Raw genomic sequence first — 72089 nt, 5'->3', positions numbered from 1 at the left:
CCCCTCTCCCATTTCCGAATCCCAAGCTAAGGTTTTCTCCCTAAGAAAACTAATTCACAAGAAGGAGTCCTCAAGATCTACTCCTTACAAGCAAGAGAAGCCAAAAGGGAGAACTAGAAGGAGAAGCTTTCTTCTTCCTCTTCACAAGGGTACCTTCTTTTAAGAAAAAAAAACCAAGCAAGATGAGGTAAGTATCCCCTCACTTGTGGTACAAGTAGTTCATGTGTTTTTCCATGAGTTTAGATTGCTAAAAAATCTAGGGTTGCTTCTTGAAACTTTCAGCCACCAAAGTATAAAAACTTAAGGAAGCTTAAGACCTAAACTAAACATGCTCACTACATTTCTTATGATATGTACCCTATGATAGGAGAGTAGTTTAGTGTTCTTATGCTTGTACGTTTCTTAGAACTTAGATTCATATTCTTTAAACTTTCGGCCAAGGCATGAATAAAAGACCTAGGAAAGCTTAAGACCTAACTAAACATGCTCACGATGTCCCTTATGATATGTAACTTAGGATATGAGTTCTGTTTAGAATTCTAATGTTTTTTTTAAGTTGCTTGAAATCTAGATCTATGCCTAGTAGGTTTCGGCCATGATAGAAATGAAGGCCTAGGAGAGTTTAAAATTTAATATATCATGCTCATGACTTTCTTTATGATATGGTATGAAGATTTCTTAGTGTTTTCATACTTGTATGTTGCTTGGAACCAAAATGCATGCCACTTTAGGGTTTTAGGGTTTCGGCCATGATAGAAATAAAGGTCTAGGAGAGTTTGAAAATTTAATCTATAATGCTCATGACTTTTCTTATGATATGGTATGAAGATTACTTAGTGTTTTCATGCTCGCATGTTGCTTGGAACCTAGATGCATCCAACTTTAGGGTTTCGGCCATGATGAGATTAAGGGTCTAAGAAGCTTAAAATCAAATCTAACATGCTCATGGTTTTCCTTATGATATGATATGAAGTTAGCTTGATATTCTTATGCTTGTATGTTGCTTAGACTTAGTTTCATGCTCCTTAAACATTCAGCCATAACAAGATTAAAATACCTAGGAAGCTTAGAACCTAAACTAAACAAGCTCATGATGTTCCTTATGGTATATGATATGAAGTTGGTTTAGGGTTCACATGCTTTTATGTTACTTGTAACCTAGATTCATGCTTGGCAAGTTTCGGCCATAACAAGATTAAAAGACTTAGGAAGCTCAGAACCTAAACTAAACATGCTCATGATGTTCTTTATGTTAAGTGCTATGAAATTGGCTTAGGGTTCATATGCTTTTATGTTGCTTGTAGCCTAGGACAATACCTTGCATGTTTCGGCCACTCCATGGAATTAGGGTTAGAGACCCAATTTTGATTTACTATGTGTCTCACATGCTATGATATGAATTAGGAGATGATAGTTAATGTTTTCCATGCATGATTATGTTTCCCTATGATATGTTATATGCTCATTTATGTATGCTTATGAATCATGCATGATAATGACTCTTATGATGGGCTATATGCTCAAGTATGCATGCTTTATGATAAGACATGAAAAGGCCTAAGAGATGCTTCCCTATTAGTTGGGATTAAGAGCACTCTTTATGATATGACAAGTAAAGGCCTAAGAGTTGCTTCCCTATTCGTTGGGACTAAGAGCACTCTTCATGATATGATAAGTAAATATAACATGCTACTTTACTTTTTATATGGCTCGTACCGGACCTTAGTGTCCAAGGGATGGGCTCCTTAGTTCGCCCCTAGGTCGACGATCGTAGTACGGACCTAGTTCCCTAGTAGGTTCGGGACTAGCTACCCCGTCCTAGGGATTGAGCGCATTTATGTTATGTGGTACATAGCCGGGCCCTCATGTTGAGATTATATTTAAGTATTATATGATATGTTTTTTTTAAAAGACATCTTGCACATGACATGACACATGTTTTTGAAAGACATCTTGCTTGCACTTTTATGATATGATATGTTATGATATGATATGACATGACATGATGCTCTTTTATGATATGATATGTTATGATATTATATGACATGATGCTCTTTTATGATATGATATGTTATGATATGATATGACATGATGCTTTTTTATGATATGACATGTTATGATATGATATGACATGATGCTCTTTTATAATATGATATGTTATGATAGGATATGACATGATGCTCTTTTATGATATGATATGTTATGATATGATATGACATGATGCTCTTATATAAGATGATATGATATGTTATGATGCTCTTTTACATGATATGATGTTTAGATGATTATGTCTCCATGCTATATGCTTATGTGATTATGCTATAATGTATGTTTTTTTTTGTGAGTAGGAAAGGATCTTACTAAGCCTGTGTGCTTATAGTTTACTTTCCTTGTACCGCAGATAAAGGTAAAGGATGGATAAACTAGGGGAGCAGCAGGAGGGGCAAGAGATGTGTGTGGTGGTGGCTCGGCTAAGGAAAAAGACCTGCTTATGTTAATTTATGCTTGATATGAACTATGCCTACCCTATGTTAATATTTTGCATGATTACTTAACACTCATTCATGCTTCTGTTAGAAATTGATATCATGACTTCTTAAATTTAAAATTATGCTAAACATGCTCACATGATTATAGATGTTTAGATAATTAGTTATTTGTGTTTAAAAGAAAAGAAAAATATATAAATAAATACTTCCGCTGCTTTAGAAATAGATTAATATGCATGTATGTTCCCGTAGCCCCGTCATATGAGAAGGGAGGGCATTACACAACCAGTTTCTGCTATTATTAACTGGTAGTGGATAGTATCTGCATACTCATGTTGACTCAGTCAGTAGAGTACCGATTTATCTTAGTTGGTTTGGTCAATAGAGGACTGATTTACCCTTGTTGACTTGGACAGTAGAGGATTTATTTACTCTTGTGGGTTTAGTTAGTAGTGGATCGATTTACTTTTGTTGGTTCGATCAGTAGAGGACCAACATACCCTATTTTAGGGAGATTTTTTCCCTTGGGTTACTTGTGATTGGTACATGACTTGTATAGACATAGAAATAAATGAATTAGATGTATACCATTATTGGCTTGATTAGCATATAGAGGATCGATGTATCCTATTCCATGGGGATTTTGACCATGGACTGTCTGTATTTGGTTGGACTAGATAACCTAGAAGGTACATTTGGATAGATGACCCCCACTGATATGGAGAAGTGTAGAGCTAGTTGATTAACACTTATAGGATACAACTATTACTTTGTTGTATAACTTGGAGAGTACACTCGAATATATGATTTGTACTGATGCGGGATAGATAAAGTTAGTTGCTTATCCTTTACGTGACCAGACACCACATGAAGGAAGATGCAGAAGATGATTTTTGAGATCAAGGCATCACTTGGTGATTACTTTAAGGTGTTTGGAAAGAGAGTATTTTTCTACCTCCTTTGGTGGTGTGATGGTTTATAAGGCGATTGTCAGCGACTCGCCTAATGTTATTCTATGGGAGATCTTGACTCATGGACCGATCGGATATGGTTAGATGACCTTGATGATACCTAGAGTTATACGACCCGCAATAATACGGAAGAGGTGGTGTTAGTTAATTAACACCTATGAAATTCCATTGTTACTGAGTGGAAATATCTGATGATGATCTTTGAGGGCACAGCATTGATTTACAGATATTTCGACTAGCTAGAGGTTATTGAACCTTAGGTGGAGCAATTATAGTGTGATGGGTTACAAGACAATGATTAGTCAACTCAACTAGCATTGTCTTCATCAAGTAGCTCAAGATCTTGACTACATGATCTTTTACTCAAGGCCTTGAAGTTTATATTTCAGATCAGAAGGTTTGACCTTTAGTTCACATTTATTGGAGGATATTTATGGACATGATTATGAGAGTTGTGGAGATACCCTCTTGATGGGTAGACTCTCAATTAGGAGGATGATTCACCCTTTGGACTTTGAATTGTCATTCCTTTACGTATTTGAGTATTGGGAAGGATGAGCTTTTACATACCCTTTGGACATTTTTGGATAAGATTAGTAGAGTTTTTATACTCATATCTCATGGATTGATCGTATCTCTACCATTTCGAGAGTTGTTGATTATCTGTCATTAAGTCCAAGGGATATCCCTTGACTTCTTGAGTCATACACCTTTGGTAGGATGGTGATATATTTCTATATCTTGATAGTACCCTATGATGAGAGTGGGTCATTGGGAAGTTAGATTTGTGAGTATATGACTTATTTGTCTCACTAAAAGTATAGGCAATAAATTTCCCCACTGGATATAATCCCTATAGTGGTACAACATAGACATACAATGTTGAACCATGGTGAATATCTTGAAATTTGTTGGAAGTGGATGTTAAAGGTCAGTTGCCTTCCTTTTTCTCTATAATTGTGTGGGTAGCTATTAGATTTGATTGATGTTGAAGATGGCTTGAGATTGGTAGATATTATAAGATCAGATATGGTGATATGTTATCTTTTGATGATCTATTAGTAGTTATTTGACTTGGTGGTCTATTACTTGGTATTTGTTGTTGATAGTGACATGGGGAGTAGCATTTCTGTGATATTTATAGATTTGGTGATTTGTAATTGGTAATCAGATTATAGACTAGTTGTCGGTGATCTTATAAATGAGTGTACCTGTTGTATGGACATTATGAGTCCTTGCCATTTAGGCTTACCAGTGCCCCAGATATTTTCATGGACTTGATGAATCTAATATTCCTATGGAATTTGGATTAGTTGTAATTGTCTTCATTGACAATATGGTGGCATATTCCTGATCCAAGGTGGATCACGTACACCATCTTCACATAGTTTTGGAGATACTTCGACGAGAACATATCTATGCAAAGTTTAGTAGTACACATTTTGATTGTCTTCTGTGGATTTCTAGGACACATTATCTCCAGTAGAGGCACAGAAGATAGAAGTTGTTACTAGTTGGGAGTAGCCAAAGTTTGTACAGGAGACTCGCAACTTCCTTGGTCTGGCTAGATATTACCAGAGATTGGTTGAGGTTTTCTCCAGTATTGTTATGTCGTTGATGGGATTATCTAGGAAAGGTATGGAAATTGCCTAGATAGATGCTTACGAGACCAGTTTCAAGGGTTGGAATGAAGACTAATAACTACACTCGTTTTAGTTTTATCTTCTAGTGTAGACAGATTTGTACTCTACATAAAGGTATCGTACTAGGGGTTAGGTACAGTTCTGATGTAGCATGAGTGGAGCAATCTCATGCCAGTAGATAGAATTCTCATGTGATGAGAATGAGATTCTTTATTTCCATGGAAGATGTGTTCCTGAGTAACTTCCTGCCCGGGAGGAATTACTGCAGAAAGCACATTGTTCGGGATTTGCGATACATCCGGGTGGTATCCAATATATAGAGAGACTTGAGGTATTTTTATTGGTGGAACGACATGAAGAATGACATCGCGAACTTTGTAGCTCGATGTATAGTATGCTGGCAAGTAGAGACTAAACATTAGAGATTAACCGGAAGGTTTCTGTAGATACAAATACCAGAATAGGAATGTGAACTTGTTACGGTGAACTTTGACGTGAGATTACCTAAGACATGGGGAGGATATTGTGTGATCTGAGTAATCGTTGATTGGTTGATTAGTTTGCTCCCATTCTATCAATTCGTAGGACAAATTCTTTGGATCGATTAGTAGGATTATATTATAAAGAGATTGTCAGAGCTCATGATATATCTCTGAGTATTGAATCAGATGGAGATAGTCTAAGTGCACTATACAAATGATAGGGGATCCGTTAATTGTGTGCGATATAGACTTTAGAGGTAGTTGTGAAGACCATTTATTTTTAGAAGATTTTACCCACAATTGATTAGGTAGCTGAGTGGGAGTAGCAGAAGAAGGGTGAGCTCAAAACTCATAGGGTGCGTTTGGTTCAAGTTATCATGTATAACCTTGGTTATGTGATTACCAGGTAATCACATAACCAAGGTTATGGAAAATAAAACATAACCAAATGTTGTTTGGTTCAACCTAGGTAATGCAACAAAAACTTGTTTGTTTGAAGGTTATAATGAATACTCTACTTTAATATTTTACCGTATTACCCTCAGTTACAAAACCAACTATACATAAAAATAATAATAATAATAATATTATTATTATTATTATTTATTTTTTTATGTTTTTTACTTTTCTTTTTCCTATATATTTTTCTTTATTTTTTTATGTGTTTTTTTTTATTTTTTTTAATGTTTTTATATTTTTATATTATTTATATTTATATTTTTTTTTATTTTTTTACATTTTTTAATTTTAATTTTAATTTATTTATTTTATTTTAAATTTTTTTATTTTACAAATTTTTAAATTTTTTGTTTTTTATTTTTTTTATTTTTTAAATTTTTAAAAAAAATTTAAATTTTTTAAAATTTTAAAAATTTTAAATTTTTTTTTTTTTTAAATTATATTTTTAATTTTTTAAAAAAAAAATTTATTTATTTTAAAAAAAATAAATTTTAAAAAATTTTAAACATTTTTTTTAATATTTTTTTTTACTTTTTTCTCTTTTTTTCATGTTTTTTCTTATCGGAGGGTATTTTTGGTAAAAAGAAATCGTTAACCCCGGAATCAAGAAAACCTTAGCTTTCTGAGGTTTTCCGATTCCGGGATACATAACATTTTTGCTGACGTGTCGGGCATGGAACATTACTCGGGAATCATCGAATACCTAAACCAAACAAGGTTTTTGTTGATAACCTTGGATGGATAACCAAGGTTATCAAGAATAACCCCGAACCAAACGCACCCATAGAGTCATCACCATTTACTTAGAAGTGGATCATCCTGTAGTTTGATAAGGGACCTTAATCCCTTACAGATTGAAGATTGGTTCATGATACTTGGATGGAGTGGTATATGAGTATGTTGCTTGATTGTTACCCTTGGATGAGGATCCCTATGATGAGCAGTAAATTTAGGGACCAATTTTTTATTAGTGGAGAAGAATGTAAAATATTACAAATTAAATAATATGTATTATTACAGTAATAACCTTGCTGAATTTTTTTGAAAATTTTTCGAGATTTAAACGGAGGTCGTATGACATGTTTTAAGGGGTAGAGTTATTAGTCTTGGAGGAAGTCTGTTTGGATTATCCAATAAGTGGGAGTTGATAGAGAAATTAACTTAGAGTTAAGTTAATCAAACCCTAAGTATATAAACATTAGTTACATAACCACTTAATGCCATCTCCTCTTCCTTTCTCACCCGGTCTCTCTCTACTCGACACCTTCTTCCCCGATACTGCAAGGGAATCTATCGTACCGGTGCCTTTCGATGCACCCTCGGCCGAGTCTCCCTCCTCCCTCTCCCTCTCGCGGTGTGGAGCCTTTCTCCTCTCTTACCCTTCTCACGATCAAGCTATGATCGGCCACCGAACCTGAGCCCCTTCTGCCCCTTCCTCGCAATCAATCCACCGCTGGCAACCAAATCAGAGCGCCTTCTCCACCCCCGGCCTCTCACTCAGCACGTCGACGGGTGTGTCGCCACCAAATCTTGATGACATCGGCTTCATCCAGCCATCGTAGGCTAAGCAGCCACCATTTCTAGTGATCAACTGAGTTGATCATAGCAGATATACTCCTTTAGGCACCTTTACCTCTCTCACTATGCTGTGTCAGCAAATCAAGCAAGCGTCGAATGAGGTCCCGATCAGGTGGCACCACCGGAGGGCCACCATCCAAGGTACTCCCCATCCAGACTTTAAGGATTCATGGATTTTGCATTTTGAGTTCCCTTTTGTTGATTCTTCTTGCATCGAAATAGATACAGGATATTGTTTGGATTCTTGCTGAATCGATCGCTGAACACTTCGGCGCATCCTACTGTAGGGGGGCCAAATTGGAAAAGGGTTGGCCGAATAGGATAAGTGTTATTTTCCCGATTGCTAGGATTTCATGAACCTAATTGCTGGAATAGGATCTAAAGTAATTCTTGGAAATAGTTGATTGATTGTAGGTTTGGTATCAATAGAGACATAAGTTGTTGCTGCGGTTGTGGCATTTGATCACTGTCCATACGTCACGAGTGAGTTTTCTCAGTGACTTCACCTTTGATTTCCATTTGCAGATGATCTATTCTTTCCAGATTTCTCATGGGTTATTCGATTGTATGTAAGTGTTGATTAAATGGAATTAATTACGACATGATTATATCTATAGGAGGTTGGATTGAATAAGGGATTTGTTATCCAATTGAGTATAGATTGATATGGAGATTTGGTTGTATTTTTGTGATGGATTGGTGGATATGGATTTATGATGGGATTTGATTAGTGATTAGTTGTAAGTGATCATTTGGATGATATGATAAAATCTGATCTAATTAGGTTATGGTATGATTAAAGTTAATTGGGATTACTCAAAGATCATGTTCGTTTAGAGTTATCCTAATTAGATTAGGGATTTTATTTATGTATTTGCTATATATATAATTAGCTAACTAGATTATGTGATGGCAGGATTTTGATTCGTGACGAGAGTCTCGACGCGGGATTGGTTTATCATGATTGACAGATTAAGGAAGGTATTTCTTCCTTTGGCCTCTTTAGTTCTTTGAATTTAGTGCATGGTTATTTTTGATTGATGGATTAAGTTTTTTTATCTTAAATCTATTTGTATTGTTATCCTACTTGATACTTGTGCTTGACCTTTAAGATGATCTATTTATTTCAGATATAGTCTTAGCTTTTGGATATCTATACTCTGTTCTGTAAAATGTTGGTGCGGTTAGCACTAACGGTCTAACTCAGGTTTAGATGAATGACAAATCAGGTTAAGTTAGGTTCGTCGTTATCTAACACTCTGATCAAGTGTGCAGGATAAGTCTAGACAGGTCGACAGGCTGACCAGATGTCTAGCACGAAGTCCAAGTGGGTCGACGAGCTGACCGGACGCTTGGCGAGAAGTCCAGCTAGATCGACGGGCTGACCGGATAGCTGGCGAGAAGTCCAAGCGGGTCGACGGGCTGACTGGATGCTTGGCGAGAAGTCCGGCTAGGTCGACGGGCTGACCGGATAGCTGGCGAGAAGTCCAGATGGGTCGAAGGGCTGACCGGACGTCTAGCAGGTGAGTAAAGGTAAGTCACTGGAAGGGAGTGACTGTGAGGACGCGTTCCCGGGAAGGGAACATTAGGCGTCGATCCGGCTTAGATCCATTTCGGATATCTAAGTCAAGATCGTGACTAGATTCCGGTCTCGGAAAGACGGAATCTAAGTCATAATCTTCTTTGATTAAAGTATAAACTGTGCTAACATCTTATTCTGCAGGATATACATATTGTTTGCCTCGGACTAACTCTTTCTTGCAGAAAAAGGAGTTTCTGGAGAAAAAGTGGTCCGGGCGCCTGGAAGGGATCCAGGCGCCCGGGAGGCAATTTCCATCCCTAGCGTGCGTCGACACATGAAGCTCGTTGGTTGGGCGGGCTACATCACACCAGGGTGCCCGGAAGGGATCCAGGCGCCCCGAGCATCCTACAAAAGGAGGGTCAGAGGGGATCTTCAAAGACAACTGAAAAAAGAGATCTTCTATTGCTTGCTCTGTTGCTCTGCGCTCCTGCGACGCTAGCGAAGCTCCGACAACACACGTTTTCTTTTTGATTCATTACTTTGTCGGTATTGTTGTCATTTTCATTAGCTTTTTCTGTACTTAGTTTGTAATAAATTTTGAATTGCTAGTGATTGCCCACCGAAAGCGGTCAACGACCGCAGGCCTTGGAGTAGGAGTCGACACAGGCTCCGAACTAAGTAAAATTGGTTTGTGTTAGCATTGTTTCTCTATTTCCGCTGCGTTTATACTCGAACGAATTTTTTATTCGATATTCACCCCCCTCTATCGAACGTCTACGATCCAACAAGTGGTATCAGAGCAGATACCGCTCTGATTTGGTGCAACCACCAATCAGACAAGGGGGTGAAATTTTCTTTTATTTTTTTTCCTTTCGCTTTCAGTCTTACGTTTAATTCCAAACTGATACTATTATCTTTTTGGAACGTTTTCTCATTGCAGTTAAATCTAAATTGGTGCAACACCAATTCAGTTCCTCTATTATCTTTTAATTCTTCCCGCACTGCTAATCCAAGACCAAGTCTTGGGAATTTGTCTGTCTATTTGTTTGATTGTGTGCAGGGATTAAAATGTATCATCTTGAAGGCTTCAGCACAATACGACCTCCCCTTTTCAATGGGGACGATTTCCCGTACTGGAAGAAGTGGATGGAAGTATATCTCAAGACAGATTTCGACCAGTGGATGAGCGTCACCAAAGCCTATAAATACCAGTAAACACCTCAGGAAATCTACTGGATCCTGAAGATTAGACAACAGACCTAAAGAAGAAGGCATCAATGGAGAACAAAGTCATCAACACTTTACAGTGCGGATTAACGAGAGAAGAACTAAACCGGGTTGGACCGTATAAAAACGCTAAAGAACTATGGGATAAACTGATCGACCTGCACGAAGGAATCAGCGACGCTAAGGTAACAAAAAGGGATTTACTCTTAAATAAAATATTTAATATAAAAATGCAGGTAGGGGAAACTGCAAGTCAGCTGCACGCGAGGATCAAGGACATCCTCAACGGGCTCCACGCGATAGGCCACCAAATGGAGAACCAGGACTTAATAAGGTATGCACTGTATGCGTTTCCACGTAATAGTTTGTGGGCATCTATTGTGGATGCCTACAAAATTTCTAAAAACTTATCTAAACTTAAATTAGACGAGTTGTTTTGTGAATTAGAACTACATGAACAAACTAACGTTGGGGCCGAGAAGGGTGTAGCTTTGTTTGCAGGTTCCTCCAAGGAGAAAATAAAGAACAAGTCTGAACCTGAAGACGACTCTGATCAGAACTCTGAAGATGAAGAGCACCTGGTAAACTTGGAAAGGAAAATGTTCACCAGGAGGAAAAGGAGCTTCAGCAAAAAGGACCTTCAGAGGATCAACTCTCCAACCGACCCAAGGAGTGTGACATGATTTGGATGCAACAAAAAGGGCCACTACAAGAACGAGTGTCCAAAATTGAAAACCAAGAAACCAAGGACGACCAAAAAGAAGGCCCTTAAAGCAACGTGGGACGACACTTCCTCGGATGAATCGGAAGCCGAAGAACAGAAGAACAAGAGTTACCTCGTGTTGATGGCCGCAAAGAAGAAGCGGAGGAAGAATCGGAAGACGGGTCCGAACCCGAATCGAGTCACGAGTCCGTACTCGTTTTCGAAGGTCCTGAAGAGGTATACCAAAATTTAAATAAGAAATTTTTAAAAATTATTTCTTGCTTAAACAATAAATTAGTTAAAATAGAAAAAGAAAATGAGTTGCTCTTTGAAGAAAATCAAAATCTCAAGGAACAAATAAAAAATTCAAATCCAACTCAAGATCTAACACTTGAGGAGGAGAATTTATCACTAAAAAATGAAATTAATAATTTAAAATAAATGTTAGAAAAATTCACAACAAGATCCAAAAATATAGATTTAATATTAAATAATCAAAAAGCAATTTATAATAAAACCGGACTTGGCTATAAGTCAAGCGCAAATAAAACATTCAAGTCATTAATAACCCAACACAAACCAACAAAATAAGCTTGGGTTCCGAAAGCGTGTTTAATCACGCAAGTAGGACTTAATCAATACTACATACCTAAAGAAAAAATATTTTATATAAACTCGAATAAATCAAGTCAAAGACCAAAATACAAGTCTAAACCAAAAAATTTAAAATCTAAACAATTTAAAACTCAACAAAATGTAAACTATCACCAAGTAAAATATAATTATAAAAGAAATAGACATAAACCAAGAACAAAATTAAATTAAATGATCATTAATTCAGAGGGAGGCTCCAGAATAGCTGGCACCTCCAAAACTAACCTACCCGGCAAGATAACCTTAACCAACCTACCCGACAGGGTAATTAGGATTAGTTAAAAAGGGTTCAAGTTTAACTTGAAAAATGGTACTGGTGAAATTTTGGATGACAGTACGTTAGGGAAGCTTAGTCTATGCATGTCTAGGAAGATATGGCTTCGACCTGGTGCATTTGGCTAAGTAGAACTGGCCGAAGCTACCCTTTATGGATCCTAACTAATTAGACCAAGGTTTTGTACTAAGTCCAGTGGATAGGACTATTTGGAAAACCTCGAAGGCATTGTTACTTTAATGATGCCCGAGTGACTCACCATAGCCCAGAAGTTTATCCAGAGAACGCCTATTTGTTGAACCCAAAGCTAAACCTGAATCTAACACAAGTTAAAAACAAACTCTAAAATTGAATCTAATTCATCTCACAAAATTATAGGATTCCCTGATTGAAAACATAGATCAGGTGAGATGACTAAGGACATTAAAATTAAATTAAAACTAAATTAAATTAAATTAAAATAAAATTTTATTTTAAAAATTAAAACTTAATTTTTTTATTAACTTAAAAATTTATTTTAAAAATTACAAATTAAATTTTTTTAAAAATAAAAACTTAAATTTTTTTTAACTTAAAAATTTATTTTAAAAATTAAAACTTAAATTTTTTTAACTTAAAATTTATTTTAAAAATTAAAACTTAAATATTTTTAACTTAAAAATTTACTTTAAAAATTAAAACTTAAAATTTTTTTTATATTCAAAATTTATTTTAAAAAATTAAAACTTAAATTTTTTTAACATAAAAATTTATTTTAAAAATAAAAACTTAAATTGTTTTTAACTTAAAAATTTATTTTAAAAATTAAAACTTAATTTTTTTTAACATAAAAATTAACTTTAAAAATTAAAACTTAAATTTTTTTAATTAAAAATTTATTTTAAAAATTTAAAACTTAAATTTTTTTTAACTTAAAAATTTATTTTAAAAAATTAAAACTTAATTTTTTTCTAATTTAAAATTTTATTTTAAAAATTAAAACTTAAATTTTTTTTACTTAAAAATTTATTTTAGAAATTAAAACTTAAATTTTTTTTACTTAAAAATATATTTTAAAAAATTAAAACTTTAATTTCTTTTACTTAAAAATTTCTTTTAAAAATTAAAACTTAATTTTTTTAACTTAAAAATTTATTTTAAAAATTAAAACTTAAATTTTTTTAACTTAAAAATTTATTTTTAAAATTAAAACTTAAATTTTTTTTAATTTAAAATTTTATTTTAAAAATTTAAATTTAAATTTTTTTCTTAAAAATTATTTTATAAATTAAAACTTTTTTTTTACTTAAAATTTTATTTTAAAAAAATTAAAACTTAAATTTTTTTTAACTTAAAAATTTATTTTAAAAATTAAAATTAAAATTTTTTTAACTTAAACATTTATTTTAAAAATTAAAACTTAAATTTTTTTTAAACCTAAAAATTTATTAAAACTTATACCTTAAATTTATTTTAACTTAAAAAAAAAAATACCGGAGTCAAAAACTAGGGGCGGGCGCCCCTGGTATACGGACCTGGGGCGCCCGGAAGGGGATCCGGGCGCCCCGCCCCGCTTGACCCCGAGCGCCCGGAATAGGTCTGGACGCCCGGACTCCCCTATATATAGGGGGGAAGGGGCGCCCCCTACCCTTGCACCTCCTCTTCCAAGCTTTCGTTCAAGCTTCTTTTAAGCTTTACTACGAAAGCATTCAAAGTTAAAATTTTCTCTCGTTCTACGGTTAATGCGCGGGCGCGATTCAACTGAGGTCGTCAGTTCTAAAAATATTTTAGCAATGGCTCTTCGGTAAAATTCTTGTCTTCTATTTAAAGTTTAAGAATATTATTGCATATTTGTTTTCTTTAATTAGTATAATTTTGTTATATAATTTAGGAAACATTCAAAATCTGGTGTTGGGCCCTCTACTCCCAGTGTTGATCCTAGGTTTCCCACTGATGAGCTTAGGATTAAGTTTGAGTCAACCATCTACATGGCCATTAGGACCAAATGTATAGATAAAGCGTTCTTTTTACGCTCTTGCATTCCAGCCATTGAGGCCATAAACCACTATAACCTTCAGAACCTTGTTGAATGTACTAGCCCAGTAAACATAAGTTTGTGTGCAGAATTTTACAACAACCTAGTGAAAGTTGTCACGCCCCAGGTAGTCCCTGTCCGAAGAAATTTCGGCAGCATCTCCCCTGTACGGCGGACAATATGAATCTCAGTATACATATATCTATACCTCGGCCACACTCGGCCGGAACAATACAATACAAATAAGAAACAACCACGTAGTTTATATCAATATTCCACACAGCTCAACATATAATCAATCCACGCAGTTTAATAAGGAAGAACGATATAAAACCAACGAAGATATACGTACACATCCTACTCCACTACAACAAAGAAAACAAATCCACGAAGTAGTGTGAAAATCTGAAGCGGAAAACAAAAGCAGCAAACCCAAAGGTTCGACTTAAAGTCCACAATACAAGCCCACAATACAAGTATACGTATAAAAGCGAATACAGAAAACGATATCTAGAAATCCTCGCGACCAAGGGGCTAGCGACTGGAATCTCTCCTGACGGCCTCAACCTGAAAAATAGTAACAACGGGGTGAGTTCAAGAACTCAGCAGGTAAACCAATAGATATGTACAGCAACATATAACCACTAATAACATCCTATGGTACAGTACACTAAACCATAGAGCCTACAATACAGTTTCCTAACAGTACAACCTACGGTACAGTCTCCTAACAATATAACAGATATGCATAGCTGAAATAAACTGTAATAACCAGCAATAGGCATAAAGTACACTCTATAGCAAGAATAATAAGAAAATATATAACTGAAATAAACTGTACTCACCTGTGAGGCTTGTGCAACTGACTGTGAACATACACAGATAAAAATAGTCAGAGCAAAAGCATGTATCCTGTATGCATGTCAATCATATGCAATCACCAAAATGTATCAATAATAAAGAATGCAATCCGTGCATATGATGCAATATGATATGGTCACCCCTGACTCCAGTCAGCCGTCTCACACGCGATGGCGAGACCGAGTGGGTAGGGCTGTGACACCGTGCACTCTGCCGTCACTACCTCTGATGAGTGACCGAGTGGACGGGATGCTGTCAGATTACGCCTATCCTCCTACCTCAAACATAGTGAGGGAGCGCAATGCTCTCATCTCCCGGTACACAATGACGGGGAGGGATCCCTGTCTACCACGCTGCAGTCACACTACCCATGAGCGGACCAGCGGAGCACTACAGAGCTACTGCCATACACACCCTACTGTGCTGTGCCACTACCCATGCAGTGAACACGTTGTGTGCAGGCCTATGTAGCCGGCCGACGAGCTCAACAATAATGGAGTCGTCAATCGCCCAGCATGCAATCATGCGATATGGTGCATGCGGCTACAATATGACATACCTGAACAAAGCCTCCTCCATATATGCGCGTGTCAAAAAGGTAAACACATATAACTATAAACATGATATAAACAGCATAAATCCAAAGACATCACATATACAATGATGTAAGTATCATTAATCCAAGAGCATGTATCACACATGTAAAGCAACTAATCCAGTAGAGTAGAGCACTATAGATATGCACCTCTATGAACATATATACACATGGCAAGAGATAAAATATCCAATCCTGAAGTAAAGCAACTAGCAGATGAAGCATGTGATAGGTATCAACTAGCTAAGACCAAGAGGGAGAATAATCTACTATCTACCACTAGTAAGTATATATAAGCTACACATATCATAAGACATTATCAAAAGATAAGTCAGAGGGTACCCGCCTCAAATAGAAGGTACAATCCAAATCCGAAGTCGAGACGCCTATCTCGAATCAGAGTCCTGTGTCAAACAATATATATATTTTATTTAGCTAAATCCAAATGAATAGCTAAATAAAATCTCCAAAACTAAATTAGGGCAAAACCCTAATCACCATTTAGATTAGAAATCTAAACTTAGATTAAATCCAATAGTTGACTAGGGTTAATTGTCTTAACCCTAATCATTCCATTAGTTTAATCTAAGCAACCAAATCTAATCACAATCAACCACTACTTACAACCTGTAGTAATCATGTAATCCAAATCATACATAAATCTACACATAACCAACTAAATATAACCATAATTCGTATCATTAAAACAAGGTAACAATTGACCTCCAAAAACTTACCCAAATCCAAGGTGATCACCAGTAGATCACCACCCAAGATGTTGCTGTCAGTTAGGGTAGTTGCTGTTGGAACCCAAGAAAGTTCACAGCACTCAACCTTGCTGAAATCTTGAGCACACCTCACTGATCAGAACCTATTGACTGCTGGGATTCTTCTCCACTTCAACCGAGACCTCAATCACAGTGAAGAAGAGAAAGTCCAAGTACTGATCAAGGGATTTACAGCAAACAATTGAATCTGACATCAAGATCACAACAAAGAAAAGAGAGTAAGAATCAACAATGCATTACCTCGATCGGTTGCCTCCAGGAAATGTCACCTAATCCAATCCATAATGCAATGTATTGAATCTACTGACCCTCAACTAGCCAGCGTCTGCCAAGACCTAGCTCCGGCAGAGGAATCCAAGATCCACTCAAACGATCCATGACCTGACCTAGGATCGCCGACGATCAAAGAGGAAAAGCAAGAATCGAGAAAGAAGACTCAATCTATGGCACAAACCAGAGAACAGGCAGATTCTGTTAGGGCTAGCTTACCCACGCCGGCGAATCGAGTGGCACAAATCCGAACTAGGGCACCTCTCCAAGCTTCGGTGGACGATTGGATGGGGGTCGACGCGAGATCTGGTCCTTCACCGTGCCCTAGCCGCAGCCCCTTCGGTGATCGGCCGCAAGATCCACCGAACAGCAACTCCTCGGCCGATTACAGTCTGGAGAGGAGAAACACCGACCGGATCTGAGCTTGTGTTGTCGATGCCGGCAGAGAAGGATCGCCGGAGGTCGAAGCTCCATTCCCGTTGGCGCCGATTCATCCGCGGGCGAGAGGCAGCGAGAGGAGTCGGGGAGATCGGGGGAGGAAGGTGTTCGGGTTGGGTGAAGAGTCGGCGTTTGGGGAAAAGAAATAAGAAAAAGAATTTATAATTAAAACTTTTCCTCACTTAAATGGGAATCCCAAACAGGCTTTATCCGAACCCATAATTTTGTCCCCGCAAAACCCGTCGTACGAGCTCCGAAAAATTCCCAGAAAATTTCTAAAAATTCTGGAAAAATTCTATAAGGCTATTTCTCAAATAACCCTAATAATTAAATTTTTCTGAGATCTTACATCCTCCCCTACTAATAAAAATTTGGTCCCCAAATTTCGCTATAACCAACAGCAAACACTAGAATATAACCCAACAGTATAAATGCTGAAAGAAACTCTGGCCCACCTATCTCAAGTAAAAAGATGGAGGTATCGAGCTCGGATCGTATCCTCCAGCTCCCACGTAGCCTCCTCGTCAGAATGATGCTGCCATCCGACTTTAACCAGCCGGACAGTCTTGTTCCGCAGCTGACGCTCTCTACGGTCCAGAATCCGTACCGGAACCTCCTCGTAAGTAACGTCCGCCTGAATAAGAACTGATATATCCGACAGAACATGTGCCGGATCTGATACGTATCTCCTCAGCATAGATACATGACATACATCATGAATGCCGACTAGAGATGGTGGTAGCGTCAGACGGTAAGCTACTGCTCCAATCCTCTCCAAGATCTGGAATGACCCAATATATCGTGGAGCTAGCTTACCTCGAAGACCAAATCGCTTCACCCCCTTCGTGGGTGAAACTCTCAGAAATACATGATCACCAATGGAGAACTCCAGGGGTCTCCGTCTCTGATCAGCATAACTCTTCTGACGGTCCTGAGCCTCTGACATCCTCCGTCTGATAGTGCGAACTAACTCTACATCCTGCTGAGCTCTCTGAGGTCCTACCAACTGGGCCTCCCCAACCTCTTCCCAGAGGATGGATGTCCGACAAGGCCTACCATACAACGCCTCAAACGGTGTCATCTAGATAGCAGAATGATAGCTGTTGTTGTAGGCGAACTCTACTAATGGCAGGTGGTCCTCCCAACTGCCTCCGAAATCCATAACGCAAGACCTCAGCAAGTCCTCCAAAGTCTGAATGGTCCGCTCTGACTGTCCATCTGTCTGCGGATGGAATGTCGTACTGAAACGAAGCTGTGTGCCCAAGGCCTGCTGCAGACTCTGCCAGAATCGGGACGTGAACCGTGGGTCTCTATCCGATATGATGCTCAAAGGAACACCATGAAACTTGATAATCTCTCGACAGTATAACTCTGCTAATCGATCCAGAGAATCAGTCTTCCGGATCGCTATAAAATGTGCGGATTTGGTTAATCGGTCATTGATTACCCAAATCGCATCATGGCCTCGACGAGTCCTAGGCAAACTAACCATGAAACCCATAGTAATGTGCTCCCATTTCCACTAGGGAATAGGGATCCTCTGAAGTAATCCAGCAGGTCTCTGGTGCTCAGCCTTCACCTGCTGACAGACAAGACATCTAGCTACAAAGTCTGCGATGTCTTTCTTCATGCCGTTCCACCAATAGGAACGTCTCAAATCATGATACATACGGGTCCCACCTGGGTGGATAGCAAATCTAGAACGATGAGCCTCCTGAAGTAACTCCTCCATGACCGGGTGAGACTGAGGTACACATAATCTACCTCGAAAATAAACAATACCCTCGTCATCTCGTGTAAACTCGGTCTGCTGTCCGGAAGCTATCTGGTTGCTAATGAACTGTAAATGCTGATCTCCGGCCTGGGCCTCTCGAATCCTCATCCTGATCGACGACTGAGCAACCATGGTAACAAGAATACCCTGCTCTGTCCGTCCCTGCTCCTCAAGGCTCAACTCGGAGAATCCCTGAACCAAGTCCGTGACTAAAACTCGGTGACAAGCTAAAGTCCAGCTGGACTTCCTGCTAAGTGCATCAGCAACCACATTAGCTTTACCCGGGTGGTAGCTAATAGTACAATCATAATCCTTCAGGAACTCCATCCATCTCCTCTGTCGGAGATTGAGTTCCTTCTGTGTGAAAATATATTTGAGACTCTTATGATCAGTAAGAATCTCAAAAGTAATACCCTAAAGATGATGTCGCCAAATCTTCAAAGCAACGATAATAGCGGCTAGCTCTAAATCATGTACTGGGTAGTTTTTCTCATGCTCCTTCAACTGACGAGAAACATAGGAGACTACCCTACCGTGCTACATCAAAACAGCGCCCAAGCCCTGAAGAGATGCGTCTGTGTAAAATACGAATCCGTCATCACCAGAAGGTAAAACCAAAACTTGTGCTGATACTAATCTTCGCTTCAGCTCCTGGAAGCTGGTCTCGCAAGCCTCTGACCACATGAACTTCATGCCTTTCCTAGTCAAACGTGTCAACGACATAGCAATACTGGAGAAACTCTCAACGAATCGTCTGTAATATCCAGCCAGTCCTAAGAAACTGCGGATCTCCTGGACTGACTTCGGCTGATCCCAGCTAGTGGTAGCCTCGATCTTCTGTGGACTAGACGAGCATCTTACATGTCCCAGAAAACCAACTGAGGGAAGCCAAAATGCACACTTGCTGAACTTCGCATACAGATGATGTCGTCGAAGAGTCTCCAAGACTATGCAAAGGTGATGCGCATGTTCCTCCTCGGAACGTGAATAGATCAATATGTCATCGATAAATACAATCACAAACTGATCCAGATACTCCAAAAAGATACGGTTCATCAGATCCATAAATACTGCAGGAGCATTGGTAAGCCCAAATGACATTACCAAAAACTCATAATGTCCGTATCTGGTGCGAAATGCTGTCTTCTGAATATCAGAATCTCTAACTCTCAGCTGATGATATCCAGACCGCAGATCAATCTTAGAATACACTGATGTATCTCTGAGCTGATCAAATAAATCATCAATCCGTGGCAAGGGGTACTTATTTCTGATAGTCACTACATTCAGCTGCCTATAATCGATGCACAACCTCAGAGTACCATCCTTCTTCTTGACGAATAGTACAGGAGAACACTAAGGCGGAATACCGTGGGGTTCTCTACAAGGACACTGGAATGCTCCTGCCCGTGTATGCCGTATGCAGCTGCTGCAGGGGGAGCTGTCCTCTGCTGACGATGCGAAGATTGAGCTTTCGGCCCTCCTCGCTGAGTCTCGGACTGACCAAATTGTCCTCCCGGAACAGAAATCCCAGAAGCTACATGCTGAGCCTTCAACGAACAGTCTCGGCTCTAGTGCCCAGATAGTTTACAATAATAGCCAACTGACTGTCCCAGGGTGCATGCAGAGATGATGTGATCTCAGGACCCACATCGGGTGCAGTGAGAATCATCGGTGGACAGTTTCCGGTTCTGCTGAGAAGACCGGGAACGTCCTGATGAAGATCGTCCGGACTTCTGGGGTCGGCCAAATGATCCAGAAGTACCTTGACCCGTCTGAGTGTGACTGCTCTGCTGCTGCCCAGTAATCTGTGGCTGCTGGATCGGTCCGGAAGTCCGATCAGTCTGCTTCCACTTCTTGTCTGCATTCACTCTCCGATGAGTAGACTCAATCATGAGAGCTCTATCCAGTGTCTCGGTGTATGATGCTATACCAAGACCGACAACCTTCACCTGAAGATGCCCGTCGAGTCCCTGGACAAACTAGAGCATACGAGATTTATCCTCGACCACCAACTCAGGACAGAATCTGGCCAACCGATTAAATTCGGCATTATACTCCATCACTGAGCAGTTATTCTGTCGAAGCCTCAGAAAATCCTGCAGATGTGTCATCTGATATGCTCGGCGGAAATACTGACTCTCGAATGCCTCCCTAAATCTCGTGTATATAACATGCTGCTCGCCTATAATCGAGCGCTGTGTGTCCCACCAGATCTCTGCCCCGTCTCGTAAGTGGTAAGCAGTCAGCTCAGCCTTCTCCCACTCGGAGCAGGCCATGTAAAAGAATGTCCGCTCCATAGACTATCCAAGATTGAGCCACGCTCGGATCAGTCTCCCCGCGAAATAGCGTGAATTGGCTTTTCACCAACTCCGCCAAGGCTGGGATCCATTCTCGTGCCACAACCATATCCGTAGATATCGCTGCGGTACTAGGCAGAATCACTGGAGTTGATCTTATGGGTGGTACTGATGGATAGGTTGGAAGAGGTACCACTGGTGCTGCCACATAAACAGGGTAGGAACCACTAGTGGAACTACAGAGTAGGCATAAGAACTAAAAGTACGATGGTCAGTACCGGGTAAGAAGTAACCGGTACTACCGGTGTGGGTGCCTAGTATATAGTAACTGACACAGGTATCTGTAGTAATACCGAGTACGCAGTAACAGGCATGGCTAGAGAGGGTGCCGAGTATACCCCGAGTACTACTGATGGGGGAGGTGCCTGATATGCCGACGGTGGTACCACTAGTGGTACAGTCGAGGTATGTACCTCTGAAGTCGGAACCATCAGGGTTTTATAATCCGGCGTGCCTATAATATCCTGACGAGTCTGTCCCTGACGGACAAGCTCGACCCTAGCAGATCTCTCTGGAGACTCTATCTCCAGAGAATCTATCGGCCTCTTACGTGTGCGACCACGTCTAAGTACCGGAACACGTGTATGTGTCATATCAGTAAATAAAATGTTACCCAGATATCACTACAGGTTTAAGAACTGAAAAATTACCTAAATTACCTATTTGCCGTCTGGAGATATCCTGTCGCTGCTTAGCCCCCAAATAGATCCAATAAAACCTCGTCAAAATGCCTCGGAATTCCGAAACGAGAAGATTGACGGAAACCCGTACAATCCGAAAATATCCAGATACGCACGCAAAACTCGTAAGAACCAGTATCAGAACTGCTCTGATACCAAATAAATTGGTATCAGATAAACCTCGAAAATCCAAAACGAAGAGCAAGTATCGTGTACCTTGCTCTGATACCAAATAAATTGTCACGCCCCAGGTAGTCCCTGTCCGAAGAAATTTCGGCAGCATCTCCCCTGTACGGCGGACAATATGAATCTCAGTATACATATATCTATACCTCGGCCACACTCGGCCGGAACAATACAATACAAATAAGAAACAACCACGCAGTTTATATCAATATTCCACACAGCTCAACATATAATCAATCCACGCAGTTTAATAAGGAAGAACGATATAAAACCAACGAAGATATACGTACACATCCTACACCACTACAACAAAGAAAACAAATTCACGAAGTAGTGTGAAAATCTGCAGCGGAAAACAAAAGCAGCAAACCCAAAGGTTCGACATAAAGTCCACAATACAAACCCACAATACAAGTATACGTATAAAAGCGAATACAGAAAATGATATCTAGAAATCCTCGCGACCAAGGGGCTAGCGACTGGAATCTCTCCTGACGGCCTCAACCTGAAAAATAGTAACAACGGGGTGAGTTCAAGAACTCAGCAGGTAACCAATAGACATGTACAGCAATATATATCCACCAGTAATAACCTATGGTATAGTACACTAAACCATAGAGCCTACAGTACAGTCTTCTAACAGTACAACCTACGGTACGGTCTCCTAACAGTATAACAGATATGCATAGCTGAAATAAACTGTAATAACCAGCAATAGGCATAACGTACAGTCTATAGCAAGAATAATAAGAAAGGCATAACTGAAATAAACTATACTCACCTGCGAGGCTTGGGCCACTGACTGTCAACATACAAAGATAAAAATAGTCAGAGCAAAAGCATGTATCCTGTTTGCATGTCAATCATATGCAATCACCAAAATGCATCAATCATAACGAAGGCAATCCGTGCATATGATGCAATATGACATGGTCACCCCTGTCAACCAGTCAGCCATCTCACACACAATGGTGAGACCGAGTGGGTAGGGCTGTGACACCGTGCACTCTGCCATCACTGCCCCTGAAGAGTGACCGAGTGGACGGGATGCTGTCGGAGTACACCTATCCTCCTACCTCAAACATAGTGAGGGAGCGCAATGCTCTCAACTCCCGGTACGCGATGACGGGGAGGGATCCCTGTCTGCTACCACGCTGCAGTCACACTACCCATGAGCGGACCAGCGGAGCACTACAGAGCTACTGCCATACACACCCTACTGTGCTGTGCCACTACCCATGCAGTGAACACGTTGTGTGCAGGCCTATGTAGCCGGCCGACGAGCTCAACAATAATGGAGTCGTCAATCGCCCAGCATGCAATCATGCGATATGGTGCATGCGGCTACAATATGACATACCTGAACAAAGCCTCCTCCATATATGCGCGTGTCAAAAAGGTAAACACATATAACTATAAACATGATATAAACAGCATAAATCCAAAGACATCACATATACAATGATGTAAGTATCATGAATCCAAGAGCATGTATCACACATGTAAAGCAACTAATCCAGTAGAGTAGAGCACTATAGATATGCACCTCTATGAACATATATACACATGGCAAGAGATAAAATATCCAATCCTGAAGTAAAGCAACTAGCAGATGAAGCATGTGATAGGTATCAACTAGCTAAGACCAAGAGGGAGAATAATCTACTATCTACCACTAGTAAGTATATATAAGCTACACATATCATAAGACATTATCAAAAGATAAGTCAGAGGGTACCCGCCTCAAATAGAAGGTACAATCCAAATCCGAAGTCGAGACGCCTATCTCGAATCAGAGTCCTGTGTCAAACAATATATATATTTTATTTAGCTAAATCCAAATGAATAGCTAAATAAAATCTCCAAAACTAAATTAGGGCAAAACCCTAATCACCATTTAGATTAGAAATCTAAACTTAGATTAAATCCAATAGTTGACTAGGGTTAATTGTCTTAACCCTAATCATTCCATTAGTTTAATCTAAGCAACCAAATCTAATCACAATCAACCACTACTTACAACCTCTAGTAATCATGTAATCCAAATCATACCTAAATCTACACATAACCAACTAAATATAACCCTAATTCGTATCATTAAAACAAGGTAACAATTGACCTCCAAAAACTTACCCAAATCCAAGGTGATCACCAGTAGATCACCACCCAAGATGTTGCTGTCAGTTAGGGTAGTTGCTGTTGGAACCCAAGAAAGTTCACAACACTCAACCTTGCTGAAATCTTGAGCACACCTCACTGATCAGAACCTATTGACTGCTGGGATTCTTCTCCACTTCAACCGAGACCTCAATCACAGTGAAGAAGAGAAAGTCCAAGTACTGATCAAGGGATTTACAGCAAACAATTGAATCTGACATCAAGATCACAACAAAGAAAAGAGAGTAAGAATCAACAATGCATTACCTCGATCGGTTGCCTCCAGAAAGTGTCACCTAATCCAATCCATAATGCAATGTATTGAATCTACTGACCCTCAACTAGCCAGCGTCTGCCAAGACCTAGCTCCGGCAGAGGAATCCAAGATCCACTCAAACGATCCATGACCTGACCTAGGATCGCCGACGATCAAAGAGGAAAAGCAAGAATCGAGAAAGAAGACTCAATCTATGGCACAAACCAGAGAACAGGCAGATTCTGTTAGGGCTAGCTTACCCACGCCGGCGAATCGAGTGGCACAAATCCGAACTAGGGCACCTCTCCAAGCTTCGGTGGACGATTGGATGGGGGTCGACGCGAGATCTGGTCCTTCACCGTGCCCTAGCCGCAGCCCCTTCGGTGATCGGCCGCAAGATCCACCGAACAGCAACTCCTCGGCCGATTACAGTCTGGAGAGGAGAAACACCGACCGGATCTGAGCTTGTGGTGTCGATGCCGGCAGAGAAGGATCGCCGGAGGTCGAAGCTCCGTTCCTGTTGGTGCCGATTCATCCGCGGGCGAGAGGCAGCGAGAGGAGTCGGGGAGATCGGGGGAGGAAGGTGTTCGGGTTGGGTGAAGAGTCGGCGTTTGGGGAAAAGAAATAAGAAAAAGAATTTATAATTAAAACTTTTCCTCACTTAAATGGGAATCCCAAATAGGTTTTATCCGAACCCATAATTTTATCCCCGCAAAACCCATCGTACGAGCTCTAAAAAATTCCCAGAAAATTTCTAAAATTACTGGAAAAATTCTATAAGGCTATTTCTCAAATAACCCTAATAATTAAATTTTTCTGAGATCTTACAAAAGTAGACGACTTTACCTATACTACTAGAGCAGCAGGGACTGATATCACGTTGTCCCCTACTGCCATCCGAGAGTTTTTGGGGTTACGGGAGTCTACCTGTCCCTTTCAGTGCTATCTGCCCAGGGAGATACCCTTTGGAGATCCCTACTCGCATATCACTCTTGATACGATTTATTTGTATTTTTTTTTGGGCGAGCGAGTGCCCACTGTGACCTAGTTTAGGTCAGTTACCCTTCGAGTCCAGGACTACGCCCTCTATAGGGTCTTAGTCTTCTGCATTCTACCACTGAGCACTCGCGACATCGCGGTGATGCGTCCATTCCACTCTTTTCTCCTCTATGCCCTGTGTCATAGGTTAGATATTGACATTAGCCTACATATCTTTTCCACCATTATCTACTCGGCTGGATACGTGACTAGTGGGCGAGTTCATATGCCCTACTGTCACATTCTGACAGCATATATGTCCTCTTTGGACATTGATGTCACCAAAGGTGACGTCCGCCACATGACCGAGTTTGACGTTATAGGATCTAGGTGTTGGTGCAATTTCCAGTAGGTCAAGGTTGACCTAGTTGACCAAGCGTAAACCTTGGTCATGGTTTCGATGTTTGACAATACAGAAAGACATGTAGACATGGACAATGCAGGTGCAGTTGTCCATGCGAAGAGATACTGATCAGGGTCTGATCAGGTTGAATGAAGAAGAGTCAAGTAGGTCAAGGTTGACCGGATACTTGACTGGAAAGTCCTGGTGAGTGAAGCCAGGCAGACGGAAAAGTCCTGGTGAGTGAAGCCAGGCAGATTGGAAATCCTGGTGAGTGAAGCCAGGTGAAAACCCTAGTGAGTGAAGCTAGGTGAAAGTGAAAGTCCCGGTGAGTGAAGACAGGCAGTTGTAAAAGTCCTGGTGAGTGAAGTCAGGCAGTTGGAAAGTCCTGGTGAGTGAAACCAGGCAAGGGAAATCCAGATGGGTCAAGATTGACCAGACATCTGGTGAAAAGTCCAAGCAGAGAGCTTGGCACGGGAAAAGTCCAAGTATGGAGACTTGGCACGGAGAAGTCCAAGTATGGAAACTTGGCATGGGAAGTCGGAGAGAGCTCGGTAGCTCGTTCTCTGGACTGGACGAAGTCGGAGAGGGCTCGGTAGCTCGTTCTCTGGACCGGACGTGGAAGTCGGAGAGGGCTCGGTAGCTCGTTCTCCGGACTAGGTCAGAGAGGGCTCGGTAGCTCGTTCTCTAGACCAGGCGTTAGGGTTTAGAGCTGGGAAGCTCTAACCTAGCCATTGGATCGGTCGGCAGACCGATCCAGTGATACTGTGGTTTCCTGATCGGTCTGGAGACCGATTAGAAAGCGATCAGTGTGCCTCTGTGAGCTTACTGATCGGTCTGGGGACCGATCAGCATGAAGCCTGATCGGTCCCCGGGACCGATCAGGGTACGCACAGAGAGTTGGGCAACTCTCTGTGAAGCATTCTGATCGGTCTAGGGACCGATCAGCATAGAGCCTGATCGGTCCCCATGACCGATCAGCAGCACCCTGGACCGATCAGGGTGGAGCCTGATCGGTCCAGGCCTAGCCGTTGTGACTCAACGGCTAGGCTATTTCGGGCTTCTGTGTTCTGGCCTTTTTGCCTTGCAGGTTCGCAGGTTGGCTCAGGATATCAGAGGTTATAAAAGGATCGAGAGGCACTACAGAACAACTAGTACTTCTTCCTCTTCTTCCTACTGGCTGCTGAAGTATTTTCTGCTTGAGCTTTGTTGAGCTCTTCTTCGCTGAAGCTTCGCGTGAGCTTCCCTCGACTGGGACTTCAACTGGACAGTTGGTGCTGTGGTTGGATTCCCGTGAAGTTGCTGCTTCATCCAGTCGACAAGAAGGCAAGCTAGGGTTATTACATTTATGTATTGTATTTAGTTTCCTGCTGTATTCTTGTACTCCTGTTTATCTTGCTGTTGCAAGACATTGTGGCGAGGTTTCTCCACCCAGAAGGAGTGATTATTAGCCGGGTTTCCGGGGTCTCATCCACCGACGGATTGATAGGCTTTGTCCACCTTACGGACACGCCGAGGAGTAGGAGTATATCTCCGAACCTCGTTACATCGACGCGTGTTGAGGTTTGATTCCTCCGCTTTCGTTTCTATTATTTTTATTTCCGCTACGCTAACCTTGATTTGTAGAAAGAAACGCGAATTTAGGGGCGGCTATTCACACACCCCCCCCCTCTCTAGCCGCAAACCATCGATCCTAACAAGTGGTATCAGAGCAAGGTTGCTCTTCGACGAATTAACACCCAGGGGAGCACAAGCTAGAGAATGGATGGACTTGGAGAAGACGTCACGATTCCACCCTTCTACGATCGCGACGACTTCGCGTTTTGGAAGGTAAGAATGAAGTACTTTCTTATGACTAACTTAGTTAATTGGAATTGTGTACAAGTAGGTTTTGTTCCTCCAAGGGATGAAGAAGGAGAAATTTTTGAGAAGAATAGGTGGACGAATGAACAAATCCACCAATCCGTAATCAAAGACGAGGTAATGAAAATTTTTGAATTCTCATTACCTAACGATATCTTGTGTAAGATAGGTGGTTACAACAATGCCAAGGAATTGTGGAACAACTTGGCCAAGTTCCATGAGGGAAGCTCCAATTCAAGTCATGAAGAGGAGTCAAGTGAGTCAAGTAGCTCACTTCATGGAGGTAAGGAATTAGAAGTTGAGGGCTACTTAACATCTAATGAAGAAGAGGAGGAGAGTTCTTCTTCGAGATTGGAGCAAGAAGAAGAAGCTTCTACCTCCGGAAGGGATGAAGGAGAAAGCTCATATCCACCCTCAACCCTAGGTAACTCAAGCAATCTACTTTCAAGTAAATTACATATAATATGCTTTGAGTGTAGGGAAGTTGGGCATTACAAGAGTAAATGTCCAAAGAGGATTAGGAAGACTCCACCGGCGCCAAAGGTCAAGGAAGCCGGAGTCCCGATACGCAAGGGCAAGGAGCACGTGGTGTGTTTCCAATGCAAGCAAAGGGGACACTATAGGAGTCAATGTCCGAGGGGGAGACAACCTCACAAGGACAAGAGACCGAGCACGTCAATAGGGGGAGCGAAGGCAAACCCTAAGGTAACATTTAAGTCTCACTCTTACAATAAGACACATGCTAGTAGTTTTGTTGCAATTGTTAATAATGATAAGCATGTTAACTTTAGGAACCAATATATGTGCTTAGGTGCTAAACATGTTAGCCTAGGTAAGGACAACACTAGAAATGTCAATCCTAGGATTAACTCATCTAAGGTTAGGGAGAACCTAGGTAGAAATCCCAAATCAACTAGACACATGCCTAGGAATACCTCAAAAAAAAATGATAAATTAAAGCTTGAGGTATTAGAGAAAGAAAATCTAGTCTTTAGGTCAAGACTTGACTCTCTAGAAAAGGCTCTTAAGGATTTGACTCTAGGGTCTAGGGGTCAAAAACCCAAGTCCAAGGACAAGAAAGGTTTGGGTCACAAACCTAAGTCCCAAGTAGTCAAGCCCAATTATCATAATGTTCCATTCGATTATGGAACAAAACCTAGGGCTAGGAAGAACAACACAAAAGTCACAAGGGGAGTCACCCCTAGAGTTGATCTTGATGAGTCCCAAATGACCAAGGCTTCAAAGCCTAGGAGGGTCATTAGGAGGGTTGCTAGGGAAGTCATCCCTAGTGAATATTTAGTGAACCCAATGAGCTCCAATAGGTATTGGGTTCCTAGGAGCGTGATTTCATCACGCTAGATTAGTTAGGGTGTGCCAACCTTACTTGAATAGGTAGTTAACCTAATCATGGTAAAAGGTGGCACTTTAGGATTTTTCAAGGTATAATCAAGCCTTGAAAATGAAATTAAGAATTATTCCTAAGGTGATTAGAATGTGCCAATCAAATTTGAGGAGTTGTCTAGTGTCAATCTAATTGGCACATAGTGATCTAAAAATCTTTGGTATAAGATGCTAGGTCTATTACACTTAGGAATATAGAATTTATGACAAAATGATCAAAATTATCAAAAATTGCAACTAAGGCTTGAATTATGTATTTTCTATACCTTTACATGTTATTTGCCATATATTGTTTGCCATATGTCATGTCATGACATCATATTTATTTTATGATCATTTAAAATGTCATGATAATGCTTAGGTTAATTTAAATGTCATGCTTTATTTAAGTTTCACACTTTATGCCATGACATCATGACATTGGCACATGTTTCATTTATGATATCATTATATGCCATGTCATCATCTCTTCTCTTGCATTTTGGATCAATTAAATTGACTTAAGGATAAACCACATAATTTGATATGGAGATCAAGTTGTTGTTTTAGAAAATGCATGAGAACTTAGGCTAAGATGACCTAAACCCATATCTCACATTAAAATTGACTTGAATGTGTTTGATACACCTTAGATGTGTGTGAGATATTAGGATGATGAGTTAGGATCAAGGTGCATGGTTCTTGTACCTAGATGAACCTAATTCTAAATGGGGGATCATAGGGAAAGCTTGTGTACAAGTCATGTACATTTAGTTCTAAGATTGTGATACCAAATTAAAGGGTTTAAAATCATTTCAAAATTGATTTGAAAAACCTTGATGAAGCTTTTCTAGTAATAGCCTTCATCATTGAACAAGTTGATACAAAGATGCCTTAACTTTGAGCTATTTCAAAGTCTTTTGAACTTTGTATCAAGATTGAAAAATGGAAGATATTTTCATAGAAAACTATTTTTCCATGATAGTATGTGGTATGAGGAATGTATCCTCAAAATTTCATAATTTTTCAATTTTTCTGTGATTTTCTAGAGGTTTCTGAATTTCGGGAAGGAAAAATTCAGAAATCTGTCCATCAGTGTAAGGATCGGTCACTGGACCGATCCAGGGCTTTCCTGATCGGTCACTGGTCCAGAGGAAGCCTGATCGGTCCGGTGACCGATCAGGGCGTGCCAACTTGCTGAAATTCGACTGGTTGTCTGAAATTTCAGCTCGGGAAGTGGTGTTTTAGGTTTCTAAAGGTTTGGAACTCTCCAAGACATTGTTGGTGCAATGGTCAAGGGGGAGTTGACCTTTAGGGGGAGTTTTACTCGTCGAAAATTTTGAGGATGAGTGATATGGGATTATCACTAAGTTGATTGTTGAATTTAGTTTCAAGGGGGAAATTAAGGGTTTCAATGAAAGGTATGGGACTTTCATTAGGAACAAACTCTTGACCTTGATTTACTCCTTTTGATGTGTATCAAAAAAAGGGAGAGAATGTCTAGAGAATGTTCAAGGAAGAACATTAGAGTTAGTGGGAGAGTTTGTTGATCACAACAAATGAAGTTGTGAACAACGATAACTTACTCTTCAAGGGGAGAGTTTGTTGATGTGTGCCAATAGGGGGAGAATGAAGGGTTTAAGTTAGGCCTTCATTATCTAAGAAGGGGGTTGCCTTCTTAGAAGGAGAATGTAAGGTTGTAACTTATGTTTCATTACCTAGTGCCATGAAGAAAGTTGAGGCTATTGGATTAGCCTAACTTAAAGGTATTGTCAAACATCAAAAAGGGGGAGATTGTTGGTGCAATTTCCAGTAGGTCAAGGTTGACCTAGTTGACCAAGCGTAAACCTTGGTCATGGTTTCGATGTTTGACAATACAGAAAGACATGTAGACATCGACAATGCAGGTGCAGTTGTCCATGCGGAGAGATACTGATCAGGGTCTGATCAGGTTGAATGAAGAAGAGTCAAGTAGGTCAAGGTTGACCGGATACTTGACTGGAAAGTCCTGGTGAGTGAAGCCAGGCAGACGGAAAAGTCCTGGTGAGTGAAGCCAGGCAGATTGGAAATCCTGGTGAGTGAAGCCAGGTGAAAACCCTAGTGAGTGAAGCTAGGTGAAAGTGAAAGTCCCGGTGAGTGAAGACAGGCCGTTGTAAAAGTCCTGGTGAGTGAAGCCAGGCAGTTGGAAAGTCCTGGAGAGTGAAACCAGGCAAGGGAAATCCAGATGGGTCAAGATTAACCAGACATCTGGTGAAAAGTCCAAGCAGAGAGCTTGGCACGGGAAAAGTCCAAGTATGGAGACTTGGCACGGAGAAGTCCAAGTATGGAAACATGGCATGGGAAGTCGGAGAGAGCTCGGTAGCTCGTTCTCTGGACTGGACGAAGTCGGAGAGGGCTCGGTAGCTCGTTCTCTGGACCGGACGTGGAAGTCGGAGAGGGCTCGGTAGCTCGTTCTCCGGACTAGGTCAGAGAGGGCTCGGTAGCTCGTTCTCTAGACCAGGCGTTAGGGTTTAGAGCTGGGAAGCTCTAACCTAGCCATTGGATCGGTCGGCAGACCGATCCAGTGATACTGTGGTTTCCTGATCGGTCTGGAGACCGATTAGAAAGCGATCAGTGTGCCTCTGTGAGCTTACTGATCGGTCTGGGGACCGATCAGCATGAAGCCTGATCGGTCCCCGGGACCGATCAGGGTACGCACAGAGAGTTGGGCAACTCTCTGTGAAGCATTCTGATCGGTCTAGGGACCGATCAGCATAGAGCCTGATCGGTCCCCATGACCGATCAGCAGCACCCTGGACCGATCAGGGTGGAGCCTGATCGGTCCAGGCCTAGCCGTTGTGACTCAACGGCTAGGCTATTTCGGGCTTCTGTGTTCTGGCCTTTTTGCCTTGCAGGTTCGCAGGTTGGCTCAGGATATCAGAGGTTATAAAAGGATCGAGAGGCACTACAGAACAACTAGTACTTCTTCCTCTTCTTCCTACTGACTGCTGAAGTATTTTCTGCTTGAGCTTTGTTGAGCTCTTCTTCGCTGAAGCTTCGCGTGAGCTTCCCTCGGCTGGGACTTCAACTGGACAGTTGGTGTTGTGGTTGGATTCCCGTGAAGTTGCTGCTTCATCCAGTCGACAAGAAGGCAAGCTAGGGTTATTACATTTTTGTATTGTACTTAGTTTCCTGCTGTATTCTTGTACTCCTGTTTATCTTGCTGTTGCAAGACATTGTGGCGAGGTTTCTCCACCCAGAAGGAGTGATTATTAGCCGGGTTTCCGGGGTCCCATCCACCGACAGATTGATAGGCTTCGTCCACCTTACGGACACGCCGAGGAGTAGGAGTATATCTCCGAACCTCGTTACATCGACGCGTGTTGAGGTTTGATTTCTCCGCTTTCGTTTCTATTATTTTTATTTCCGCTACGCTAACCTTGATTTGTAGAAAGAAACGCGAATTTGGGGGCGGCTATTCACACCCCCCCCTCTCTAGCCGCAATCCATCGATCCTAACAAGTGGTATCAGAGCAAGGTTGCTCTTCGACGGATTAACACCCGGGGGAGCACAAGCTAGAGAATGGATGGTCTTGGAGAAGACGTCACGATTCCACCCTTCTACGATCGCGACGACTTCACGTTTTGGAAGGTAAGAATGAAGTACTTTCTTATGACTAACTTATTTAATTGGAATTGTGTACAAGTAGGTTTTGTTCCTCCAAGGGATGAAGAAGGAGAAATTCTTGAGAAGAAGAGGTGGACTAAGGAACAAATCCACCACTCCGTAATCAACGACGAGGTAATGAAAATTTTTGAATTCTCATTACCTAACGATATCTTGTGTAAGAATGGTGGTTATAACAATGCCAAGGAATTGTGGAACAACTTGGCCAAGTTCCATGAGGGAAGCTCCAATTCAAGTCATGAAGAGGAGTCAAGTGAGTCAAGTAGCTCACTTCATGGAGGTAAGGAATTAGAAGTTGAGGGCTACTCAACATCTAATGAAGAAGAGGAGGAGAGTTCTTCTTCAAGATTGGAGCAAGAAGAAGAAGCTTCTACCTCCGGAAGGGATGAAGGAGAAAGCTCATATCCACCCTCAACCCTAGGTAACTCAAGCAATCTACTTTCAAGTAAATTACATATAATATGCTTTGAGTGTAGGGAAGTTGGGCATTACAAGAGTAAATGTCCAAAGAGGATTAGGAAGACTCCACCGGCGCCAAAGGTCAAGGAAGCCGGAGTCCCGATACGCAAGGGCAAGGAGCACGTGGTGTGTTTCCAATACAAGCAAAGGGGACACTATAGGAGTCAATGTCCGAGGGGGAGGCAACCTCACAAGGACAAGAGACCGAGCACGTCAATAGGGGGAGCGAAGGCAAACCCTAAGGTAACATTTAAGTCTCACTCTTGCAATAAGACACATGCTAGTAGTTTTGTTGCAATTGTTAATAATGATAAGAATGTTAACTTTAGGAACCAATATAGGTGCTTAGGTGCTAAACATGTTAGCCTAGGTAAGGACAACACTAGAAATGTCAATCCTAGGATTAACTCATCTAAGGTTAGGGAGAACCTAGGTAGAAATCCCAAATCAACTAAACACATGCCTAGGAATACCTCAAAGAAAAATGATAAATTAAAGCTTGAGGTATTAGAGAAAGAAAATCTAGTCTTTAGGTCAAGACTTGACTCTCTAGAAAAGGCTCTTAAGGATTTGACTCTAGGGTCTAGGGGTCAAAAACCCAAGTCCAAGGACAAGAAAGGTTTGGGTCACAAACCTAAGTCCCAAGTAGTCAAGCCCAATTATCATAATGTTCCATTCGATTATGGAACAAAACCTAGGGCTAGGAAGAACAACACCAAAGTCACAAGGGGAGTCACCCCTAGAGTTGATCTTGATGAGTCCCAAATGACCAAGGCTTCAAAGCCTAGGAGGGTCATTAGGAGGGTTGCTAGGGAAGTCATCCCTAGTGAATATTTAGTGAACCCAATGAGTTCCAATAGGTATTGGGTTCCTAGGAGCGTGATTTCATCACGCTAGATTAGTTAGGGTGTGCCAACCTTACTTGGATAGGTAGTTAACCTAATCATGGCAAAAGGTGGCACTTTAGGATTTTTCAAGGTATAATCAAGCCTTGAAAATGAAATTAAGAATTATTTCTAAGGTGATTAGAATGTGCCAATCAAATTTGAGGAGTTGTCTAGAGTCAATCTAATTGGCACATAGTGATCTAAAAATCTTTAGTATAAGATGCTAGGTCTATTACACTTAGGAATATAGAATTTATGGAAAAATGATCGAAATTATCAAAAATGGCAACTAAGGCTAGAATTAGGTATTTTCTATTCCTTTACATGTTATTTGCCATATATTGTTTGCCATATGCCATGTCATGACATCATATTTATTTTATGATCATTTAAAATGTCATGATAATGCTTAGGTTAGTTTAAATGTCATGCTTTATTTAAGTTTCACACTTTATGCCATGACATCATGACATTGGCACATGTTTCATTTATGATATTATTATATGCCATGTCATCATCTCTTCTCTTGCATTTAGGATCAATTAAATTGACTTAAGGATAAACCACACAATTTGATATGGAGATCAAGTTGTTGTTTTAGAAAATGCATGAGAACTTAGCCTAAGATGACCTAAACCCATATCTCACATCAAAATTGACTTGAATGTGTTTGATACACCTTAGATGTGTGTGAGATATTAGGATGATGAGTTAGGATCAAGGTGCATGGTTCTTGTACCTAGATGAACCTAATTCTAAATGGGGGATCATAGGGAAAGCTTGTGTACAAGTCATGTACATTTAGTTCTAAGATTGTGATCCCAAATTAAAGGGTTTAAAATCATTTCAAAATTGATTTGAAAAACCTTGATGAAGCTTTTCTAGTAATAGCCTTCATCATTGAACAAGTTGATACAAAGATAACTTAACTTTGAGCTATTTCAAAGTCTTTTAACTTTGTATCAAGATTGAAAAATGGAAGATATTTTCATAGAAATCTATTTTTCCATGATAGTATGTGGTATGAGGAATGTATCCTCAAAATTTCATAATTTTTCTAATTTTCTGTGATTTTCTAGAGGTTTCTGAATTTCGGGAAGGAAAAATTCAGAAATCTGTCCATCAGTGTCTGGATCGGTCACTGGACCGATCCAGGGCTTTCCTGATCGGTCACTAGTCCAGAGGAAGGCTGATCGGTCCGGTGACCGATCAGGGCGTGCCAACTTGCTGAAATTCGACTGGTTGTCTGAAATTTCAGCTCGGGAAGTGGTGTTTTAGGTTTCTAAAGGTTTAGAACTCTCCAAGACATTGTTGGTGCAATGGTCAAGGGGGAGTTGACCTTTAGGGGGAGTTTTTACTCGTCGAAATTTTTGAGGATGAGTGATATGGGATTATCACTAAGTTGATTGTTGAATTTAGTTTCTAGGGGGAAATTAAGGGTTTCAATGAAAGGTATGGGACTTTCATTAGGAAGAAACTCTTGACCTTGATTTACTCCTTTTGATGTGTATCAAAAAGGGGGAGAGAATGTCTAGAGAATGTTCAAGGAAGAACATTGGAGTTAGTGGGAGAGTTTGTTGATCACAACAAATGAAGTTGTGAACAACGATAACTTACTCTTCAAGGGGAGAGTTTGTTGATGTGTGCCAATAGGGGGAGAATGAAGGGTTTAAGTTAGGTCTTCATTATCTAAGAAGGAGGTTGCCTTCTTAGAAGGAGAATGTAAGGTTGTAACTTATGTTTCATTAACTAGTGGCATGAAGAAAGTTGAGGCTATTGGATTAGCCTAACTTAAAGGTATTGTCAAACATCAAAAAGGGGGAGATTGTTGGTGCAATTTCCAGTAGGTCAAGGTTGACCTAGTTGACCAAGCGTAAACCTTGGTCATGGTTTCGATGTTTGACAATACAGAAAGACATGTAGACATGGACAATGCAGGTGCAGTTGTCCATGCGGAGAGATACTGATCAGGGTCTGATCAGGTTGAATGAAGAAGAGTCAAGTAGGTCAAGGTTGACCGGATACTTGACTGGAAAGTCCTGGTGAGTGAAGCCAAGCAGACGGAAAAGTCCTGGTGAGTGAAGCCAGGCAGATTGGAAATCCTGGTGAGTGAAGCCAGGTGAAAACCCTAGTGAGTGAAGCTAGGTGAAAGTGAAAGTCCCGGTGAGTCAAGACAGGCAGTTGTAAAAGTCCTGGTGAGTGAAGCCAGGCAGTTGGAAAGTCCTGGTGAGTGAAACCAGGCAAGGGAAATCCAGATGGGTCAAGATTGACCAGACATCTGGTGAAAATTCCAAGCAGAGAGCTTGGCACGGGAAAAGTCCAAGTATGGAGACTTGGCACGGAGAAGTCCAAGTATGGAAACTTGGCATGGGAAGTCGGAGAGAGCTCGGTAGCTCGTTCTCTGGACCGGACGAAGTCGGAGAGGGCTCGGTAGCTCGTTCTTTGGACCGGACGTGGAAGTCGGAGAGGGCGCGGTAGCTCGTTCTCCGGACTAGGTCAGAGAGGGCTCGGTAGCTCGTTCTCCAGAGTTAGGTTAGAGAGGGACTAAGTCCCATGCTACATTGGATTGGTCGGCAGACCGATCCAGTGATACTGTGGTTTCCTGATCGGTCCGGAGACCGATTAGAAAGCGATCGGTGTGCCTCAGTGAGCTTATTGATCGGTCCGGGGACCGATCAAGATGAAGCCTGATCGGTCCCCGGGACCGATCAGGGACGCTACCACCGGAAAGAACATCTGATCGGTCTAGGGACCGATCAGCATAGAGCCTGATCGGTCCCCATGACCGATCAGCAGCACCCTGGACCGATCAGGGTGGAGCCTGATCGGTCCAGGCCTAGCCGTTGTGACTCAACGGCTAGGCTATTTCGGGCTTCTGTGTTCTGGCCTTTTTGCCTTGCAGGTTCGCAGGTTGGCTCAGGATATCAGAGGTTATAAAAGGATCGAGAGGCACTACAGAACATCTTCTACTTCTTCCTCTTCTTCCTACTGACTGCTGAAGTATTTTCTGCTTGAGCTTTGTTGAGCTCTTCTTCGCTGAAGCTTCGCGTGAGCTTCCCTCGGCTGGGACTTCAACTGGACAGTTGGTGCTGTGGTTGGATTCCCGTGAAGTTGCTGCTTCATCCAGTCGACAAGAAGGCAAGCTAGGGTTATTACATTTTTGTATTGTACTTAGTTTCCTGCTGTATTCTTGTACTCCTGTTTATCTTGCTGTTGCAAGACATTGTGGCGAGGTTTCTCCACCCAGAAGGAGTGATTATTAGCCGGGTTTCCGGGGTCTCATCCACCGACGGATTGATAGGCTTCGTCCACCTTACGGGCACGCCGAGGAGTAGGAGTATATCTCCGAACCTCGTTACATTGACGCGTGTTGAGGTTTGATTTCTCCGCTTTCGTTTCTATTATTTTTATTTCCACTGCGCTAACCTTGATTTGTAGAAAGAAACGCGAATTTGGGGGCGGCTATTCACACCCCCCCTCTCTAGCCGCAATCCATCGATCCTAACACTAGGAACTTTTCCCTAGCTAGTATTCATATAGATGGTGCGGGTATCATGTCTTGGCAAAGGGGGGCACAGCACCAGCCCGATCCAGATGCTCAGCAGGAGGAGGCAGAACATGATGAGTTTTTTCTCGCACTATTTCCTGATGAGGCCGCTCCTGCTCCAGCACCAGCTCGAGCCCCACGTCCTCAAACACTAGCCGATCGAGTATCCGGACTAGAGAGAGCTATGTCGAGCCTCCAGCAGGAGTCCTCCGAGTTTCACCGAGACATACGGCGAGAGGTCTCCGATTTTCGACGAGAGGTGCGACAGGAGGTCTCTGATTTATGGCGAGATGTGCGGCAGGAGATCTCCGACCTGCGACTAGACCTACGAGAGGACGACCGGACTCATCACACTGAGATATTAGCATTGCTTCGGTCGATGGGTTCCGGACCACCTCCGTCATCGTCTCAGTAGTCGTGATTATTACATAGCATTGTTATGACACTATTATAGCTTTTTGTAGTACATATTATTCTATTGATCGTCATTTTCAGATCTGATTGGTTTCACTCTAATTTAATAGACTAGGACTTTTCAAAAGTCAAAACTATTTTCAAAAACAATTATTTTAAAATTCTAGGTTAAATTTGTTTTCATTTGTTTTAAAACCTTCCAAATTTTAGAATTTTAAAACAACTTTAGCCTTAGACTAGAAAAATCTCTTTAGAAATCATGTTCCCCCAGGACTAGTGTTTGAGCATCTCACAAACATAGAAAGGGGTGAGATGTATAGGCAAATTGCCTGGACTTAAGATGCTTATGTCAGTGCATCGATATAAGTCTGGGTGTTAAATACAAAACATACATCAATCAAGTTAAGTTATTCAGTTTAGTCAACCGCTAACTGATTACAATGAACTTAACTTGACTAACCAAGTGATAACTTCTATCTTCTGATAGTTAGTAAGTACCTAATTGGTTAGACAGCTATTTTAGATGTCAGGTTTAGGGGGAGGATTAAACCATCACTTAACACCAAAATTATTTTCTCCATCTTATACATAATCTTTTTTTAAGTTTTTTTCAGTTTTGAGATTAAATTTTAGTTTTTTACAAACTTAATCAGTTTTGAAAAGTAAATATTTTTTAAAACTTAGCCATGAAATCCTCAATCTTAAAAACTTTTGTGTTAAATTTTCTAAACTAACTTTTATAAAACTATATTCTTCAATTAGATTTTATAAACTAAGATTTTTTTTAATATATTGCAAACTTAGTTTAGTAAATATCTTTTAAAACTCATCTTTGAAATCTCAGGTTTGAAACGTATTTCAAAATTAAACTTATGTTTGTAAATTTTCTTGATAAATCTAGTTTTGAAAACTTAGTCTTAAAATTTTAATTTTGGAAACTTATTTTTGAAAATACTTTGAAAATTTAAAACTTGATACACGTATAAGTTTTTTCTGATTAGAAAATTCTCTTTGAGTTTGCAAAGCCATTTTTTAAAAAAATTAATTTTGCAAAAATGATCTTTAAAAATTAACTACTCTCTCAAAACTTATCTATTTTCCAAAAGCTAAAGTTAATGTTTTAAACAAGTCTTCCAAAATTTAAACTCCCCCAAGTAAACTTGTCATCATTTCTTAAATTTCTGTTACTTTCTTTATACTCTGTATTGATGCTTATGTCCTTATTTGATGAATGCCAAAGGGGGAGGGATAGGTGGTTAAGTTAGAGCAACTAAATGCAAACTTGAAACACTAACTTAAAACCTTAAAAACCTCGAAAATCATGCTTGATTTTTTTCACTAACTTTACCTTAAAAACATCGAAAATCATGCTTGATTTTTTTTTCACTAACTTAACCAGGTTGTCATTCCATCAAAAAGGGGGAGATTGTTGGTGCGGTGAGCACTAACAGTCTAACTCAGGTTTTGGTGAATAGAAAATCAAGTTAAGTTAGGTTCGTCGTTATCTAACACTCTGATCGAGTGTGCAGGATAAGTCTAGACAGGTCGACGGGCTGACCGGATGTCTGGCACGAAGTCCAAGCGGGTCGACGGGTTGACCGGACGCTTGCCGAGAAGTCCAGCTAGGTCGACGGGCTGACCCGATAGCTAGCGAGAAGTCCAAGCGGGTCGACGGGCTGACCGGATACTTGGCGAGAAGTCCAGCTAGGTCGACGGGCTGACCGGATAGCTGGCGAGAAGTCCAGACGGGTCGAAGGGCTGATCGGACGTCTGGCAGGTGAGTAAAGGTAAGTCACTGGAAGGGAGTGACTGTGAGGACGCGTTCCCGGGAAGGGAACATTAGGCGTCGATCCAGCTTAGATCCATTTCGGATATCTAAGTCGAGATCGTGACTAGATTCCGGTCTCGGAAAGACGGAATATAAGTCATAATCTTCTTTGATTAAAGTATAAACTATGCTAACATCTTATTCTGCAGGATATACATATTGTTTGCCTCGGACTAACTCTTTCTTGCAGATAAAGGAGTTTCTGGAGAAAAAGTGGTCCGGGCGCCCGGAAGGGATCCGGACGCCCGGGAGGCAATTTCTATCCCTGGCGTGCGTCGACACGTGGAGCTCGTTGGTTGGGCGGGCTACGTCACACCAGGGCGCCCGGAAGGGATCCAGGCGCCCCGAGCATCCTATAAAAGGAGGGTCAAAGGGGAGCTTCAAAGACAACTGAAAAAAGAGATCTTCTACTGTGTAACGCCCCGCCCTCCTGCTAAGGCGACGGGGGTTACTTGGACACATACATACTTACTTAACAGAGCGGAAGTTTTACTTAGAGAAATTAAAAACTTTTACTTTAAAATCACTATAGACATATAAAACCACATAGCATACTTATCATGATTTTTGAGTCATAATACCCAAACACATAATTAAGGTCATGGAGTCAAAATGAAATAACATAAACATGGCATATTTCTTTATTAACAAAAGCAAGTCTTTCCTTTAGCCAAGCCACTACCACACACATCCTTCTAGCCCCTCCTGCTGCTCCCCTAGTACATCCATTCCTTGCCTTTATCTGTGGTACAAGAAAGTAAGCTGTGAGCACTCATGGCTCAGTAAGTTCCTTTCCTACTCACAAAAATCGTATAGCATATCAAAATCACAAGTCAAAATGCATGGAAACAATTTATCATATCAAGCAGCATATCATGGCATATCATAACATAATCATCATAAAGTATCATAGCATATTCTAACATGAACATCAAATGAATCCTGACATAGCATAACATCATCATAAATATCATGGCATAATCATAAAGTATATGCAAGGTGAATTCCTAAACATGTATCATGAAACATATGCAACATGTCTTTTAAAAACTTATAATATACATACTTAAACATAATCTCAACATGATTAGGGCCCCGGCTTGTACCACATACATAAATGCGCGCGTCCTATGTAGGTCCAAGGTAGCAAGTCTTGAACCCCACAAGGCATACATACTAGGCCCGTTTCTTAGTCCATCGACCTAGGGGCACTTAGGAGCCCATCCCTAACGATACCCGTTTCTTAGTCCATCGACCCCGGGGCGCTTATGGAGCCCACCCTTGGTATAAGCCATACATAAAGTAAAGTAGCATGTCATACATATCATAGTTCTTATCATTTCATGCATAACATATTTCTTAACATATCATAAAACATGCATATTTGGGCACACAGCACATGCATGGATCATAAGCATACATAATGAACATGTCATTTATCACATCATAAGGCATGCATATTTGGGCACACAGCACATGCATGGATCATAAACGTACATAATGGACATGTCATTTATCATAGAAAGACATAATCATACATGGAATCATTTAAATAACATCTCTTAATTCATAGCATAGCATGTGAGGCACATCTAGGTCACTAAACCTTTTATGGCTGAAAGTCAAGAGTAGGGACATGAACTCTAGACAACATACAAACATAAGAATCTCATGCTAACTTCACATCCTATCATAAGAAAGATCATAAGCATGTTAACCTAAATCTTTAAGCCCTCCTAGGTTTCTAATTCTTTCATGGCCGAAACCTTCATGAAGAGCAATCGAGTTCTAAACAACATGTAAACATGAAAACCCTAAACTCATATCATATCATATTTCATAAGGAACAACTTGAGCATGTTTAATTTGGGTTCTAAGTTCCATAAGCTTCTATCCTTATCATGGCCGAACCCTAGCAAGCCTTATTCTAGGTTACATGTAGCATGAAGGTGTTGAACCTTAAGCCAATATCCTACACATTTCATGAGGAACATCATAAGCACATTTGGTTCAAGTTCCAAACTTCCTAAACCCATTAACTCAAGGTGGCCGAAACATATTAAGCATGGAAAACTAGATTTCTAGTGGCATAAGAGCATGGAAAAACACAACTACATTTCATAGCATTTATCACAAGAAACATCATGAGTATATCTAAGTTGGGTTCTAAATTTCCCTAGGCCTTTAGACCAATAGTGGTCGAAACATGTGAGCATGATAACTAGGTTTCTAGGGCATATGAGCATGGAAACCACGACTACATTTCATAGCATTTATCACAAGAAACATCATGAGCATATCTAAGTTGGGTTCTACATTTTCCTAGGCCTTTAGACCAATAGTGGCCGAAACATGTGAGCATGGAAACTAGGTTTCTAATGGCATAAGAGCATGGAAACCACAACTACATTTCATAGCATTTATCAAAAGAAACATCATGAGCATATCCAAGTTGGGTTCTAAGTTTCCCTAGGCCTTTAAACCAATGGTGGCCGAAACATGTGAGCATGAAAACTAGGTTTCTAGTGGCATAAGAGTATAGAAACCACAACACATTTCATAGCATTTATTACAAGAAACATCATGAGTAAACTTAGTTTAAAATCTAAGCATCCTAGCCCTAAAACTTAGTGTGGCCGAAAGTTACATGTAACTAAATTTCTATGTAACAAGCAACCCTAAGAACATCAAACTAGTTTCATATCATTTCATCAAGAAGGTCATGAGCATCTTAGCCTTGGTTTAAACTTTCCTAGGCCTCAAATCACAACATGGCCGAATCTTCATAAGCATGAAATAGACTTTCAAACCAACATACAATCAAGGCATAACATTTTAGCTTCATATCTTGTCTTAGAAAAAATCATAGCATGCTTAGTTTTAGGTTTAAAGCTCTCCTAGGCCTTTAGTTCTTCCATGGCCAAATATTCATGAGCATAAAAAATGGAGTTTCAATCAACATACAAGTAAGAGAAAAAGTTAACAACACCATTTTCATAGGGTACATAACACAAGAACAAGGGAGCATGTTTAGTTTGAGTCTTTAGCTTACCTAGTCCTCTTGTTCATGCTTGGCCGAGAGTCTAAGGTTCATGGATCTAAGTTCTAATTAATCATTCTAGCATGGAAACATTAGATTAACCTCCTATATAAGATACATGTCACAAGAAAAATAATAAGCATATCTAGTTTAAAATTTCTTAGACTCTTCCTTTTGTCTTGGCCGAAATTTCCATAAAGCAACCCTAGTTTTTTTTTTTTTTAGCAATCTATCTTCATGGAAAACCATATGAGCTATTGTACCATAGGTGAGGGGAAGCTTACCTAGTGTTCACTTGTTAATCCTTAAGGAAATGGTACCCTTGGTGAAGAGGAAGAAGAGAGCTTCTTCTTTTAGCACTCCTTTTGATTTCTCTTGCTTGGAAGGGTACACCTTGAAGGCTCCTTCTTGTATCTTAGTTTTCTCTTAGGAAGAAGACCTAAACTCGGCTTGTGGTGATGAGGGAGAAGAGCTCTAGTTTCGGCAATGGTGAGGAAGAAGAAAGAAAATGAAATCCTTTTCTTTCTTTCCTTTTTATGCTAAGTGGGTGGAAGAAACAAATATGAATTTTGCTTCCCTTTCTCCTTAATTCATGTATATACTTTTCTAATGAGAATATGTCCTCATTCATCTCCCTTAACTCTTCTCATCCTCACTCTCTTAATCCCCACGAAAATAGAGAAAAAAAAATAGAAAAGACAACTTGTCTTTTGCTTACTCCTTTTCTTTACCAAGAGGTAAACAAGAGGAAGAAAGCTACTTGATTTTCTCTTGTTCCCTCACTTAATTATATCTTCACTTTTAACTACAATTCTCATCATTTTCCATTCATATGTTATACATTATCCTAGTGGTTATCATACATAATTTTATTTCTATCCTTTGTGAGAGGTTCAAGGTTCAAACCTTCACCTCTTCTTTTTATTTCTCTTATTTCTTTTTCTTTTGATTCTTCTTACTCTTATGCTCTAAAGCAAATAACACCCATATACTTATCTTATAGTTTTGTGGGTGTTACATACTGCTTGCTCTGCGCTCCTGCGACGCTAGCGAAGCTCCGACAACACACGTTTTCTTTTCGATTCATTCCTTTGTCGGTATTGCTGTCATTTTCATTAGCTTTTTCTGTACTTAGTTTGTAATAAATTTCGAATTGCTAGTGATTGCCCACCGAAAGCGGTCAACAACCGCGGGCCTTGGAGTAGGAGTCGACATAGGCTCCGAACCAAGTAAAATTGGTTTGTGTTAGCGTTGTTTCTCTATTTCCACTGCGTTTATACTCGAACAAATTTTTTATTCGATATTCACCCCCCCCCTCTATCGAACATCTACGATCCAACATATACACATGTAGAGTATGTACTGTAGGAGATATCTTGTTTACTGATTTAATATGTTGATAATGCATTTTGATATTGAGTGTACACACAATTGGTATATGTTGTAGGAGTCACAATATTGATTATCTATTTGCATGGTGTGTGCACACATGTCCGGTATTTGCTATTGGAGGATTCATGTTGATTGTACCTATGTTATGTGTACATGTGTCTGGTATGATTATTGGAGATTTCTTGTTGATTATACCTATATGGTTGTGTGCATAAATGTCAAGTATGACTATTGGATATATCATGTCGATAATATTTATGTTGGTGATTATATGTGTCTGATGTGATTCTTGGAGGATCATGTGGATTGTACTTACATTGTGTGTACATGTGTTTGTGGTGTGTTATTGGAGGTTTCATGTCGATTATACCTATGTTAGGTAAGCACACGTGTTTGGTGTGATTAATGAAAATATCATGATGATTATTCCTATGTAGATTGGGTTGTTGCATTGATGATGACAGTATCTATATCATGATTATTTACATCATGTTCATCATTGCACTGCATGTTGATGATCATTCCTCCCTTGTGGTATGAGCTAGTTATCAGTCATTTCTAGATAACCATTCCGCCACTTAGGGGAGGAGTAGTGGTATGGAGTGGAGCTTGTCCTATAATGTCGCTCGACCACTCTGTGTAGTGGTGGCATGGAGTCATGCAGATAGTGACTCTCGTTGTTATGTAGCTAGATAACTACTCTGCATCTTACCCGTCTCAGCCACATTGATGTAGTAGTAGTAGCTTAGAGACGCGAGAAGTTGTCATAGTCCTACCCGTTCAGTCACTCAAATGTAGTGGCGGCTGTGAGCTGGGTACAGGAGTGGTGCATACATGCATGCGCATATGCATATGATGCGCTAGTGCATCTCTTGGAGATATATTTGCATACATATCTAGTAGATGCTAGCTACATGTGATTGTGATATGTTGTATTTTCTTGAGATATGATTGTTGTATATGGATGTCATACTTCATACATGTTCATTTATCCTACATATATATGTTGTCGGTTATATTACTTAGGTGTTACGAATAGATCTGTTGTTGATCCCCAATAAGTTTACTAATCATTATACTATATGTATTGGTTCCAGATTGGGTATGTATATTCATTATGTCAGTTATGGTTATGTGTGTTGATTATGTCGTATATGATCATGAAACAACCCTAACTACTTACATACGATTGAACCGTACAACATCAACAATACACTGTGAGTGATTTACTAGAAACCAATCCATAACTCCACACTGAAAGAAAACAACGTTGCATCATATATTTGTCCAACAATTTCCAATAAAATAAGAAAACATATCCTCTAAGAAACATTTGCAACCTCCCACCAATGCAAGCTAACCAGTAATCTCCATCTCATCCAAACATAACAAATCAGAGCAGAAGGGACTAATAATTGGTACTTAGGGCCCCTACACAGTATGTGATGCATTCAACCTCATCTCCTTAGTTAATCCACCTCCGTGTCCCCTAACACATTTGGGATGGTATCTTCCTCACCTGCAATCATGATAGGGTGAGTTCACAGACTCAACAAGCATAATCCACTAAAAGGTATATAGGACATAAATAACGAATTTGGATGCTAACTACATGTGATTGTGATATGTTGCATTTGCTTGAGATATGATTGTTGAATATGGATGTCATGCTTCATACATGTTCATTTATCCTACATATATATGTTGTCGATTATATTACTCAGGTGTTACGAATAGATCTGTTGCTGATCCCCGGTGAGTTTACTGATCATTATACTATATGTATTGATTCCAGATTGGGTATGTATATTCATTATATCAGTTATGGTTATGTGCATTGATTACGTCGTATATAATCATGAAACAACCCTAACTACTTATGTACGATTGAACCGTACAACATCAACAATACACTGCGAGTGATTTACTAGAAACTAAACCATAACTCCACACTGAAAGAAAACAACGTTGCGTCATATATTTGTCCAACAATTTCAAATGAAATAAGAAAACATATCCTCCAAGAAACATTTTCGACCTCCCACCAATGCAAGCTAACCAATAATCTCCATCTCATCCTAACATAACAAATCAGAGGAGAAGGGACTAATAATTGGTACTTAGGGCCCCTAGACAGTGTATGTTGCATTCAACCTCATCTCCTTTGTTACTCCACCTTCATGTCCCCTAACACATTTAGGATGGTATCTTCCTCACCTGCAATCATGATAGGGTGAGTTCACAGACTCAACAAGCATAATCCACTAGAAGGTATATAGGACATAAATAACGAATTTGGAGCATAAAGTATGAAGCATAGAATAGAAATTTACTATACATGCATAAAATCATAAGGTTAGCTTAAGAGAGGAACAGATGGATATCATGGAGCATGATCATAATAATATATAAAAGCCAAATAAAATTATAGGTATAACTTAATAAACATGTACTTAAGGGAAAACTTGGCGGTAACCATCATTCGAGCCCATTTGTTCAGTCCATAATTAAACTCTAGAGGTATCTCCTAAGAGTTGTATCCATAAGGCTTATGCCAGCATATATGGAATTATTGTTTCGGTTTGGATGAGCCCTTCTCGGAGCTCATCCCGAGGCACCCCTCCCGTATTATTACCACACACGCACCCAATCGTCTAGATATCAATAATTCATAAAACATACATGATTCAATTCATAGCATATAGTACAAACATGAAAGGAATTACTTTAACCCAACCAGTGCATAAACAATTTAGGCATCTAGAAATAAAATGGTAAGAACAACTACTAAAGAAAACCGAATTGAGAGATAACAAACCCCATTGATAAATCCGAATCACAACCCCACCATTTCGGTTACCCATAAATTCATCCAACATGAAGTAACAAACATAACCTTAGGTTTGAATCAAAACTCCCAAATCTATCCCAGAGTTATTAAGCTAAAAGGAAGTATTGAACACACATCGAAAACAAACCGAAGTCCCTATTCTGTCCAAAATTCATCTAGCTTGTTGTAACGACAACTTCGGATTTCAACTCCAAAACTTCCACAAAATCTGTCCCAAAGAACAACTAAAAATTGAAATCATTGCAAGAGCTTAAACCATATTGAAATCCCATGATCGCTTCTTAATCTACTATAGGAAAACCGAACCCACATGGAGAAACCATTCCAAATTTATGTCAAAAGAAAAGAGGAAACAAAACACAGTATCACAATCCAAACCCTTGTTCCAACTCAAAACAACAAGGAAAAATTACAATCCTACATCAACTCAAGGATCCTCTGCACCACCATAAACTGAAATCAAACATTCCCAAGAGATAAAACATGAAGTAGGACAAAGATTCTCCAGCTCCCTTGACAACCTTCACAAGACCAAAATACAAGATCAAAGCCAGCATCTCACACCTAAAATAAATCTGTCCAAAAACAAAATTGAACTATCATAGTAACATGAAAAAAAATTGAAACCATATACCACCACCAAATTTCGTCCACTGCTTCACAACCAATTAATGGAATCATAAATTCCATCAACACCGAACCCCTTTCAAAACAACCAACCAAGTTGAACACGGTAAGAACATACACATAATCGAATAAATTCCCAAATCCATTCCTAAATCAAAAACAGAACAAGTTGAATCCATCAAATCCATGAACTCAATCGAAAAACTAAACAAAAATAAGATCAAAGGTGAACGCACACTTGCTAGTAACCAACTCAAATCACTCACCATAACTACTAGGGAAACTACTTACCACAAAGGCAGCGCGGTGGGTACGGTAAAGGGGACTCAACGAGAGGGGGGCAGCGAAGAAAACTCTTAGGGCTCTATATCCAATCAACTCCCTACTTAATTGGGTGTTCAAACGGGCGTTCCTCTGAGTTAACCAACCTATCCCCTTAAAACTTGTCATGAGAATTCATTTAAAATCAAAAATATATTCCTAAACATTCTATAAAATAATTCTCTAATGGACGACTATAATTTTATATTTTTATTATTATTATTATTATTATTATTATTATTATATATATATATATATATATATATATATATATATATATATAATCTCTTTTCACTAAAAGTCTTTCCAGAAGATATCACTTTGTATCTATGTACATTGGGAGACAATTCCTCTTATAAAACTTTCTTAGAACTTGCAGATGTTTTAAACTGGTTTCATCAAAACCCTACCCCAGGGACGATGATTACTTACACTGAAGTACTCTGACAAAATCCCATGTACAAAATAGTTTCTGCAATGCTCTCAACTTACTGACTTAGGCTGTCGATGCCAACTTTTATATTCTATTAGACAAGCCAATATGCATTTGGAAAAGTTTCAGAGAAAAAATTATAGAGGAAAACTTATTACTCTAGATTCACTTATGACTTATGGACTTCTACATCAATTATGGATACATGAATTAGACTCAATTCCCTTATTAACCAAACACACTTCGAAGGCTTATCCAACATTTACTTGAAGAAGAAAAACTTTTATTTTAGCTACTTTTGACAGTACTCCTCCTGAATGGCTCTCTACTCAAAATGAACTAGCCAGGCATGTAATTAAAATTGATGTACAAGGACTCAATGTCCAATTACTTCTATTCAAAAATTGTCCCTCTAATCTTGATAATGAATGGCTTTCCCCAAAGCTCTTATCTGAACAATTAAAACATTGGTGGGCTTCTCTCCAAGGAAGTTCTTGTCTATGGGATTCCTATCAGGATCGAAGTGAATATAGTCTGGCCGGAGAAATCTTCACAGAAAAAATATACTGGCCAAAAACATGCGAGACAGTGCATTTCCCATTTGCTTATACAACACAACATCAAAACTTATGCCAATTTTATCAAAATAAAATTTTGGCATGGCTAGACAAACAGAAAACTACTCCTTCTATAACCTCTACTTCTACGATACCACCTTCTATGGGTTCCCTACTGAGACTGTATGATTTGATCTCCATATTTTATATAGACTATGCACTATCTTATCTATACCCGCTAAGTGACCCACACTCACCACCGCATTTGTACATTATCTTTTTCTCAGGTAGCAGGTAGATGATTATGAAGTCGCTTGGAGTATCCTGTCTGTCAGTCTCACATCACATCCGAGGATAGTTTCTGTTTTTGTTTCCTATTTTACTTGCATTACGATTTATGAACTTGGCATTGTATAACTCGACTTTGTTTTGGAGTGTTTCTATGTGGTGTGTTGTAGTCGTTTTGTTGTGGTTGTGTAAGCCTAGCAGGCTAGCAGTTTGTTGTTTTTGGTTTATGGGTTTTTCTTTCATTTTTTGTTGTGTTTTTAGTACAACTGTGTGGGATGTTTATTATACAACTGCGTAGTTGTGATCATTTTGTTCTAGCTGAGTGGGTTGTATATATAACTGCGTGGTTATGTATGTTTCAGCCATGTGGGATGTTGATTATAGCTTGTGAATAGCCTTGTGGCATTGTATTCATGTTCTATTTGTCATTGTTACAGGAGAGATATTGTCCATTTGTCGAGCAGGGACTCCTTTGGGGTGTGTCAAACAAAGTAAATCTTTCTAGTCTCTTAATTTATTTTTGTGTTATTTATTTTCATTTAACTATGTGTTTGTCCTTGCTAAGTTCAAATAACAAGAGAAGGTGCTATCATTTATTGCAGGCTATTCGCCCCCAACCTCTCTCTCCCCCCCCCCCCCCTTTAGTCGACCTACTAGGACCTTCACTTACCACTCCACTCCAAGAGCTTACCTCAATTTACCCTCCAAACATCTAGTCCTCTAGACCTATTTGGACTTTCTCTGATCCTGCTTAATATTTGATTAACCTTATCGACTAATCTCTATAACACTAAGTTAGCACAGTAGATATAAAATAGAAAAGTAAAGTAGTGTTATCTCCTCATAGGATTTTCTCTTGCCTAGAGTTCACTCCTTTTAAGGTTTTCCCTTACTTAGATTTCACTCTTGTAAGAGTTCTCATTACCTAGGGTTATCTACCCCTAGGATTTTACCTTGTCTAACCTCTGATTATGACTTCTCACTTGTCTAATCTCAATTAGGATTTTCTCTTACCTGACCTCCAGTTAGGACTAGTCACTCGGTATACTTCTCACTCTTACTAGTCATCCAATCAACCTTGACCTGACTAGACTCTATTAAACACATTATCAAACATACATCAAACCCTTAGAGGTTGATTGAACCAATAGTATTTGTAAGATGGAATGTACTGGCATAGATTTCACAAGCTCTCAATGCTTGCATGATAGGTTGTTGAGATTAATTCAAAGACATCTGTCTAACTGACATCTCAATGCAAGATACTATTGTTAGAGCAATCTAGTGTAACCCTAGGTTTTGATGTTTGGGCAAAGGTTTAAGTTAGGTTTATTGTTGTATTTGATATGCATTATGAGTGTGCAGGATACAAGTACAACAAGGAGAGTCCAAGTGTGATCTTGGCAAACGAGGAAAGTCCATGGGTGAGTCTTGGCGGTGTAAGTCTAAGCATGTAGTCTTGGCAACGTAAGTCCAAGTGTGACTTGGCAATGGATGAAGTCCCGAAGGCGTGATCTCTTGGAAAAAGAAGACCCGACAATAATGACAAGGACGATGGAAGCTCCAGAAGGCAAGGCGTGAAGGATGGGGAGACATCCGAGGGACACGAGACTGATGGAGGAGGCTAGAAGGCTAGGTCTAGGTTGTGCGGGCAAGGATAAGTGCACGAGAGATTGCACTCAGGGTAAAATTTCAGTGTTATTGTAGCGTTACTATAGCAGTACTGTAGCGTTACTGCAGCAGTACTATAGTATTACTATAGCAGTACTGTAGCATTACAGTAGCTGTCAACTAGTGTTTTTATCAGCCGACCGTTAGCTTGTAATGGTCGAATTTCACTTAGGACCAGTCGACTGGTGGTTGTACCAGTCGACTGGTGGCGGGAAACATAGCTAGGTGTTTCCTCCCGAGCTCTATTAAAGAGAGCTCGGGGTGCTTGCCCATGGTTAACGAAAATAGAGATGGTTAACCCCTATTAGAGTCTCCAAAGTGCTCTTGTGTGCCTAGCATGCTTGTGCGAGTTTATGGCGAGATTTCTCCACTCACAAGGAGCTAAGTGAGCTAGCTGGAGATTTTCCGGGGAGTCATCCACCGACGGATTGGGATTGTCTACCTTATAGATAACCGTGGAGTAGGAGTTTTATCTCCGAACCATGTTAAATCAACGTGTTAGATTTGCTTTCTCTTGTTAGTATTTGTTTTTATATTCCGTTGTGCATACTAACCATTGTAGGAAACAAACATTGGGTGAATCACTATTCACCCCTAGCGGCATCAAGGTCCCAACAAGTGGTATCAAAGTGGGTTGCTCTTCTACGGACTAATGGTTGAGTGAGCAAAGCGCTAGAGGAAGATGGAGTTCGAAGGACCTCTAGGATGGGATTTCAAAATCCCACCTCCATACGATCAAGATGATTTCGAGTATTGGAGGAAGTGGTTGGAGACTTGGTTCCAAATCGATTGGAACCAATGGATTGTGTTGGAGGAACTGTTTGAAGCTCCAACGGACAAGAAGGGAAAGCGTCTCTGGTCTCGGTATTAGACCGAGGAGCAAAGGGAGCAATCGGAGGCGGATAAGGAGGTAACTAGAATTTTGATTAATTTATTACCTCTTAATTTAGTATTGAATGTAGGTAAATACAAGAATGCAAGTGACCTTTGGAGAAATGTAATTGCACTTCATGAGGATCCTACAAAACTCCAAGTAGTGAAGGAGCCCAAGGAGAAGGGCTCATTGGTTCAAAAGGAAAAGGACCAATTAGTTGTTGACATGTGCTCAACATCCGAGGAGAAGAAGGAAGATGAGGAGGTATCATCTACATCTTCAAGGAAGGAAGAAGTGGAACCATCCACATCATCAAGTGAAGAGGAAGAAGAGCAATCTAAGGAAGAGAGAGATCTTGGAAGCTCAACCCTCCACCTCAACTACCAAGAAGAGCACAAAAGATCATATCAAATGCTTTGAGTGTGGTAAGATGGGGCATTACAAGAGTAGGTGTTCTTCGCTCAAGAAGGTAAAGGAGGTAAACCCTAAACTCACTAAAGTTAATTTAGAAACTAATATGAGTTGTAGGAAGAAGAAAGAAAAGAATCACATTAGGTGCTTTACTTGTGGTGAGTGGGGATACTACCACAAGAAGTGCCCAAGGAGAGGAGAGCTCAAGAAATGGGCACACTTGAAGAAATGGGAAATGAAATGAGCTCAAGTCAAGGGAGAGCTTCAAAGACAAAAGGGAAGGTAATCCCTATTTTAAAGTTTAATCCAAACTCTAATTCTTATATACTTGTTAGAAATAAGTTTCATTATTTACCCAAGCATAATCATGGATTTAGATATAATGATAGTAATAGGGTTAATGTAGGTGATAACCCTAGGAGACATATTTATGCTAAATCAAGTAAGGGTAGACCTAATAAGACCCAAACATCTTTTCCAAAGGGAAGGAAAGTGGGTGAAAACCTAAGCATTAATCCCAAGAAAAGGAGACATGCCTAGGAAGGTGAGTAGGTCTAGGGATGTCCAAGGTAGACATGTTGACTCTAGGGTTAGAACCCTAGAGTTGAAAAATCAAGCCTTTAAGGCAAAGCTTGAGGAAATGGAGAAAGTCCTAGAGATGTTCATTATTGGACCTAAAGGACTTGATATGTATTTGGATGGTCAAAGACCCAAAAATGTCAAATTGGGTCCCTCCATGACCAAAAGGAGGTCAAGTACTAAAGTGACACATGACATTGGTAAGGGAGGTGTGACAAAGGACAAGGGAGAGTCATCCAAGGCCAATAAAAAGGAATATGCTAGGGTGGCATATAATTATGGTAAGGATGAGATATCCAAGATGAAGGACAAGAATAAATTAACCAAAGACAAGATGTCTAAGGTTAAGAAAGTCAAGTTTGTAGGCTAAGTGTCACTTATGGTACACCATGTGGGTGTAACCATAGTGGATGAGTCACCAAAGGAGGTGACTAAGGTTAAGATTCCTAAGGTTAGGAAAAGCCTCCAGGACCCATAGTAGATGGGTTATCAAATGTTCCAAGTGGTTAGGAGATGGACTTAAGTCTCTAACCTAGTGGGTTGGTACAATTGGGATGTGTTTCATGCATTAAAATGTGAATTGGGTTCATATTGCATTAAAATTAGTTTTTGATGTATAGATATCATATAAACTAATTCTAGGGATACATTATGGATTAGTATGGGCAAATACTAAGCCAAGGTGAATGACAAGAAGAAATTAACCAAAGACAAGGTGTCTAAGGTTAAGAAAGTCAGGTTTATAGGCTAAGTGTCACTTATGGTACATCATATGGGTGTAACCATAGTGGATGAGTCACCAAGGGAGGTGACTAAGGTTAAGATTTCTAAGGTTAGGAAAAGCCTCTATGACCCATGGTAGATGGGTTATCAAATATTCCAAGTGGTTAGGAGACGAACTTAAGTCTCTAACCTAGTGGGTTGGAATAATTGGGATGTGTTTCATGCATTAAAATGTGAATTGGGTTCATATTGCATTAAAATTAGTTTTTGATGTATAGATGTCATATAAACTAATTCTAGGGGTGCATTATGGTTTAGTATGGGCAGATACATCAAGAGGAAGCTAAAACTAGGACTTTAGGTCAAGGTTCAATTGAACCATTTAGCTAGTTTTTAATTTTATGTTAATCTTAGGATCTGTGATAAATATATTTTTATATATATTTTTCCCAGGTAGACATGGATAAAATAGACCTCTCCAAAAATTTGAGATTTTTTAAAGGTCTATGAAATTTTTGGCGCATTTTCTAAAAGTGGATCAAAAGGTTAATTTTTTATCAAAATAGAGTACCAGTCGACTGGTACAATTATCAGTCAACTGGTAATAGTAATTTTGAGCACAGAATGTCTCTGTAAGCTCATTTTGATAATGGCAGTCGACTAGGACTTCTGACAATCGACTAATATGGTTTGAAAATATTTTTCAGCATTAGAAAATGACCAAAAGAGTGATGAACATATATGTAATCTTATGGGGAATTAATACATGATGTTTTTGGTCATTAGAGGTCAAAGAGTTCAATAATTGGGATATTGTTGGAGCTCTTTTTGATGTATGGCAAAGGGGGAGAAGTTTATGTTTAAGTGGGAAACCTACATACCTTTGTAAGAGATCCTAGCTCAAGGGGGAGCTTAGGTGAAGGGGGAGTGATTGCTCATTTATTAGCAGAGGTGGAGAAGTTTACCTTTACAATAAATCCTAACTCAAAGGGGGAGCTTAGGGGAAGGGAGAGCCTAGGGTTAGGTTCCACGACATATGCATGAGTATATATGCATGTTGATTTGCATTGTTATTACATTTATGCTTCCCTAACTTTAACGGATTGTCAAATATCAAAAAATGGGAGATTATTGGAGCAATCTAGTGTGACCTTAGGTTTTGATGTTTGGGCAAAGGTTTAAGTTAGGTTTATTGTTATATTTGCAGTGTAAGTACAAGGGTGAGTCTTGGCGGTGTAAGTCCAAGCATGTATTCTTGGCAACGTAAGTCCAAGTGTGACTTGGCAATGGATGAAGTCCCGAAGGAGTGACCTCTTGGAAAAGGAAGATCTGACAACAATAACAAGGTCGATGGAAGCTCCAAAAGACAAGGCGTGAAGGATGGGGAGACATCCGAGGGACACGAGGCTAGAAGGTTAGGTCTAGATTGTGCAAGCAAGGACGAGTGCATGAGAGATTGCACTCAGGGTAAAATTCCAATGTACTGTAGCGTTACTGTAGCAGTACTGTACCATTATTGTAGCAGTCGACTAGTATTTTCATAAGTCGATTGGTAGCCGATCGTTAGCTTATAACAGCCGAATTTCACTTAGGGCCAATCGATTGGTGGTTGTACCAGTCGACTGGTGGCGGGAAACACAGCTAGGTATTTCCTCCCAAGCTCTATTAAAGAGAGCTCGGGTCCTTGGCCATGGTTGACGAAAATAGAGGTGGTTAACCCCTATTAGAGTCTCCAAAGTGCTCTTGTGTGCCTAGCGTGCTTGTGCGAGTTTGTGGCGAGGTTTCTCCACCCACAAGGAGCTATGTGAGCTAGCTAGAGGTTTTTTGGGAGTCATCCACCGATGGATAAGGATCGTCTACCTTACGGGCAGCCGTGAAGTAGAAGTTTTATCTCCAAACCATGTTAAATCAACATGTTAGGTTTGCTTTCTCTTGTTAGTATTTATTTTTGTATTCTGCTGTGCATACTAATTATTGTAGGAAGCAAACATTGGGTGAGTCGTTATTCCCCCCCCCCCCCCCCCCTCTAGCTGTGTCAAGGTCCCAACAGCTATCTCCTCCAACCTACTCTCTATCTGGTGATGATCAGGACAAGCTACCTGAACCTTATGAATGCCTTTGGTTGTCATTGTTCTAGTCCCAAACTATTAAGAATTTACAACCATGATCTCGATGAGTTCTCTGGCCTGAGTAGGTGGCTTATTGACTAGGGCCCACTAGCTGCATCAACTATATTTATGTTTATGGGAAGTAATTCCTCATAGAAATACTGAATCAGTAGCTAATCACTAATCTAGTTTTAGGGACAACTAGCACAAAGTCTCTTGAAGTGCTCCCAATAGTCATGTAAAGTCTATCCTATAAATTGCTACACTCCACATATACTCTTTTAGATCGATGTGGTTATGGAAGCAAGGAAGAACTTATTCAAGAAAGCTCTTCTCATATCATTCAAACATGTGATTGTGCCAAAAGGAAGATAGTACAATCAATCTTTCTTCACATCTGCTAAAGAAAAAGGGAAATGCTCTGAGCTTGATATCCTCCTTTGATATACCCTACGACTTCATTCTTTAGCATACCACATGAAATTTTTGCCCGTGCTTGTTTGGATCATCATCCATGAAACTTTGAAAATAATGGATGATACTATATCTCAGCTCTAAATCCCCCTCCAACTCGGGATACTAAATGCAAAGAGGTTGATATGTCACATATTGTGTTGTAAGCTCCCTGAGAGTTCTATTGTTGTTGAGTGTCTTGTCGCTCATAAAATTTGAAGATCTATAGATAGAACTATAGGACAAACCCCTTTGAGCTCTCTATAGAGTGTGGAATGTTTTCTCAATCTCTGAATCAAACTCAAGCAATTTTTCCTTAGAAGCCCTAGTCATGGGGCACTACACACTAGAAAAAACACAATCAAAATGCACAATGAGAAATATAGTAAATGAACAATCTAGAAATCATCAAACACCACTATGAATCCCCGATAGCGGTGTTAAAATTGATACAACTCGTAAGTCATACTATGAGTGACAATTAAAATACTAAATCTCCTCTACAGTAATGTAGTATAGAGAACGGCCTAGATCGTCTCTCAAGGATCAACATGGTGAAATTGTTAATCACTAGATAAGGCTAGTTTTTATAGGGGGTTTTCTTCACAATGAAATGAACAATTGAAACTAAGGTAACTGAGAGTATGCTCTTAATGGAAATTCAAACAACCTGCCCTAAGAATGTCAATAAATTCATGGATATAACTAACTTAATCTACTACACTAAAGAAAACAAACAAGAGCAATCATCACCATGATCTATGTTGCATTAAATAAGCAAACAAGATTTCAAATGGAACCGATAAGAACAATAACATGGAAGACTTAGATTAGCTAGAACTATAACATATTCAAGAGTGCAAGAATTTTAAATAAAACATGCAGAAGATCCACTATCGAAGTACTACTCACAATATAGCTAGGGCAAACTCAAGCTTAAGTCAGATTGGAATCAAAGAAGGGAATTGCTCAGAGTGGTGATCGACAGCGTTCCCAGTTGAATTGGAGTTGATGAGAAATCGTATGGAAGGAAAAACTCAGCTTTTGAAGGAGTAGGGAAACCCCTTTCTTCTTCACAAGCTCTGGCAATGGTAGATTGAGCTTGGCGATGTTGGTACAATACAGAAGGTGGCTAGATGTGGACTATGGAATGCCTAAGGACTCCAGAGAAGGAAGGAATCCCCTTTCATCTTTTGACGATCAAATCTTGATGAACGGAGTTGAATTTCACCATGGAAGACAACTGATAACCAACATTTGAGCATGTTATTTTAGTGTTATTTCTCAGTGTTTTTATCCTCTCGTGTATCCAAAACTATGTTTTTAGTGTGTTTCATGAGTTTGGATCTTTTGTAGTCTTCATTTCAATTCATATAGATTTGAGGGATATTATGACAATTATTTGAGCATGTTTTGTTTTGTAAGAATTGAGGGAAATGACAATGAATTGAGGAGGAGAAGAGCGGTTCAGTGCAAAGCGGTCCAATTTGTGGTTCAGTTTATTACGAGAGGTTTAAAGAAGATTAAGATAAGAAAAAGCAATTTCAAGCCCAATTTTAGAAACTCAATCTCAAAAACCTCCAATCCAATTCAAAACCCAATTGCAAAAGCCCAAGAAGAAACCTTAAAACCCTATTGCAATCGAACCGATCCGATTTAGCTAAGTAGTCTGATTCATTTAGATAGTTCATTTGGAGTTTTAAAAGGACAAACCTGATTCAAACAAAGACAAACTTCGATTTGTCTTCCTCATCTCCCAAGCGCCCCCAATCCTGCTTCTCCCAACAACTCCAACAGGCGAGCGACAGTAGCGTACCTGACAGCGGCTGTGAGCTACGGCAACAACATCTCTGATCGTGCTCAACTCACCGAAGTAGTTCTCCTGTATTTCCCCCTTCTTCCCTCACTTCCTAGAGTCCCTGCTGGAGTGGTTACAAAGGTAGGGATTGATGGAACGGTGGTAGCAATGAGCTTAGATTATCTCAATCTCATCAGAGTGGTTCTCCAATATTGCCCTCTTCCTTCTGATGTCCTTCCGATCCTCCTACCTTCTGTGGTTCGAAAAATTAAGGAGAAGAAGCAGCGATGTCAGTCCATCCCCTTTTCAGTCTCCAACAAAGTCTCCTTCCGCATCCATCACTAGAGTCGATCAGAGATTCCCTGCCTCCCATGGTTCGAATAGGCAAAGATTTCTTCTGAGAAGATCCAGTGGTTCATCCTACTTCGCCAGAGAATTTCCAACAATGTTGTCTCTGTTAGTATTAACCCTAGTACCAATTATGAGATGATTGTAAAGGGCTTCTTTTGTATCATATTTCATTATTAATAAAGGCAAAGTTGGTTATTATATTTACTTCAATTCAGTGTCGAATGAATAAGTATAATAATATCCTAGAGTAGGAGGTTCTAATCTACAACATATCAATAGGTTGAATTGATAGTGAGATATTGTAGATATACATAGAACACTACTCTTAAATATTCCTAGTCAAGCATTAATATGCAAGGACAATATTAATGTGTTGAGACTAGCATGTAGGTCAACGGATGACTTAATCTCACAAGTCATGGATATGAGATATCAGGTTGACATATGAGTATATATTAGAGAATATATACTGAACGCCATGAGAATGTTTCATAAATCATTATATGAGTGTCATAAACATTCTCATGTGACTATTAGTATAAATAGTCTTTAGACCTGAAGTCACTACAGTTCCCTACATAAGGAGTTGTATACTTTGGTATCGACAAACATCACCCGTAACAGGATTGACCATAAAATCGATCACTGGGTATGCAATAAGTTATGCGGAGGGATGTGAGTGATGTAGATGAGATCTATTCCTTCCATATGACGAAAGTGATATCTATGGGCCCCTTGATTAGTAGAACACAAGAATGCATGGCCATGCTTAAATAAGTCAATATGCGATATTGAGCTTATTTAATTAAGTGTGTCTACTTAGAGATCAAGAAACATAAAGAATGATAAGAGGATGACACGGTCTATGCCTCATTGATCAATCTAGATATCGAGGATAGAAGGATTGAGTCATACAAAATAATAGCCACGGAAAGGTTAAGTCGGATCTTAACATTCTCGTCACTTGGGTAGCAATGATGCTTTGCTAGATGCCACTCATTGCTTATGTATTTAAATGTTGATTTAGATACATTGCCAACGTTACGAGAACATATTGGGTCACACACAAAGAACAAGTCAATGGAGATGGATTCATATGATGAATCATTGGATTAAATCTAATTCAAATTGGACTCATTGAGTAAGACTCAATTAAATATAACTATTGAATTGAGTCTAATTCAAATTAGACTCATTGAATCAATTGGATTGATGATTAATGAGTTGGACTCATTATATGATTTCATATTTGATGATTATTGAGTTGGACTCATTATATGATTTCATGAATTTGAATTCATGAAGAAAGAGGAGTGTACAACTTGAATTACTCATGCATTGGATGCATTGGATGAAGAGTGAACAATTTGAATTGCTCATGCATTGCATGCACTGGATTTATTGGATGAAGAGTGAACCATTTGAATTACTCATGCATATGATGCATTGGATTCATTGGATAAAGAGTGAACCATTTGAATTACTCATGCATATGATGCATTGGATTCATTGGATGAAGATAAATATTAATGTCAATCAAGGCAATTGACATTAAGGCATGAGGTAATTTCATGAATCTATAAAAGGGAGTTTTTTGATTCATTTTCATGATGAGTTTTTGGTGTTCTTGCTCTTCTTCCTCCTCCTCTCTTCCACTTAGCCGAAACTTCCAAGAAGGGTTGCTAGTACAACCTTTGGTTGTTTCATTCTCCTCTTGGTGAGTTTGTGAGATAAACGAGATTTGTTCGTGTGGATACCACAGAGGCGCGGCCACCTGATCGCGCTAAGATCCGCATCTAAAGAAACGTTGCTGTCGGGATTACGAAGGGCACGCAACAAAAGTATAACTTTCTCATGTATAAAAATTAGTACTTAGTATATGGTTTCCTTTCGCAAGGATCTTCTGGAAAGGAACTAGATCTTTTCCGCTGCGCTTTCACGTGTTTAGCGTCCTAGTTCCTTACAGTCTCCACCTCTGGCTTCATCTGATCTGGCCAAACTTGCCATAGTTCACATGGGCAGAAGCATAGATCAACGGAGACAAACAGACCTCCACCTATTTTGGTCAACTTCAATTGGAGTGGTTCTTCAGTTGAAGAATTGTACCATTGTCGCTATTTTGGTCAACTTCAATTGGAGTGGTTCTTCAGTAGAAGAATTGTACCATTGTCGGTGTCGATCTGAGGGCCACTGACATCTTCACTACTATACACCGGAGCTGGAGGTTTGATAAATCCAATTTTGTCGTGAAATACATATCAAAATCAATTAAATATCGAACCCTCTCTATACTAACATTGCATAAGGAGTAGCCCGGGTCGTCACAAGGAATGTAGACAATGTATGATAAATCTTATGATGTAATTTTATTCGAACATGAGGTTTAGGTTTAAGATCCTAAGCTAATGATAGTAAAGATAAAACTACTCTAATCTAATCTATGAGAGCATAAAGCAAAGTATCACAAATCTACTCATGATGCTAGAATTAAAACTAAGTTACATTGCAAGATCATCTAGTTAACAAACACAACTAACCTACAATTCAACAAGAATGACATTGCAAACAACTAAACAAACGGAATTGCAAAACTAAAGCATATCAAGTAGAAGAAACATTTCAACGAACAAGTTGTAGGCATGAATCAACTTGACCCCAGCACATGCAATCTTAAACAAGAAACCCAAGTCCCCAGGGCGTAGCACAGATGGGGAATGCATGGTTCTGTGGCTGAAAGGTCCAGGGGTAGATCCCCGGAGTGTCACTGCCTGGGGTTAACGTCTCCGCCATGCACTTTCCACCTGTGTACCTGCATTTACCTCCCTCCATATCCGTGGGACCGGCTCTAGGGGGGCCGCTGATGTGGCGGTTCCACATTTTTTTTTTTTTAAACAAGAAACCCAAATCCATTACATCCTCAACATAACAATCAACAAAAGATCATCCAACAAGCAATTAGATCTAAATCAACACATCTGAGAACCAAACCAAACTTGTGATCTGGATGATGAAGAAGAAGAAGAGATGGAGTTGCTGTCCGGATTTGTGGAAGAGCTGCTGGAACCAAATCTAAGGTTGAAATGTACTGTGGTTGAAGGCTAGTCGGAGAAGAGGATGAGGTGGTCGGAAGGATGATTGGAGAAGGGAAACCCCAAATTCAAAGGAGAAGGATCGGCGATGGGAAACCCCAACTCAATCCTTCGCGCTGGTGGATGGCTGCGGATGGGCTGTCCTCGGTGGAGATGGAAGTGGCGTCGCCGATTGTTGATGGATGGATCATGACCAGAGGAAGGTAAACCCCTTGACTTCTCGGTGATGCCTACGGTGGATGAAAAGTGGCCGGCGGTGATGTGCAATCAGGGAAGAGATGGCGTCGGCAAATGAATGATGAAAGAGGGAGGATGATGGCTCTCCGGAGGAAGGGAAACCCTTAACATCTGGTGGTCCACTGGTGGTCTAATCTCCGGTGAGATGGAAGGAGGCATCGAGATCGCGGGCGAAGGAGCGGCGGTGGAAGAAACTGGCCAAGAACAGAGGTGATCGCGATCGGGAGCCGAAGAAGCACGATGAAACGGTAGCTTCTCTTTTAAACTGATCTCAGATCTGAACGGACGGCCATGAACTCTCCAAATCTTGATCAACGGCTAAATCAGTTCAGATCTGGATCAAAGGGCCTAGATCTTGATCAATGGCTATTATTTACCGTCCCTTAACTTGGATGGACCAGATCTCTAATGGATTGTTCAGATCTTGTCATATCTTAAATAAACAGTCCAAATTGATCCAGAACTTTGATCTCCCCATTTAATTTCATAATTAAGTCAAATTTAGATCGATCCAACTTGAGTTCATGGCTCCCTTCATTGCCTATAAAGATCATATTCAAATCATTAACTATACTTCCATAAATAAATGATAAATTACATTAAAACTAAAAAAAATAGATTTAACTCATGAAACATGATATAAATGCGGATTTAGCACACAATTAACTCAAAAACTCAAGTATATGATCCTAAATAATATGATAAAATGATAGTTAATAAATCCTCACACTTATTTTTGTACGCCCGTGCAAGTAAATAAAATAAAGAAACAACTAAAATTCATCTCCCATGTAATTCCCTAACAATACTTAGAAGCTCATAAAAGGTAATTAAATAAGATCATCTAGAGATCAAAACAATTATGAATATTATCCCTACAACAATCAATAGGAATAGTGATATCATCCATTTGAAAAATTAAGAAATATGCAATCTCACAAAGTAGTGAATCTACTCTAACTCTCACAATCATGGATGGAAGTGGAGCTCAACTCAATGCAACTTACAACATTTCACTTGTTTTCTAATTCGTCACCACTATAAAAACATAACATGTATGAATGAATCAAAAGGACTTATTAGAGTCGTAAGAGAATAAGAGACAAGCAAAATAGGTAAAAGGAAAGAAACAAATGAAAGGAGAAAAATATTAGAATGATAAACCTGACGAGTTGACTAATTGATGTGCATAAAAGAATCTCTCTTGTTGATAAAGTAAACAAACAAATGTGGGATTTTGTAACTAATGTCGGACTTGTTTTTACCCCTCATGGAGCAAAATCAACACTCATCTTCATTTCCTTTGAAATCCTACCAAGTTCCAGAAATTCTAGATTCTACTCGCAGCTTTAGTCATGAGTCATGACTTCTGCCCTTTTATGAAGATAATCTGGTGAAATCCAATCTGTTCCATACTTCTATTCCTTCGGCATATCTCTTACTAATCCTTAGGCATTTCAACTTTTGACTTCATATATTTAATTCTGTTCTCACATCAGTTTAAATCCATATTCTAAAACCAAATTTAGACTCAAGCTCAAGCTCAAGCTCAAGGAATTTCTGCAATTCAAGGATTTAGAAACCAGATTCATAAGTGAAAATATTTGATTTGTATCTTGTGTGGTTTAGCAATTGGATGAGTGTGGAGAAGAACAATCTTTCTTACTTCTTGAACTTTGCACTTATCGGAGAGTTGCACAAGAATCTTGGAACACATCACTTTAATTTGATACTCAGCTCCCCTTCTCAGCAGCAGCAGATGTCAATTTCAGACATCATTGATCATAAATTCTAGTTTCTTCAGATTTTTTTCCTATAATGCAGTTCCCTTTTACTTGTATGGGTGAAGAACCAACTAAACTCACAGCAATACTTCCTTAAACCAAACTCATGCAAGCCCCTACTCAAGCATCAGTTAACTCTTCATTAGAATTGTTCAATTGAATTTTCAGCAACTTTAATTCTGTTAAGTTCTGGAAATCACAAATTCCATACTAACTTCAATCATAGCATTTACACCTTCAAGGTTCCTTTATCTCAACTTGTTTAGTGGTGTGGTATCAAATTCTTGATAACAGATGATAATCTAGTCCCAGATAGAATAAGATTACTAGTTTGAGCCATGAAAACTCGAAAAGGAAAGTACCAATTGACAATGGCAACTTAAGAACTTCACTTGAATTTCTCAATGATCCAGAAATTAGTTTCAGAACATCAGGTTCAATGCAACTCATCTTTCTAGAGATCAGATTCATTAAAAACTCAACCAATTGAGCTATCTCAGGTTTCAAATTTTCATGAATTTGAACAAGACAATCAGATTCAAAGAACTTCAGGAAATTAGTTTCAGAAATTCAGATTCAGAGAATTCCAGACTTGAATCTTGATAAGTTTGGAATGGGTTGTAATACCAATTGTCAAGAGAGAGATAGAAACTTCTTTTGAAGTTGTCACTAAACAGAAATTTCAGTTAATCTTGGCACACAACAACTCCTTCAGATTTTTCTCTTCTTTTGTAGCTACACCCAATGTCATTCAGCTTGAGATCTGTCTTTCTATTGCATTAGCAGAAAACCAAATCAAATAGAATGTGGCAACAGTAAAGAAGCAATTCAGAAATTCAAGGGTTCGAACTCAGCTACTTCCTGGGATATCAATTTTAAGGAAGGTTTCAATTTCTTAAAATGAAATAGTAGTGTAGAATCTCAGTACTACTATAGAGTTCCTCTATCAAACTGATTTAGAACTCAACTAATTTCTTATTCTTCACAATTTCTCTTCTTCCCTTCTTGAAGTTGCATTCATATTACATCAGCAGTGGCAATTCAGAATTGAGTTCCTGCATTACAGTTTCAGAAATCAAACCTGGTACTCCATCCAAACAGAAAATTCAGTATCAATAAAGAGTTGGTGCACTACCATAAACTCCTCCATAAACTTGAAAAGGTAGATAGAATTAGCTCATTGCTCATACCCCCTTAACAGCAACATTTTGAAGCTGAGTTACAATTCAGAAACAGTTGTAAACATTCATTTTTAGGAAATCAACTTCAACTTCAATCCAGGCAAACTTCAATCAGTTTTAAGGAAGCAATAACTAATTATCAGATTTAAACTTTTGCTTCATGTCCAGCCACAACCATCTTCCCTACTCGAATTAAAATTATGAAGCAATAGCTTTTCAGTTCAGATGATTTCAGAATTCTAATTTTTCACAACTTTAAATTTCAGTGATCAGCTAGTTCTCTCCTGTTTCCCTGATAGCTTAAAGAATCCATTCATTCATTTTGCACAAGTGAAGAAACAAACAAGATATGAACAACTAAGTTGCCTGCTGAAACAGATTCCTACTTTATAATCATTTCAGAATTAATTCCAGGATTCTAAAAATTTCAGAATTCAGATTCTTGAGTTTGATAAATCTTGACTCATTCGAAAATTTGAAAGACTAGAAAGATTCTTGTTTTGGTTTTTGATCTCCTGCCAAATTCTGAATTCAGAAACTCAAATCTAGCAGGAGCTTAAAACATTGAAGTTGTCACAGATTCCAGAATTACAGCATTAAAAATTTGAACAATTTTTTTTAAAACTAATCAGCAGTACAACTAACTCAAACAAAGCCAAAAAACAGAACCTTCAAATTCCAGCCTTAATTACTGCACATTATATGCATCAAGCATCAATAGCAAGGACATGAAGTCATCCAAAATCTTCAAGATCTCCAAACACATGCAAACCCCTCCCCCACACTTAGAATTTTATCCGTCTCAAACATTCCAACTCATCAAGCAATCAATCCAAAACTCTCAATGGAATTAAGAGAAAGAAAAAGTGGTACGAGATATAAGTGACAAGTGAGTTATTCACTAGCATTTGAAAGGGAAAGAAATCAAAGAATAAGAAAGAAATATCCTTCATCATCTCCATGCATGCATATAATATTGTGATTTTAAAAAGAAGCAAAGCAAGTTCTAGAGTTTAATTGTTATAAGTGCATGTCACACAAAAAAAGAATAAAGTATAGGCATGAAGTAGTCCATTGACCTAAAAATTGATGGTCAAAATTAAAAAAAAACTTTTACGATTCTCAAGCTATTACTAAGAACACACATGAAGAATTTTATTCAAAACCAAATGCTATCTAGACTAAACAAAGTGCAATGTATGAAAGCAAAATATGAAAGCAAAGTGTGAAAGTAAAGAACGTACGCAGTAAAAAGAAAAATAAAGAATGGACTCCCCTTTATTCTTGGTAGTTATAAATGATTTAGAAGCAGAATCCATGTCGGTAATAGGGTGGTCCTTCCTAGTGGTTGGAGTCGATTAAGGTACAAAATCCACTCCAAAAGTGGAATGCTATGTTGAGGTGAACACCTTTTTTCCCACAGTGTACTCTTGAAAAATTCTTCCGGGAGGTCAGAGCTGGTTCAGTTGGAGTGTCCACTCTGGACACTTGATTTTTGCTGGACCTACAAGGCCAAGGAAAAAAAACACCTCCCACACGCATGCGGGGTAAAAAGAAGATGAAATAATGTCAGACTCTATAAAGTATACATCAAGGAATGAATCGCAACCAATAAAATCAATAACTGGTACCTCTAAAAAGTTTTCTAAAAGATCAAAAGAAATACTAAATTTATCATGTTGGAAGGTACCTGGAGGTTCTGAAATAATGACCGTGGCCTTCTCCTGATCAGGAAAAGGCTCTAACTCTATTGGGGGTACAACTAAAAGAAGTTATTCTTAGGGCTCTGCGTCCACAACACAAGTCCCTACACTCTCTTCATCAATATCTGGTTTAGATGTGTTGGGATGTATACTATAAGCCTAGTTTTTGTATGAACATCTGTTTTTGAGATATTTTGAAATGAGAAACACTTTGGTCAAATGTTTGCATTTTCCATTTATATATATACAGTTTTCCATTTAATTTATATCGTAGATAACATGATGTGTGGTGTCACACAGAAGATCATATTTTCGATTCCTTATAAATTATAAAAAGTAGCTCACAACCAAGATGGACAGGGACAAACCATTGGAACGGTTGTAGTGTAATTTGGTATTAGATTGTCTTAACTATATAATTGCACTAGTACACTATGTGTGTATTAAGCAGAACTATTTGAGGTTGTTCGATTTATACCGACTGCATAAAATAACAGAACCTCTATTATTATGGATGTGTGTACTCTTAATCCCGATATAATAACAAGCACATATGCTTAGTATTTATTTCTTTAACTTATCAATGGGTGATATTTATTCGTTAAATCAATAGGTCCGATAAGTTGGGAGATAGTACCATTTATATGGTGTGTTGTTGATTATAAAAGGAAACTGTGTCCTATTTATTTAGGTTGATGATATCCCCTTGAGGAGCTCATAAGGATTATCATGTAAACCCTGCAGGTGGACTTAGTCCGACATAATAATAAAGTTGAGTGATACTGCTCTTGGAGTCAAATGTTAATTAAGTGAGTTGTCAGTAACTCATTTAATTAACTGGCATACGATATCTTAAACACAGGGAGATTAATGCACTCATGATAAGAAGGAGCTCATATTGTAATATGGGATTGGTACGATAATTCAATAATAACTCTTTAGTGGTATGAGTTATTATTGATGAACTTGAGTTGGGTGTTCGGATCGAACACAGGAAGCTCAAGTCTATCAAAAGGTCAAAACCAATTCCTTCTCTCGGTCCCTGTTGTAGCCTCTACATAGCCTCGCATTCACTCGTTTGATTTTGTTTCCTACCCAAGAAAGAGGTCGGCCAAGCCTTGCTTGGTGTCCAAGCAAGGGGCCGACCAAACCAAAAGAAAAGAAAAGGAAAAGAAAAGAAAAAAGGAGTTGTAAAAGGGAGATTTTTTTCTCAACAGAATTAGAGATTTTTCTAAAAAGAATTATGTTAATTCTTTCTTAGAAATTCTCTAAAAAGAATTATATTAATTCTTTCCTAAGAAATTTTTCTAAAAAGAATTATGTTAATTCTTTTCTAGAGATTTTTTCTAAATAAAAATTCTGTTAATATTTCTTCTCTTTTATCTGATGCCAAAGGTTATAAAAAGGGAGGAGGTCATGCTACCATAACCTAATCTCTCTTGAGTTGTTTTCCCTTGCTTGTGGTCGGCACCTCATCTCTTCTTTTCTCTCTTTTCTTTTCCCCTAGAGCTGGCGCCCACCTCCTCTCTTCCGCCTAGGGCCGGCGCTCCACCTTCTCATCTCTTCCTCCCTTTCCTCCCTCTAGGGTCGGCGCATATCTCCTTTGGTGGCCGGAGCTTAGAGGAGAAGAAGAAGAAGAGAAGAACTACCCTAGGTGGTAGGCAATTTCGAGGAGAAGAAGGAGGCGCCCCTTTTCTTTGCATCTTTTAGTGGTAGGCGGCTTAGAAACAAAAGAAGGTTCGGGTGATTTGTCTTGGTAGATGGTCGCCCACACGACGTCCAAGAAGAGGAGAGGAATACAGCAGAAGATCAAGAGGTCTTTGTCTACGAAGAAAGGTACAACTAGTTATTTATTCCGCAGCGCAACTAGTTATGTTTTCTTTGTATGGATCCTGAACACCAACACAAGAGACAAGCGATCTTGTGCTTCGATCAAGGTGTGTTTTGGTCAATCAAGGACTTGCTTGATTGATCAAACACATGTCTGATCCAGCATGTAGGTTGCTACAAAAGTTCTGTGCCTGTACAAATTTTTGTATAGGGGTTTTACACAGAACGGAATTTCGAGCGCCAACAAGATGATGGTGCAACTAAAGGAGGTGATTCTTGGAACATTACTTCCACCATGCAAGTCCCTACACTTTCATCATCAATAGAATCAATTTTTGTACCATCAATAGTGTTAGCCAAAAGTTTACATCCAGAATTTGTAACAATAATATCATTAGAATCAAAATTATCTACAATTACAACATCACAGCACAAAAAACTAGAAGAGTCCTGCAGAGCTGCACTGCCCAAGTCAAGACTATCACAATCTCTATAATCCAACCTCAGACATGACAACCTCTAGAATGCTCTTCAAGATGATTGAGCTTGTCGTTGGCTGATCGATGCTGCATCATTTGATCCATATAGATCTGGTAATTCTATAACAATGCTTCAGTTTCCTGTTGGGACTGGATATAGGCCTCTTGTTGCTGCTGCATCTGTTGCATTAACTCTTTCAGATCTTGAAATTCTGATTGACTGATGGCATGAATTTCTTCACTGAACCCTTGAAGTGTTTACCAAGGAACTGACTCGATCTGCTGGACTGAATGTGACCATTTGGGCATAGGATTATCCTGAAATCTTTGTGGCCTCTGATATGATGGAAAAGATTGATCCAATTATTGTTGCTCACTCCCATGCATGAAAATTTGATGGTCCATCCAGTCTAAATTTCAACATTGAGGATGCCCAATAGCATGTTGTTGTGTGCCCCCATACTGCTCTAGAATCTGGGGTTGAAAGTACTGAGTCAAATAATTGCCCCAGTCATGACTATAGGTGCTAGGAGCTAAATCATACACATTTTGATATTGATGTTGGGAATACTGGGTTCCATAGGAAATCTAGCAGTCTTTCGGATGAGGTGGCATATAGCAACTGGATAAGAAGGACTATCACAATTAGTACATATGTGCCTCACTCGCCCATTATCCAAATTGTGATATTCATTAAAACCTCCAAATTACTGAGAATAGAGACTCATATTGAACTAAAAGAATTGTCTTAGTCTTGTACTGAAACACTAACAGACAAGATCAGAAGACACAAGAGCATATGATATCAAATACATCGATATATGAACATTAAAGCACTTAACAATTTTTTTTAATTTTTATAGAAAAATAAGAAAACAATTGTAAAATTATCAAACATCACTACACTCCCCGGCAACGACACCAAATTTAATAAACCCAATTTTGTCGTGAAATTGGTATTAAAATCAATTAAGTACCGAACCCTCTCTACATTAACATAGCATAGGGAGTAGTCTGGGTCGTCTCTCACAAGGAATGTAAACAATGTATGATAAATATCAGGATGGAATTTTATTCAAACATGGGTTTGGGTTTAAGATCCAAGCTAATGACAGTAAAGATAAAGCTACTCTAATCTAATCTATGAGAAAATCTACTCATGATGATGGAATTAAAACTAAACTACATTGCTTGATCATCTAGTTAACAAACACAACTAACCTACAATTCAATAAGAATGATATTGCAAACAACTAAGCAAACGGAATTGCAAAACTAAAGAATATCAAGTGGAAAACATTTCAACAAACAAGTTGTAGGCATGAATCAAATTAACCCTAATACAAGCAATCTTAAACAAGAAACCCAAATCCAATACATCCTCAACATATCAATCAACAAAAGATCATCCAACAAGAAATTAGATCTAAATCAACACATTGGAGAACCAAACCAAACTTGCGATCTAGATGAAGAAGAGATGGAGTTGTTGTCCGGATCTGTGGAAGAGCTGCTGGAACCAAATCTGAGGTTGAAAGGTACTGTGGTTGAAGGCTAGTTGGAGAAGAAGATGAGGTGGTCGGAGGGATGATCGGAGAAGGGAAACCCCAAATCCAAAGGAGGAGAAGGATCGGCAATGGGAAACCCCAACTCAATCCTTGGCGCTGGTGGACGGCTGCGGATGGGCTGCCCTCGGTGGAGATGGAAGTGGCGTCGCCGATTGTTGATGGATGGATCACGACCAGAGGAAGGGAAACCCTTGACTTCTCGGTGATGCCTACGGTGGATGAAAAACAGGGAAGAAGAGATGGCGTCGACGAATGAATGATGAAAGAGGGAGGATGATGTAGGGGTGTCAATTCGGGTGGGTCGGGTCGGGTTGGGTCGGGTTGAGTTTTTTTTTTTTTTTTTTTAACCCAACCCGCACCCGAACCCGAACCCGAACCCGACCAACCCGATCAACCCGAACCCGACCCATATAACCCGAAAATCCGATTCAAAACGACTTTTTTGGGCTATTTTCCCTATAATTCTTCACTTTTATCTCAATATTCCATCATTATCATACAAACATGATATTAATATACATAAAAACATCTAAATTTTTAAAATAAAATTTGATTTAACTCTAAAAAAACCCACAAAACCCTATATTTAAGCCAACCCGGGTCAACCAAACGACCAACGAAATTTTCTCTCCAACCCTCCAACCGAACGACGAATGAATGATGAAAGAGGGAGGATGATGGATCGCCGGAGGAAGGGAAACCCCTTGACTTATGGTGATCCGCTGGTTGTGTAATCGTCGGTGAGATGGAAGGAGGCATCGAGATCGCGGGCGAAGGAGCGGCGGTGGAAGAAACTGGCGAAGAACAGAGGTGATCGCGATCGGGAGCCGAAGAAGCGGGATGATACTGTAGCTTCTCTTTTAAACTGATCTTAAGCTGATCTTGATCAACAGCTGGATCAGTTGAGATTAGATCAAAGGGTCTAGATCTTGATCAATCACTATGATCTACTGTCCCTTAACTTGGATGAACCAGATCTCTAGTGGATGGTTCATATCTCCTTATATATTAAATGGACGGTTCAGATTAGTTTGGAGCTTGATTTTTCCATTTAATCTTAGAATTAAGTTCAATTTGGATCGATTCAACTTGACTCCATGGCTTCCTTCATTGCCTACAAAGATCACATTCAAATGATTAGTCATAATTTCACAAATAAATGATATATTGTATTTAAGTTCAAAAATAGGCTTAACTCGTGAAATATAATATAAATGAGGATTTAGCACACAATCAACTCAAAAACTCAAATATATGATCCTAAATAATGTGATAAAATGATGGTTATTATGGTTCAATCTCCGGGTCTCTCATGTGACGGCGGGGAAAATCTTTAGATTTGAGGTTTGGCTAACTTAGTTTACTTTCATATTTGATTTTTTTATCTTTATTTATCTTATGCATGTTTGGTTATCATCTATTATGCTTGTTTATCATGCCTATCGATCGTGATTCTTGGTGATTCTTGTGTTACAGGGTGACAATGCGGTGCAGGGTGATCTTCAATGGTTAGATAAGATTATTGGTTAATTCTTGATACATGTCTTTCTATCGATGGTGATATTCATAACGTAGGATGATAATGCGTTATGGGTTCATCATTGATGGTTAACTAAGAATTCGTATATTGCATTAGTGTTAGAGAAGCCCTCCCCCCCCCCCCCCCCCCTCCCAACCCCAACCCCCCAAATCCCCTTGTTTGACTTTGTTTGAAGACGAACATCCTGCCATTAGTTCCGCGCGAAAGAGACGACTTAGGGTCCTCTACTATACTGCCTTAGTGTAGATAAGGGGTTTCAGTTGATTATAATTTATAGAATTTGGGAGCTACAATGGTGATCGTTTGTTTTTAGATTGTGTGCAAGTTTTGCTTGTTTCTTGTGTTTTCAATTTTTCATGATTTTATTGTCTATTCCCTTGTGATTCTTATTATGATA

At 39.4% G+C, this 72089-nt stretch overlaps 3 long non-coding RNA genes across 6 annotated transcripts; all 3 read right to left on the bottom strand.

The window, feature by feature from the left end:
- Positions 1-14522: 14522 nt before the first annotated feature.
- Positions 14523-17075, bottom strand: LOC122017030. 3 transcript variants are annotated; one of them, XR_006121247.1, is made up of 4 exons: positions 16750-17075; positions 16501-16646; positions 16210-16415; positions 14523-14583 (listed from the first exon to the last, which is right to left on the bottom strand). It is a non-coding gene; the product is annotated as an uncharacterized LOC122017030 (long non-coding RNA). The 3 variants fall into 3 exon arrangements; XR_006121248.1 differs by having other exon boundaries at positions 16501-16641; XR_006121246.1 differs by lacking the exon at positions 16750-17075 and having other exon boundaries at positions 16501-16679.
- Positions 17076-24236: 7161 nt separating this feature from the next.
- On the bottom strand, positions 24237-24571 carry LOC122016999. The gene is made up of 2 exons (XR_006121243.1): positions 24393-24571; positions 24237-24307 (listed from the first exon to the last, which is right to left on the bottom strand). It is a non-coding gene; the product is annotated as an uncharacterized LOC122016999 (long non-coding RNA).
- Positions 24572-60825: 36254 nt separating this feature from the next.
- On the bottom strand, positions 60826-66530 carry LOC122014364. 2 transcript variants are annotated; one of them, XR_006120653.1, is made up of 3 exons: positions 64527-66530; positions 62772-64446; positions 60826-62148 (listed from the first exon to the last, which is right to left on the bottom strand). It is a non-coding gene; the product is annotated as an uncharacterized LOC122014364 (long non-coding RNA). The 2 variants fall into 2 exon arrangements; XR_006120652.1 differs by having other exon boundaries at positions 60828-62148; positions 63274-64446.
- Between the last annotated feature and the right edge of the window lie 5559 nt (positions 66531-72089).

The sequence above is a fragment of the Zingiber officinale genome, chromosome 8B (genome assembly GCF_018446385.1).
Source record: "Zingiber officinale cultivar Zhangliang chromosome 8B, Zo_v1.1, whole genome shotgun sequence".
NCBI lineage: Eukaryota > Viridiplantae > Streptophyta > Magnoliopsida > Zingiberales > Zingiberaceae > Zingiber > Zingiber officinale.
This window is presented reverse-complemented; position numbering and strand designations above follow the sequence as displayed.